The following is a 72,089-nucleotide window of genomic DNA, read 5'->3' as shown; positions in this document are numbered from 1 at the left end:
GCCACCGCTCTCTCCCCGCTCTGTGCCTCGCCACTGCTCTCTCCCCGCTCTTTTTTGCCTCGCCGCCGCCGCGCCACCATGCTGCCGCGTCGCCGGGAAACTTGGGGATACCGCGGCGTCCGCGCGCGCCCCTCCGGCGGCTTCTCCGCCGAGATCCGGTTCCGCGGGATGCGCCTCAGCCTCGGCAATTTCGACACCGCCAACGAGGCTACCCGCGCGTACGACGCGGTGGTGTGGCGCCTCCGGTGGCCTCATAGAACATTGAACTTCCCCAACGTGCCGACGTGGGAGCGGGCACAGGAGCTCGCGCCTCTGCTGCGGCTTAGCACCGACGAGGATCGTCGCGACAACCGGAGGCGGGAGCACCGTCTCGGCATCGCCGAGATGGACGAGGAAGCCATGGCGCTGTGGCGCCAACACTTCCCGCAGGAAATCATCAACGAGCGCGAGTTCTATGCGCAAAGGAGGGCGGAGAGGGATAAGAGGAGGGCGGAGCGAGCCACCTATCGTGAGGACAAGCGTAGGTGAAAAGCGGACGCTCAATTCAACATGAGGCTAGGAGCAGCGTCGCCCTGGGAATCGGACGACGATCGGTATCTTCACGCCTACAGTCAGACGTCGGAGGAGGACATCACCGAGGAGGAGTCGGACGACGAGGAGTAGTTGAATTATCTTTTTTTATCTATCTATGTTGAGAACTATCCTCTACTCTCTAGTATCTACTTCTCGATCTCAGCACTGTAAACGCTTTTTTAAAGCGCCGCGCGTTGCGATTCTGTTGGAGATGCTCTAACATGGCAGACGAGTGCTTTAATGTTGCCCACAAGATGTGCGAGTATTACTAGTAGTATATTTTTCTTGCCATGTTGAGATTTTAAAACCACGAGTGCGAACATGCAGAGGAGCAATGAAGACCAAATACGGGATATTCGGGACATCTTCAAGGAGTGTGGGAAGTTAAAGAGGAGCTGCACCGAACCTGTAAAACGAGCTTTGGTAAGTAACACCCTTTCAATTACTTTCGTGTAGCCTCGTGTTCTTCGATGTGTATATGTTGTAGTTTCTGTTTCTCTTAAGCGTGGTGTTCTTCGATGTGTAATAAGAAGAGTCTTAATCGTCCTAATGCTTTCGTTTTTAGCTTGATGTAGGAAGTGGGTGTTCTCATCTTGTAGTCTGTTTTTAATTTTTTTCCTTTTGAATTCACTTCTCCGAGTTCTATTTATCTAGCTTCTACTAAATGGATCTAGGTTGCTCTGAGTATTGATCTAAAAAAGAAGTAACTTCATGTCAGGATGCAGTTCCTGCGAGGAGGGAAGTATGGTCAACCTCGAGATCATGTTTCCAAAATGAGGCTGGATTACACACAAGGTGCCAGTTACCTAATGATGCTGGATTAGACACAAGGTGCAAATTTCCAGATGATGCTGGATTACACACAAGCCAGGTGGAGTCGTCAGCTGTTCGTGTCCTCGTGGCATTAGTAAAGGCTGAAAGAAAGCATGCAGCAGCCCTTGAGAATGTAGCTGAGTTCCTGAAGAAGCGAAAAGAGCAATCAGATGCTCTCTTCACCCAAGCCAAAGAAGAGATGGAAGAAGCCAGAAATAAGCTAGCAGAGGCAGAGCAGGCTAGGCGTCTCCTGCTATCTAAAACTGTTGTCAATACAAAATTTCCTTCATAATAGCTAGGTTCAAATGTTTATCCAGTCAGCATGCCTGTTGTGATGTCCGTGCATCTACTGATGTGGCACAAAATTTTTTTTTCGGGTCATGTAATAACAGCAATTACTTTCCAAACAATAACAGACGAAGTAATGGACATGGTATAGTTCACGCGCAAGCCCGACATTCCAAGTTCAACTTCCACATCAAACTCATGTTCACAGATATCTGCACATTCATACATAATGTCCACAACCATGATTCACTTCAAAGCCAAAAAAATGTGAGGAGAGTTATAAATAAAGAAAATCCTCTGCTAGTTCCTGCTACCAGTGCGAGCACAACAAGTCAAGACCATGCGTAAATTAATTATATTTTAGTCATTTTTTGTGTTCTAAAATGCCTGCCGGCTCGCGGAAGGACATGTTGCCGGCACACGCGCGGATTCAATGAAGGCAGGCGGGGCAGTCTTAAGCTGGTTGCACGCGGCGAGGAGGCGTGCTCAGCCGGGCCTGCAGCGAGTGCGGCCCTCTTGGCCGGCGGCGCCGGTTCAATGTCTGTGCTATGAGAGGTCGCGTCTGTGTCAGAGCAATCACTCCCTCCAGTCCTTTTTTGTTTGGGTATAACAAAATCTCATTTTCCATTCACATTTTACAAGTAAAATTCGTGGACAAACTTTGACCCAAAGTACGATGGGGACTAGTAAACCAGAATGGAGGTAGTAGTTTTTTTAATCAAAGAAGGGTTTCCCCTTCCGATTTTCATTACTGAAAACCAGCATCTAAATCTAAACCATAGTATTTGCCCTAGAACTACCAGGTTCAACATCTCACAACATAAACCCATACAACCTCCGTCGCAAAAAAAAACATACAACCATACGCCAAGGAGGTACATAGTACTATGAATTCCATTTTCGCTCCATACCAATCGTTCTAAAAACTACTCACTACTTATAACGCGCCATTGAAAATCGGAACTCTTAACCCCGCTAAAAAACAATATTTTAAACGTGGCTACTCGATTTGTGGCAACTGGCGAGCCACTGCGCTCCAAGTCGTTCACCTGTGGTCCCGACCATCAACTCCTATGGATCAAATTATCACGCGAGCTGACTATTCCTACAAAGGTGCTCCACCACGTACCCGGTACCCGCGAATGCAGCAATCGTGCACCTAAGGTTTTAGGGTTTATTTGTTAACGTCGCCTTTACATAATACTCATGTGTGCGAGACAGCGAGAGGCCGACTGCGTGCGTGCGCCTCTTCTCTTCGTATATGTACTCCACCGTTTGTCTGGTGTCCAAAAAATTATAATAACTACTAGCAATGTGCCAATGCGTTGCCACACGATCAAAGTAGATTAATACATATTCACCGATTTGATAGAAAAAAAGTCTAGTTTTGAAATACGTATATCACTAAAAATATATTATGTTTCACTCAAAATATATTCCTTTGGCGGTTTTGATGAGTTAAGGGAGGAATGTTGTTGGTTTCAAGATTCGAGAAGTGGTATATGTCTAATTTCTACTCTTACTAGCAAGATGCTCGTGCGTTGCACGGAACATCAAGATCTTGTGGGAGAAAAGGATGAATGAGGGAAGGCCTTATCTGCAAATGTGGTGAAGAGTGCGGGTAAATTGCCATATTTTCCTTCCTATCCGTCAGATATAAATCGGACGACCTACATTGCAGGATGGCAGGCCCACCATCATCACCAACTCTATTTTTTATCCCTACTCTTATAAAAAGCATTGTCTGTGATGATCGTGTGCCTGCCATCCTGCAATATAGGCCGTCCGATCTATATCTGACGGATAGGAAGGAAACTATGGCAATTTTGCAAAAAGATACCCACACCCCTCTCCACATTTGCAAATAAGGCCTTCCCTCGTTCATCCTTTTCCCCCACAAGATAAACTACTCATACAAATGCATCTTGATGTTCCGTGCAATGCATGGGCATCTTGCTAGTTGTTGCAAAAAGCCCATGTGTGTGTGAGAGAGAGGGAGAGTGGAGGAGGACGGAGTGCATGTGTGACAAAGACACAAGGAGTGTGTGTGCGATAGGTATCAGCTTAAAATGAGGCGATAGTGTGTGTGTGCACGATCGAGAGGGCGTGTCTCGAGAAGGGAAGAAAAATCTACATAGATACAAGGAGCGGGAGAGAGACATGTATGCGATGGTGGAAGCACGAGTGTGCGGGTGTATAAACCTATCTAGAGGCTAGCTAGTCGATAAATGTTTGTGAGAGAAATACGAGTCGGGGTGCGAAAGCGAGAGTTTTGTGTGTGAGAGAGAGAGACGGTAGTCGGGAAGGGGAGTGGAAGCAGGAGTTGTGTGTGTGTGTCTGTGAGAGAGAGAGGAGACGGTAGTCAGGGTTGTCTGATCGGTAAACAAATGAATAATGTCAGTCTGGGATGGAGACGAAAAGGAGACCGCAACAAATGTTGTGTCTACAGGAGAGAGGGAGAGAGAGAGAGAGTAATTTTAGTGGTATGAGTCATATGTAGAGACATATAGGGTGTGTGAGAGAATCCCATAGAGAGAAAGACAAAGTGAAAGACGAGTGGAGACTGTGTGTGTGGCGGTGAAAAAGAAAGCTTAGGTACCGAGTGATACCAGAGAACAGTAGAGACGTGAGAGATAATGAAAACCATGTAATGTATAATGATAGGGAGAGTGTGACACTTCTCAAGGGAGACGTCGAGAGACCATGTTTGCGAGGATAGGAGAAACATGAAGTGAGCGTGCGGGTAAGCTGGAGAAAAGAGAGTGATAGCTACCTGAAGGAGCATGCATGCGAGAGAGATGGGTGTGAAAGGAGTGAACAAAAAAGGGATTCAAATATTTGAATTCGAGATGATGATACATGTAATCCATACTCGAACCAAAATTGGTCTATCAAACATGCATACTCATATGAATTCACGCACATCTATGTTATTTAATATGTAGATATTACTGATCCATACATTTAGTAGAACATAATTTGGTTAAAAAAAATCGAATTCAACCTTAAGATTTCGAGATCGTTGTATTTGTAAATCATATTATACATATAAAGGAGCAGAATTCTCTGTTGTGCTTTTGAAAGTATATATAAAAAAATGATGTATATAGAATGTAATTCCAATTGAAAATCGATCCCGCCAAAAAAATAGAATACAAACGGGATTCAAATTGAGTTGGCACGGTAAACGTGCACTCTACAAAATTTGAACGAAGCGGGGAAAGTCGCAGTAACCGCCCGAAACCAAAATCTGCGAGATGGAAATCACTACTGCCTATCCCTGCCACGCAAAGCCTATCTGCTGGATTTCTATAGGTTTCGATAGGGGTAGGTTTGTAATTTCACCCAAACGTGACGTAACCGCCTCTCACCCGGATTCATACACGGTGGGCGCCAAAACACAGTGTGTCCTCGGCCGAAATCGACTCCCTCCCCGATTCATATTCATACACGGTGGGCGCCAAAAACAAACTCTCGTCGGCAAATATTCGGTGTATGCGAGATTACCGTCCTATCCCCAACCGACTAATGTTGCTGTGATGTAGTAGAAATTTGAAACGGGGGCTAAGTTTGTAAATTTCCTCGCATTTGAGACAAGTGCGCCCTGAATACATGGTTCCCCCCTTCCTCTCTACCTCCCTTTTCCCCATTCGTACTCCGTAGGCGCCAAAACACCCTCTCCACCCCACCCTCCTCCGTCCGCCGCCGTCCGCCACCCCATCCACCGCCGTCCTCCTCCACCACGCCGGAGCTGATACCCCGACGCCGCCGTCCATTACAAGAGATCGACCTCTCTCATCCACGACTTAGGACCGGGATCCTTGCATCCCGTCCTCTCGCTTCATCCCCGCCGTCGTCCACCTTGCCGGCGCCGCTCCTATGACCGTCTCGTCCACCGCGCCCCGCCGCCACCGTCTACCCTCCTAGATCTACTTCCACGCCGCCGACAGCCATCGCTACCGCAGCACCGTCAAATTCTCAGCAGATGTGTACATGGCGCCGCACCAGAGGCGGTACTCTTTCGTATCTGCTTAACTTATTTATCGCAGCAAGAAAATAGATCGCCACTGCTTTACTCTGATTTCTTGTCTTGGTTGTGAAGTTGCCTTTGTCCGGTTTGCACCTTCAGATCCGCCATGGCACGCTCAACACTATACTCCCAATGCTTATGGTTTTCCCCTTTTATATTCCACACTAGTTAAATCACAGTAGACTAAATTTCAAAATTGGGTCAGTCGATTTTTCAGAGCTCGCCGGAGTTCGCCGGTGCGATCGAAGGGGCTCGGGTGGTTGTGGGGCCTCGCCGAACAAAGAAAACTCGACGCGGGTGGGGGTTGGGGCGGGGTGGGGGTGGGAGTGGCGGAGGAACACAGGCGGTGGGGGCGGTGGTCCGGCCGGCGGCCCGTGCGGTGTTCTGTATGGGAAGAATGAGAGACAAGGAAGAAGAAGGGTTAGGAGACGTAGGATCTTCATCCAACCGCCTGAAATGGTCGAGAGACAGCTGGGAGTTTCATTCTTAATGCGCTCTGGTTCATCATGTGTGGGCACTGCGCAACCAACATTTTATTATCCAAAATCTGCTTGCTCTTCTTTACCATGTTCCTCTTCCGTTCTTCTTTAATATGTACTCTCTCTGTTCCTAAATACAAGTCTTTGTATAGATTCCACCATGGACTACATATGGAGAAAAATGAGTGAATCTACACTCTAAAATGTATCTGGATAGATCTGTATGTGATCCATAGTGGAAATCTCTACCAAGACTTATATTTTGGAACGGAGGGAGTATGATAGTAGTACATTATGTTCCTTGTACTGAAGATGAGCAGGGACATTTGCAGTGTAGAGGTCTATACGGTCGGTTGTGATGGACACTTTGAGCCTCTTTGATTCGTAGGATCTTGTAAACATAGGAATAGGATTTGTAGTGGCCTGCCCACTTGAATCCTATAAGAATAGCAAGGAAATGCGGGGAGCTGTGTCGCCTTTGAGAGTTACACTGATATTAACAGTACCGCACCTTCACTTGAAGAGAGCTGGTATCCGAAGCCTTTCTAGCCGTACCGGCAATACTAGCACATATATTCCAGCAAGTTCCACTTTGCTGATTTTACTATGATGCTTAAGGTTTTCCCGTTATATCTACACTATGATCTGTGTAGCTGCTTTGTGTTGCACTAGCAGCAGTCCACTCTTGAAGCTAAACACTGCAATGACTTACAAAATTGGCACCAAGGCATTGAGTGCCATTCTGGATGCAATGAAACTCATACGCTCCCCACCTGTTGATTCTTGTTCAGAATATGATCCTAATGACTATTCTAACCTCGAGGAGTCAAAGGCAGATGGCCTGTCCTGTTCACCCATCAAGGTGCCTGTTCTAATTTGGCAATGTTTTATTGATTGCGGGTATCTTTCATATGTTGTCTTGCATTTCTTCTACTTTGTTGCACCGCCATCTGCTTAGTTTACTCATCATATATGTCGAGATGCCATGCCCATCCATTATCAATACATATTCCATCTGTCATCATACCATGTTTTTCCACTCAAATGATGTTCTTGTGCATCAGACATCAAAAAGGAAGAGGGTGATTGCTGAACCTGAAGGAGCACCAGCAAAGTCCTTGAAAATGTGGTGGTGCTGGAGAAATCAGACAGCACCCCACTTATATTGGCTGTACAACCAGTGACACAAAGCGTAGGACCGACTCCAGCAGACTGTACCCATACTTCACTAGACACACCACTAGCCCCACCAAACAGGACCTGCACTCCAGCAAAAGGTATACCGATTTCATTTGCCATAGCACCAGCTGTACCACAGAAAAATCCCACTCCAGCAAAAAATACAGCAAGTCCACCGGCCGAAGACCTATCCCAACTGCAGAGATGGCCAATTCCTGCAGATTGGAACCCCATTCCATTTATTCCTAGTTTAAAAGACAATGCTTTCAATGTTGTAGGGACTACGTGCATATATTCCCATCATGGGAAGATTATTGTGAAGACAAACACCATTTTCACATCTTCCTGTCCAACTTACGTGTAAGTGCTATTATTCATGGTTATTATTTTCCTGTTTTCTGCTGATTGAACACATCAATGATTTACATTACATTGTTGTAACTAGGCGAGGGTCAATCTGGATAGTCATGACGAGCAAAGCTTGCTTGTGCTTTTCAAGGAAGCATTGCAGCAGTATCGGTGTTACCTGAGGAAATCACACTTTGATGGCAAGTCTATAAACGAATTTTCGGTGAAGTCTCATGTGCTAAATTTAGAAGACATTGAATGGAAAAACCTTGTTATGTACTGGTCTCGTTCCCAGGATGAGGTACTGTCTATGAAATCACATGATAATTTGAACTTCTACTTTTCCGCATGTGCCTTACGGATCTTTTTTGCAGGAAATTTGCTCGAAGAAGAATTCCGGTTTGACAAGAATGACAGGATATCGCAAATATGCTGCCCGCTGCTTTGCTCTTGTTAGTACCTGTTGTCCTGTATCACTGTACTTGCATACATACCTGGTTCATTATGTGACAGCAGTATGCATGATAGCTTTCTTATCAATTGTTCGCTCCAAATTATCTGATCTGTATGAATGGTTACATTAGTGTAGAATATATCCAATGCCAATGTTTTTTTAACTCTGCATTGTTCTTGTAAGTACATGTTGTCCTTTATCAGTGTACTTATAATGACAGGTAGTTGTTCATGTACCATCACTCTGCAGCTTATTTTCCTTTGCCCTCCATTTTCTACACATCAGATCTATATTTACTCTTACGATAAGGTTGGTACTGAAGAAGTTTAGCTGTGCATTGCTCTTGGCTGTACCTTTTGCCTGTATCGCTGCACTTACATTTATCGCTACTTGGTTATGTAGCATCACTCTTCATCTTATCTTAAATATTCTCCATTTTTTCGTATATTATCACATCTATATTTACTCTTAACAAAATGTAGAATAAAGGCAATGCTTTTGAAGAAGATTCGGTGGTAAACTTCTTGAATTGCCCCCCCCCCCCATCAGCATGGACAAGGCCTTTATAGAGCTTGTCTTCACCAATAATGTAAGTTTGTCTATCTCAAGCCTTCAAACTTTGTTGTATATATTTGGTTAGGCATGACTGCAACAGCTGTTTATTTTTGGTGTTTGCATCAAATTGCTTGTTTAAAGTTTATTATGTAGTTCATAAACAAAAGTTTGTCCTTTCTCAATTTAAGTTTTCAGTTGTACAACCAAGTTCCTTCTTCATACCATGTAAATTAAACTATACAGAGCAAGTGATCTTCTTTTGCACTGCATGTATGCTTCTGTTCTTCATCCGTAATCCAGTGGTGTGGTGAACCTACCCACTACAGCACAATGTCATATTCTGCAATGTCTTAACTATGAACAATGTCATATAATTCTACTATTATTTAAACTGTCTCTTTATTTGCCAATCTGAAATGGTATAAATTGACAGCACACTAACCATTGATACTTATGAGTTCTTGATCTGTAATCCAGTGGTGTCGTGAAGCTGCCAACTCCTTCACAATGTCATTTCCTGCCATGTCTTGACCTGAACAATACCATATTGTGTTAATGCAATTTTAAACTGTGTCACTTTATTCGTCAGTAAGAAATGTGATGAATTGTTAGCACTGATACTTTTATGTGCAAAACCTGTCATCTGTCTGCTTGTTTATCTTTCAGAGTGAGGAAGATATAAGTGTTGAACAAGCGCAGTCTCATCATCTTGCTCAGCTGCTTGCGCTGGAGCTCCCCAGCAGGGCTAACCTTTCTTGAACTCTATTGAAGTGCTGTCGGTTTTGTATATTATTTTGTCGGCGTGTTTATTTGCACTGGTGGCGATCTTTGATGCCTAGTGTATGTAATCTGCTGTCTGCTTGTGCTTTATTATCATAGTGGCGAACTTTGATGCCCAGTGGATGTAATATGCCATAAATTCTTTATTGTATAGTCTAGGTTTTTTCTTATTCACGATGCTGCAGTTATTTTACTGTATATATATCCTGTCTTCGCAGTAAACCGGCCAAACCGTAAAATTACGGTACATAATCGGGCCGTCATGCAATCACGATGTAGGTTGGGCCTGAAACGTGCCGAACAGCTCACGGCCGGCAGCAGCCCGAAATGAACCCCGGCCCATGATTGTGCGAATCAAATCACGGGCTTTTAACAGGCCAAAATTGTCTCGGTCCTTGTTTGGCCCAATCAGATATCGGCTGCGAGCAGGCCGGATGCAAACCGGGCCGTAGTTAGGCCCAGCTATATGACGGGCTTTTAACAGGCCGAAATTAATATAGGGCTGAAATGTTAAACGGGCCCTTAACAAGCCAAAACTAATATCAGGCTGAATTACTAAGTGGGCCTTTAGCAAGTGGGCCCAAAAGCATAGTGTCCAGTTGACGGGCCGAATCTGATATGGGCCATAATTGAGCCCAAAGCCTCTTAAAGGGCCGGACCTGATCTAGGCCGTAATTTGGCCTAGAACGTGGTAGGCTTTTAACGGGCCAGATCTCATATGGGCCACTATTAGGCCTGGAGCGTGGCAGGCCATTAATGGACCGGATCAAATATGGGCCGGCATTTGGCCCAAAACATGGCAGCCAGTTAATGGGCCGGCCTACTAGGGTCCTCAAAATCTTGTGGGCCTACAGCTGGGCCGGCCCATTAATGTCGGCGAATCTCGTGGGCCTTTAGCTGGGCCGGCCCATTATGATCCGCAAGAATCTTGTGGGCCTTTACCGGGGCCGGCCCATTATGGCACACAAAAATCTTGTGGGCCTTTACCTGGACCGGCCCATTATGGCCCGCAAAATCTTGTGGGCCTTTAGCTGGGCCAGCCCATTATGGTCCGCAAAATCTCATGGGCCTTTAGCTGGGCCGGCCCATTATGGTCCACAAAATCTTGTGGGCCTTTAGTTGGGCCAGCCCATTTAAACTTGATGGGCTGGTCCACGTGTCAACATATCATAGGCGTGTCTCACCCATTGGATGAGTGACACCTGTGCCAACGCGGACCTGACACGTGTCTCCTCCAGCCAATGATGATTTTACACGTGGAAAATCCCCATTGGTCGGGGCTGTTAACGGGTTATCGGATCCAAAACCCGACCCGATAGCTTAACGGCGTTCCGTTACGGTGGATGCCACGTGTCGGTCACCCTTGACGAAAGCACTTCTGTGATGCGCGATTTATCGTCATGGAAGTGGACACTTCCGTGATGATAATTTTGGTAATGTCATGGAACACTTCTATGACAGCACAGGTATGACTATCTTGATTCTGTCATAAAATCGTCATGGATGTACATGCATGAGAAAAAACGCGACCTACTGTGACAAACACATATCATCATGGAAGTGTATTTTTTTGTAGTGGAGGAGTCCCGAGGTATCAGGCAAAGGTTTCCATATCGGTGCAACGAGACCAGGACCAGCAGGACGGCAGGACGAAGGTCATTGTGGAGCCCAAGACGGCGTCACCACCAGAGCCTTTTGCAGGCGAAGACCACCTTTAGTCAGGATAGCTTGTACTAGTTGTCCCCCTTCAAATTGGCCGTTGTGGCATCCCTTCCTGCTCAATATTTGGGAAGAGGGCCAAGGCCTCTATAAATAGGACTAGCCACCACAGTAGGAGGCAACTGATTCAGATCATCCTCACCCACACAAGTTCATCGAGCACAGAACACCTCCCCTCAGGAGGTTGTTCTTCCCTTGTACTGTTCATGCTCAGCCCAAGAGGCAATCCACCACCACCACACTGGAGTAGGGTATTACACCACATCGGTGGCCCGAACCAGTATAAATCTCGTGTCTCTTGTGTTGCGAGTTCGTTGAGCTAGGCTTTGAGATCATGGTGAGGCAGAGGGCGTGATTAGGTAGGGAGAGATCTTCGTGTGCACCCCGGTGTTCGAACCTCAAGGGTTTTGCTGGAACCCGAAATTTGACAGATTGGCTGAGCGTCGCGAGATCTGCCTCGGCGTGCTCGTTTTCGTCACCGACAACTCCGCCTGGCTCCACGAGGGCCCCTCGTCGTCGAGACGCTCTCCGTCCACGGGGCAACACACTTTCACGCGTGCGTCCGCAGTGTTCTTCTGCGACAGCCGTCGACCCAGTATCGGTCGGCTCCCGTGGCATCTTCACTCCCCGCTGCTCGCCGCCGCAAGTGGTCCGGCAGATCGCGTCTCCAACGGTGGGTGAAGCATGCGGTGGCGCGTCAGTCGGCCACCCCTCAGGTCGCGATAATCGAGCCCAACGAATCTCTTTATGGGTTGCTCGACCTGTCGAATGGCTCCGTCGAGACCCTGTCTGAGTGTGACAGCAGTGATCCTGCGGCTGAAGTCTTGGTGGTCAACGCGCCACACAGCCCGCCTGGTTTCCGTCGCGGCGATGGCGGCGGTGATCCGTCGTGTGTTCATGAGGAATATCATCCTGAAGCCCTCACTTCGCAGCAGAGAGAGGAGTTGCATCATTGCAACATGGAGGCGCTCCACACTCCCATCGTCGGGGAGACCGCCGAGGCCCGGGCCTTGGAGGCTGCGCGCCTGGCCACTTTGGCTGAATGCATGCAGCTAGAGAACCTTCAACATTCACTCGACGAGCGCGCTCGGTAGCAGATTCCCGAATCCAGTCGACGGCGATAGTTGTTTCCGCCTGAACCTCAGGTATACCGCACTCCGATTCAGAATCTTACAGCTGCGGCCCGAATAGCGGAGTCGATCCAACCGTCTTAGTCAGAGGCTGGAAGAGGTCTGATGCAGATCAGGGCGCTGCTCCGAGCAGCGGGAGAGCAAAACACAGTTGTTTCTCAGTCTCGCAACAAGATCCACAGCAGATCTGTAGTGGCTGACACAGTTCAGTCGGCTCATAGCCCAAGATCGCCCTGCGGCGTGAGGGGCGTGGGCATCGCCATGAGCAGTATTTGGGTCGGAATATTGAGCAATATGATCACCGACTCAGCCGCGATGATTGCCATCGAGTGCCTATGCCTCCTCCGAGGAGCGGATCGTATGTGCCCCGGAAATATGATGACAGGCATCCACGCAGCGGAGAGCGGAGGGTCCCACTCGACCCAAGAGAGCCAGGATATGAGGCGACATCAATCCTCGTTCAAGGTCTGGTCAACAAGAACAGAGCTCACAGAGAAGGACTCGACAGAGATCGTCCGACTGGCAGTAGAGTTCATGTCTCCGGGCCAGAGTGTTTCAGCAGAGCCATCAGATCTGTTGAGATTCCCCCCAACTTCAGGTTGGCGACAGGAGTGAGCAAGTTTACTGGTGAATCGAAGCCTGACACTTGGCTGGAGGATTACCGAGTGGCTGTACAGATCGGTGGTGGTAATGATGAGGTGGCAATGAAGCATCTTCCTTTGATGTTGGAGGGTTCGACCAGAGCATGGCTGAATCAGTTGACTCCAGGCAGTATATTCAGTTGGGAAGAGTTGGCTCGAGTATTTGTTAGGACATTTGAGGGCACATGCAAACGACTTGCAGGGTTGGCAGAATTACAGCATTGTGTACAGAAACTGAATGAAACTTTGAGGGATTACATCCAGAGGTGGGCCACTTTGCATCACACAGTGGAGAATGTGTCTCAGCACCAAGCAGTTTGCGCCTTCAAGGAGGGCGTTCGGTACAGAGAGCTTAACCTGAAATTCGGTCGGACAAGAGACATGACCCTGACCCGAATGATGGAAATAGCCACTCAGTACGCTAAATGGCGAAGAAGAAGACTGGCTCCGCAGTGGCAAGAGCAAACCAGTCGGCTAGGACACCGGAGGAGGGAATTCCAATCGGAAGCAGAAGCGCAAGGCTGAACCCGCAGGACCTGGTGAGACTGCAGCCGTGGTCCAAGGAAAATTCAAGGGAAAACCTAAGGGGCCCTGGACCCCCAAGAAGGTAAAAGATCAAGCAGGAAATGATGTGCTAGATTTGCCTTGTCATATTCACACCAAGAAGGGTGAAGAAGGAAACCTGATTTACCCCAAGCATACCACTCGACAATGTCGACTCCTTATCCAGCAGTTCCGAGAAAAACAACCCAGTGAAAAAGAGAAGGAATCTGATAAGGATGAAGACAAGGAGGAGGATGATGGTTTCCCCAATGTCAATTCCACCCTAGTGATTTTTGCTAACATCGAGAGCAAAAGTCGACTGAAAGTCATAAACAGAGAAGTGAACATGGTTGCCCCGGCAACAACGACATATTTGAAGTGGTCACAAACTGCAATCACATTCGACTAGTCCAATCACCCAGCATGCGTTACCACTCCAGGGCGGCAAGCATTGGTAGTCGACCCAGTTGTTGGAGGCACTCGACTGACCAAAGTATTGATGGATGGTGGCAGTGGTCTGAATATTCTCTACGTTGAGACCCTGAGAGGGATGGGCATTCTGATGTCCAAGCTTAGTGAGAGCAACATGAGGTTCCACGGAGTCATCCCTGGAAAGAAAGCTGATTCACTCAGCCAGATCACTCTTGACGTGGTTTTCGGTGATTCAAAGAATTATCGTAAGGAAAAGTTGACATTTGAAGTTGTGGATTTTCAAAGTGCCTATCATGCTATTCTCGGCAGACCTGCATATGCTCGTTTCATGGCTCTACCGTGTTACGTGTACCTTAAGCTGAAGATGCGTGGGCCTAGAGGCGTGATCACAGTTACTGGTAATCAGCACAGAGCAGAAGAGTGCCTCCAGAAAGGCTCGAAAATTGCCGATGAACAAATGGCAGCAGTAGAAATGCAAGAATACTAGAAGAACGCAGATCCGAGTGATTTGTTACGTGCCAAGAAGCCTGCTTCAGATTCTGCATTTCAGTCGTCCGGTGAAATGAAGCCAGTTCACATTCACCCGACCGATCCCAATGCTGCTCTGACTCATATTTCAACAACACTCAACAGCAAATAGGAAGAAGCGCTCATCCAGTTCCTCCGTGAGAACTGGGACATCTTTGCATGGAAACCTTCTGACATGTCGGGTGTACACAAGGCACTGGCTGAGCACCGTTTGCGAGTCGATCCAAAAGCAAAACTCGTTAAAGAGCATCTCCGTCGGTCCGCCGTGGAGAAGAGAAAAGCAATTCGCGAGGAGGTAGCTCGGCTTCTGGCAGCTGAGTTCATCCGTGAAATTTACCACTCCGAGTGGCTTGCCAATGTTGTCATGGTCCCCGAGAAGGACGATTCACCTTGTATGTGCATTGATTTCAAGCATATCAATCGGGCCTGCCCGAAAGATCATTTCCCTCTCCCCCACATCGACCTGATTGTTGACTTAATTGTGGGGTGTGAGCGTTTGACTTTTCTGGATGCATATTCCGGGTATCATCAGATCCGACTGTATGGACCCGACAAAATAAAAATAGCTTTTATCACCCTATTCGGGTGCTTTTGCTATGTTACCATGCCATTCGGTCTCAAGAATGCTGGTGCCACATTTATGAGGATGATTCAGAAGTGCCTGCTCACTCAAATCAGTCAGAATGTGGAAGCATATATGGATGACATCGGGGTTAAGTCGCGTAAAGGTTCCGACCAGCTGACTGACCTCGCTGAAACTGTTGCCCATCTGAGGAGATATGATATCAAGCTTAATTCGTCGAAATGCACATTCGGAGTCCCAGGTGGAAAGTTACTCGGTTTCCTCGTTTCCGAACGAGGGATCGACGCAAACCCAGAGACAGTTGGTGCAATCCTCCGAATGAAGCGCCCTGTGTGTGTGCATGACTGCTACCTCTTGAGCTTGCGTTGGTTTTCCCCTTGAAGAGGAAAGGGTGATGCAGCAAAGTAGCGTAAGTATTTCCCTCAGTTTTTGAGAACCAAGGTATCAATCCAGTAGGAGACTACACGCAAGTCGCCTTGTACCAACACAAACAAATAAGAACCTTGCAACCAACACGATAAAGGGGTTGTCAATCCCTTCACGGCCACTTGCAAAAGTGAGATCTGATAGAGATAATAAGATAAATATTTTTGGTATTTTTTATGATAAATATTGAAAGTAAAGATTGTGAAGTAAAAATAGATTGGAAACTTATATGATGGAGAATAGACCCGGGGGCCATAGGTTTCACTAGTGGCTTCTCTCAAGATAGCACATGTATTACGGTGGGTGAACAAATTACTGTCGAGCAATTGATAGAAAAGTGCATAGTTATGAGAATATCTAGGCATGATCATGTATATAGGCATCACGTCCGCGACAAGTAGACCGAAACGATTCTGCATCTACTACTATTACTCCACACATCGACCGCTATCCAGCATGCATCTAGAGTATTAAGTTCATAAGAACAGAGTAACGCATTAGGCAAGATGACATGATGTAGAGGGATAAACTCAAGCAATATGATATAAATGAAGGAAATATGCCCTAGAGGCAATAATAAAGTTATTATTTATTTCCTTATTTCATGATAAATGTTTATTATTCATGCTAGAATTGTATTAACCGGAAACATGATACATGTGTGAATACATAGACAAACAGAGTGCCACTAGTATGCCTCTACTTGACTAGCTCGTTGATCAAAGATGGTTATGTTTCCTAGCCATAGACATGAGTTGTCATTTGATTAATGAGATCATATCATTAGCAGAATGATGTGATTGACTTGACCCATTCCGTTAGCTTAGCACACGATCGTTTAGTATTCTGCTATTGCTTTCTTCATGACTTATACATGTTCCTATGACTATGAGATTATGCAACTCCCATTTACCGGAGGAACACTTTGTGTGCTACCAAACGTCACAACGTAACTGGGTGATTATAAAGGTGCTCTACAGGTGTCTCCGAAGGTACTTGTTGGGTTGGCGTATTTCGAGATTAGGATTTGTCACTCCGATTGTCGGAGAGGTATCTCTGGGCCCACTCGGTAATGCACATCACTATAAGCCTTGCAAGCATTGCAACTAATGAGTTAGTTGCGGGATGATGTATTATAGAACGAGTAAAGAGACTTGCCGGTAACGAGATTGAACTAGGTATTGAGATACCGACGATCGAATCTCGGGCAAGTAACATACCGATGACAAAGGGAACAACGTATGTTGTTATGCGGTTTGACCGATAAAGATCTTCATAGAATATGTGGGAGCCAATATGAGCATCCAGGTTCCGCTATTGGTTATTGACCGAAGACGTGTCTCGGTCATGTCTACATTGTTCTCGAACCCGTAGGGTCCGCACGCTTAAAATTCGATGACGGTTATATTATGAGTTTATGTGTTTTGATGTACCAAAGGTAGTTCGGAGTCCCGTATGAGATCGGGGACATGACGAGGAGTCTCAAAATGGTCGAGACGTAAAGATCGATATATTGGACGACTATGTTCGGACATCGGAAAGGTTCCGAGTGGTTCGGGTATTTTTCGGAGTACCGGGGAGTTACGGGAATACGGGGGAAGAAGTATATGGGCCTTATTGGGCTTTAGGGGAGAGGGAGAGGCAGGCCGCCCCCCCCCATTGACTAGTCCGAATTGGACTAGGGGGAGGGGCGGGCCCCCCTCCTTCCTTCTCTTCCCTCTTCCCTTTCCTTGACTCCTACTCCTACTACTTGGAAGGGGGGAATCCTACTCCCGGTGGGAGTAGGACTCCTCCTAGGGCGTGCCATAGAGAGGGCCGGCCCTCCCCCTCCTCCACTCCTTTATATACGGGGAGGGGGGCACCCTTGGAGACACAACAATTGATCGCTTGATCTTTTAGCCGTGTGCGGTGCCCCCCTTCCACCATAGTCCACCTCGATAATACTGTAGCGGTGCTTAGGCGAAGCCCTGCATCGGTAGAACATCATCATCGTCACCACGCCGTCGTGCTGACGAAACTCTCCCTCAACACTCGGCTAGAACGGAGTTCGAGGGACGTCATCGGGCTGAACGTGTGTTGAACTCGGAGGTGCCGTGTGTTCGGTACTTGATCGGTCGGATCGTGAAGACGTACGACTACATCAACCGCGTTGTGCTAACGCTTCCGCTTCGGTCTACGAGGGTATGTGGACAACACTCTCCCCTCTCGTTGCTATGCATCACCATGATCTTGCGTGGGAGTAGGAATTTTTTTGAAATTACTACGTTCCCCAATAATAAACCCCATCTTTTTATCCTCGATGGCAACAATACAATACGTGTTGTTTCCCCTGCTGTCACTCGGATCGAGCAACGCAAGATTGAACCCAAAGCTAAGCACTTCTCCCATTGCAAGAAAGATCAATCTAGAGGCCAAACCAAACTGATAATTCGAAGAGACTTGCAAAGATAACAAATCATACATAAAAGAATTCAGAGGAGATTCAAATATTGTTCATAAATAATCTTGATCATAAACCCACAATTCATCGGATCTCGACAAACACACCGCAAAAAGAATTACATCGAATAGATCTCCAAGAAGATCGAGGAGAACTTTGTATTGAGATCCAAAGAGAGAGAAGAAGCCATCTAGCTAATAACTATGGACCCGAAGGTCTGTGGTAAACTACTCACACATCATCGGAGAGGCCATGGTGTTGATGTAGAAGCCCTCCGTGATCGATTCCCCCTCCGGCGGAGTGCCGAAAAAGGCCCCAAGATGGGATCTCACGAGTACAGAAGGTTGCGGTGGTGGAAATAGGGTTTTGTGGTGCTCCTGGATGTTTTAGGGGTATATGGGTATATATAGGAGGAAGAAGTAGGTCGGTGGAGCTGCGAGGGGCCCACGAGGGTGGGGGCGCGCCCAGGGGGGCAGGCGCACCTCCCTGCCTCGTGGCCTCCTCGCTTCTTTCTTGACGTCCACTCCAAGTCCTCTGGGTCATGTTTGTTTAAAAAATCACTCTCCCGAAGGTTTCATTCCGTTTGATATTCCTTTTCTGCGAAACAATGAAATAGGCAAAAAAAACAGCAATTTGCACTCGGCCTTCGGTTAATAGGTTAGTCCCAAAAATAATACAAAAGTGCATAATAAAGCCCATTAAACATCCAAAATAGATAATATAATAGCATGGAACAATCAAAAATTATAGATACGTTGGAGATGTATCAAGCATCCCCAAGCTTAATTCCTGCTCGTCCTCGAGTAGGTAAATGATAAAAACAGAATTTTTGATGTGGAATGCTTCCTAACATAATTTTTCAATGTAATTTACTTTATTGTGGCATGAATGTTCAGATCCGAAAGATTCAAGACAAAAGTTTAATATTGACATAAAAATAATAATACTTCAAGCATACTAACAAAGCAATCATGGCTTCTCAAAATAACATGGCCAAAGAAAGTTATCGCTACAAAATCATTTAGTCTGGCTATGCTCTATCTTCATCACACGAAGTGTTTAATCATGCACAACCCCGATGACAAGCCAAGCAATTGTTTCATACTTTTGATATTCTCAAACTTTTTCAATCTTCACGCAATATATGAGCGTGAGCCATGGACATAGCACTATATGTGGAATAGAATGGTGGTTGTGGAGAAGACAAAAAGGAGAAGATAGTCACACATCAACTAGGCGTATCAACGGGCTATGGAGATGCCCATCAATAGATATCAATGTGAGTAAGTAGGGATTGCCATGTAACGGATGCACTAGAGCTATAAGTGTATGAAAGCTCAACAAAAGAAACTAAGTGGGTGTGCATCCAACTCGCTTGCTCACGAAGACCTAGGGCATTTTGAGGAAGCCCATCATTGGAATATACAAGCCAAGTTCTATAACGTAAAATTCCCACTAGTATATGAAAGTGACAACATAGGAGACTCTCTATCATGAAGATCATAGTGCTACTTTGAAGCACAAGTGTGGTAAAAGGATAGTAACATTGTCCCTTCTCTCTTTTTCTCTCATTTTTTTATTATTTGGGCCCTTTTTTCCTTCCTTTTTTTATATGGCCTCTTTTTTTTCTTTTTTTCGTCCGGAGTCTCATCCCGACTTGTGGGGGAATCATAGTCTCCATCATCCTTTCCTCACTTGGGACAATGCTCTAATAATGATGATCATCACACTTTTATTTACTTACAACTCAATACTTGGAACAAAATATAACTCTATGTGAATGCCTCCGGTGGTGTACCGGGATATGCAATGAATCAAGAGTAACATGTATGAAAGAATTATAGAGGTGGCTTTGCCACAAATACGATGTCAACTACATGATCATGCAAAGCAATATGACAATGATGGAACGTGTCATAATAAACAGAACGGTGGTAAGTTGCATGGCAATATATCTCGGAATGGCTATGGAAATGCCATACTAGGTAGGTATGGTGGCTATTTTGAGGAAGGTATATGGTGGGTGTATGATACTGGTGAAAGGTGCGCGGTATTAGAGAGGCTAGCAATGGTGGAAGGGTGAGAGTGCGTATAATCCATGGACTCGACATTAGTCATAAAGAACTCACATACTTATTGCAAAAATTTATTAGTTATCGAAACGAAGTACTACGCGCATGCTCCTAGGGGGATAGATTGGTAGGAAAAGACCATCGCTCGTCCCCGACCGCCACTCATAAGGAAGACAATCAATAAATAAATCATGCTCCGACGTCATCACATAACGGTTCACCATACGTGCATGCTACCGGAATCACAAACTTTAGAACAAGTATTTCTCAAATCCACAACTACTCAACTAGCATGACTCTAATATCACCATCTTCATATCTCAAAACAATTATCAAGTATCAAACTTCTCATAGTATTCAATGCACTTTTTATGAAAGTTTTTATTATACCTATCTTGGATGCCTATCATATTAGGACTAATTTTATAGCCAAAGCAAACTACCATGTTGTTCTAAAAACTCTCAAAATAATATAAGTGAAGCATGAGAGATCAATAATTTCTATAAAATAAAACCACCACCGTGCTCTAAAAGATATAAGTGAAGCACTAGAGCAAAATTATCTAGCTCAAAAGATAAAAGTGAAGCACATAGAGTATTCTAATAAATTCCGATTCATGTGTGTCTCTCCCAAAAGATGTGTACAGCAAGGATGATTTTGGTAACTTAAAACAAAGACTGAATCATACAAGACGCTCCAAGCAAAACACATATCATGTGGTGAATAAAAATATAGCCTCAAGTAAAGTTACCGATAGACGAAGACGAAAGAGGGGATGCCTTCCGGGGCATCCCCAAGCTTAGGCTTTTGGTTGTCCTTGAATTTTACCTTCGGGCGCCTTGGGCATCCCCAAGCTTAGGCTCTTGCCACTCCTCATTCCATAATCCATTAAATCTTTACCCAAAACTTGAAAACTTCACAACACAAAACTCAACAGAAAATCTCATGAGCTCCGTTAGCGAAACAAAACAAACCACCACTTTAAGGTACTGCAATGAACTCATTCTTTATTTATATTGGCGTTAAACCTACTGTATTCCAACTTCTATATGGTTCATAACCTCCGATACTAGCCATAGATTCATCAAAATAAGCAAACAACACACGAAAAACAGAATCTGTCAAAAACAGAACAGTCTGTAGTAATCTGTATCAAACGCAAACTTTCTGTAACTGAAAAATTCTACCAAAATAGGACGACCTAGATATTTGTTTATTGATCTACTGCAATCGGAATCAGTATTTTATCACGTTCTGGTGATTTTTAATAGATGTTTTCGTGAGCAGAAAGTTTCTGATTTTTTTCAGCAAGATCAAATAACTATCATCCAAGAAGATCCTATAGGTTTTACTTGGCACAAACACTAATTAAAACATAAAACCATATCTAAAAAGAGGCTAGATCAAATATTTATTACTGAACAGAACCAAAAAGTAAGAAACAAAAATAAAATTGGGTTGCCTCCAACAAGCGCTATCGTTTAACGCCCCTAGCTAGGCATAAAGGCAAGAATAGATCTAGGTATTACCATCTTTGGTATGCAATCCATAAGTGGCTCTCATAATAGATTCATAAGGTAATTTTATTTTCTTTCTAGGAAAGTGTTCCATGCCTTTCCTTAACGGAAATTAGAATCTAATATTCTCTTCCTTCATATCAATAATTGCACCAATCGTTCTAAGGAAAGGTCTACCAAGAATAATAGGACATGTAGGATTGCAATCAATATCAAGAACAATGAAATCTACGGGCACATAATTCCTATTTGCAACAATAAGAGCATCATTAATTCTTCCCATATGTTTCTTAATGGTGGAATCCGCAAGGTGCAAGTTTAAAGAACAATCATCAAATTCACGGAAACCTAACACATCACACAAAGTTTTTGGAATTGTGGAAACACTAGCACCCAAATCACATAAAGCATAGCATTCATGATATTTAATTTTAATTTTGATAGTAGGTTCCCACTCATCATAAATTTTTCTAGGGATAGAAACTTCTAATTCAAGCATTTCTTCATAAGATCGCATTAAAGCATCAACGATATGTTTAGTAAAAGCTTTATTTTGACTATAAGCATGAGGAGAATTAAGCACAGATTGCAACAAGGAAATACAATCTATTAAAGAACAATTATCATAATTAAATTCCTTGAAATCCAAAATAGTGTGTTCATTGCTATGTAAAGTTTTGACCTCTTCAATCCCACTTTTATCAGTTTTTGCATCAAGATCTAAAAACTCTGAATCATTGGGATGCCTTTTAACTAAAGTTGACTCATCTCTAGTCCCATAATTATCAAGATTCATATTGCAAAACAAAGATTTAATAGGGGACACATCAATAACTTTTAGATCTTCATCCCTATTATCATGAAAACTAGAGGAACACGCTTTTACAAAGCAATCTTTCTTAGCACGCATCCTAGCGATTCTTTCTTTGCACTCATCAATGTAGATTCTCATAGCTCTGAGAGACTCATTGATATCATGCTTAGGAGGGAATAGATCTAAGTTTCAAAGAATCAACATCAAGGGAAATTCTATCCACGTTCCTAGCCAACTCATCAATCTTAGGCAATTTTTCTTCAAGCAAAGCATTGAAATTCTTTTGAGAAATCATAAATTCTTTAACACTAGTCTCAAATCAGAGAGCATCTTATTAAAATTTCCATAAGAGTTGTTGTAGGAATTACCATAATTATTAGAGGAATTACTAGGAAACGGCCTAGGATTAAAGTTTCCTCTATAAGCGTTGTTACCAAAATTATTCCTACCAACAAAATTCACATCCATAGATTCATTATTATTCTAAATCAAAGTAGACAAAGGCATATCATTAGGATCAGAAGAAATACTCTTATTAGCAAACAATTTCATAAGTTCATCCATCTTTCCACTCAAAACATTAATCTCTTCTATCGCATGAACCTTTTTACTAGTAGATCTTTTGGTGTGCCATTGAGAATAATTAACCATAATATTATCTAGGAGTTTAGTAGCTTCTCCTAAAGTGATTTCCATGAAAGTGCCTCCCGCGGCCGAATCTAAAATATTTCTAGAAGCAAAATTCAATCCAGCATAATTTTTTTGTATAATCATCCATAAATTCAATCCATGTGTAGGGCAATTACGTATCATTAATTTCATCCTCTCCCAAGCTTGTGCAACATGCTCATGATCAAGTTGCTTAAAATTCATAATATCGTTTCTAAGAGAGATGATCTTAGCGGGAGGAAAATATTTAGAGATAAAAGCATCTTTGCACTTATTCCATGAATCAATACTATTTTTGGGCAAAGACGAAAACCAACTTTTTGCACGATCTCTAAGCGAAAACGGAAATAGCTTCAATTTAACAATATCATTATCCACGTATTTTTTTTGCATATCACACAAATCAACAAAGTTGTTTAGATGGGTAGCGGCATCTTCGCTAGGAAGGCCAGCAAATTGATCTTTCATGACAAGATTCAACAAAGCAGTATTAATTTCACCAGATTCGGCATCGGCAATAGGAGCAATCGGAGTGCTAAGAAAATCATTGTTGTTGGTATTGGAAAAGGCACACAATTTAGTATTGTCTTGAGCCATCGTGAAAAACGAGCCAACACACAAGAAGCAAGCGAAAAGAGGCGACCGGAAAAAGAGGGCGAATAAAACGACAAGGGTGAAGTGGGGGAGAGGAAACGAGAGGCAAATGGCAAATAATGTAATGTGAGGGATAAGAGTTTGTGATGGCTACTTGGTATGTCTTGACTTGTGCGTAAATCTCCCCGTCAACGGCGCCAGAAATGGCTAGTTGCTGGGAGATCAAATCTTGACTTGACTTGGTGTAAGTCTCCCCGGCAACGGCACCAGAAATCCTTATTGCTACCTCTTGAGCTTGCGTTGGTTTTTCCCTTGAAGAGGAAAGGGTGATGTAGCAAAGTAGCGTAAGTATTTCCCTCAGTTTTTGAGAACCAAGGTATCAATCCAGTAGGAGACTACACGCAAGTCGCCTCGTACCTACACAAACAAATAAGAACCTTGCAACCAACGCGATAAAGGGGTTGTCAATCCCTTCACGGCCACTTGCAAAAGTGAGATCTGATAGAGATAATAAGATAAATATTTTTGGTATTTTTTATGATAAATATTGAAAGTAAAGATTGCGAAGTAAAAATAGATTGGAAACTTATATGATGGAGAATAGACCCGGGGGACCATAGGTTTCACTAGTGGCTTCTCTCAAGATAGCATAAGTATTACGGTGGGTGAACAAATTATTGTCGAGCAATTGATAGAAAAGTGCATAGTTGTGAGAATATCTAGGCATGATCATGCATATAGGCATCACGTCTGCGACAAGTAGACCGAAACGATTCTGCATCTACTACTATTACTCCACACATCGACCGCTATCCAGCATGCATCTAGAGTAGTAAGTTCATAAGAACAAAATAACGCATTAGGCAAGATGACATGATGTAGAGGGATAAACTCAAGCAATATGATATAAACCCCATCTTTTTATCCTCAATGGCAACAATACAATACATGTCGTTTCCCCTGCTATCACTGGGATCGAGCAATGCAAGATTGAACCCAAAGCTAAGCACTTCTCCCATTGCAAGAAAGATCAATCTAGTAGGCCAAACCAAACTGATAATTCGAAGAGACTTGCAAAGATAACAAATCATACATAAAAGAATTCAGAGGAGATTCAAATATTGTTCATAGATAATCTTGATCATAAACCCACAATTCATCGGATTTCGACAAACACACCGCAAAAAGAATTACATTGCATAGATCTCCAAGAAGATCGAGGAGAACTTTGTATTGAGATCCAAAGGGAGAGAAGAAGACATCTAGCTAATAACTATGGACCCGAAGGTCTATGGTAAACTACTCACATATCATCGAAGAAGCCATGGTGTTGATGTAGAAGCCCTCCGTGATCGATTCACCCTCCGGCGGAGTGCCGAAAAAGGCCCCAAGATGGGATCTCAAGGGTACAGAAGGTTGCAGCGGTGGAAATAGGGTTTCGTGGTGCTCCTAGATGTTTTCGGGGTATATGGGTATATATAGGAGGAAGAAGTAGGTCGATGGAGCTGCGAGGGGCCCCAGAGGGTGGGGGGCGCGCCTCCCTGCCTCATGGCCTCCTCGCTTCTTTCTTGACGTCCACTCCAAGTCCTCTGGATCACGTTTGTTCCAAAAATCACTCTCCCGAAGGTTTCATTCCATTTGGATTCCGTTTGATATTCCTTTTCTGCGAAACAATGAAATAGGCAAAAAAATAGCAATTTGCACTGGGCCTTCGGTTAATAGGTTAGTCCCAAAAATAATATAAAAGTTTATAATAAAGCCCATTAAACATCCAAAACAGATAATATAGTAGCATGGAACAATCAAAAATTATAGATACGTTGGAGACGTATCAATGACATTCAGAAGCTCACTGGTTGTTTGGCCGCTTTGAGTCGATTCATTTCTCGTCTCGGTGAAAAGGCATTGCCTCTTTACCGACTGATGAAGAAATCTGATAAGTTCGAGTGGACTCCTGAAGCTGACGCAGCGTTTGCAGAGCTCAAAGCCCTGCTTTCCACCCAGCCGGTGCTCGCTGCCCCAATCAGCAAAGAGCCTTTACTGCTTTATATTGTAGCCACTGGACAAGTTGTCAGTACAGTACTCACAGTCGAGCGGGAAGAAGAAGGTAAAGCTTACAAGGTTCAGTGCCCAGTGTACTATATTTCTGAAGTCTTGACTCCATCCAAGCAGAGATATCCGCATTATCAGAAGCTTGTTCATGGAATTTACTTGACCACGAAGAAGGTTGCACATTATTTCTCAGATCATTCGATTACAGTCGTCAGCGACGCTCCATTGTCAGAAATTCTGAACAACAGAGATGCAACTGGTCAAGTGGAAAAATGGGCGATTGAACTCCTTCCATTGGATATCAAATTTGAGGCAAAGAAAGCAATCAAGTCCCAAGCAATAGCAGATTTCCTCGTCGAGTGGGTTGAGCAGCAACAACCGACTCAGGTTCACTCGGAGCATTGGACTATGTTCTTTGACTGTTCCAAGATGCTGAATGGTTCTGGTGCTGGGGTAGTACTGGTATCCCCCCGAGGCGACAAGCTCAGTTACGTTCTCCAGATTCACTTTGATTCCTCCAACAATGAAGCTGAGTATGAGGCACTTCTGTATGGGTTACGTATGGCCATTTCACTTGGCGTCCGTCTCCTAATGGTCTACGATGACTCAGATTTGGTGGTCAATCAAGTGATGAAGGAGTGGGACATCAGGAGCCCAGCTATGACTGGCTATTTGCAGTGCAAAAGTTAGAAAAGAAGTTTGAAGGGCTAGAGCCCCACCACATTCCCCGACTGAAGAACCAAGCAGCTGATGACCTGGCAAAGATAGGTTCCAAGCGGGAGCCCATTCCCAGCAATGTGTTCTTGGAGCATCTTCACACACCATTAGTTCAAGAGGATCCTTTCACAGAAGATCCCCCGCAGCCTAAGAGTTCCACTGATCTGACGGAAGTTGAAATCCCAGCCGTGGTCGACTTAATCATGGAGGTTTTGGTCGTCATTCCTGATTGGACAGTACCGTATATTGCATATATTCTCAGGAAAGAGCTTCCAGAAGATGAAGATGAGGCACGTCAGATTGTCCGTCGATCCAAAGCCTTCACGGTGATAGGTGGACAGCTTTACAGAGAGAGCGTTACTGGAGTTGCTCAATGGTGCATCACGCCAGAACAAGGTCGAATGATTCTCAACGACATCCACTCGGGGACCTGTGGTCACCATGCGTCCTCTCGGACCATTGTGGCCAAAGCATACCGAGCGGGATTCTATTGGCCGCGAGCAAATGAAATGGCAAAAGACATAGTCGACAAGTGTGAAGGCTGTCAGTTCTACTCCAACATGTCTCACAAGCCTACATCAGCCTTGAAGACCATTCCACTCGTCTGGCCCTTTGCAGTTTGGGGATTGGATATGGTTGGACCTCTGAGGACTGGCAGGAGTGGCTTCACTCATCTGCTTGTTGCAGTCGACAAGTTCACTAAGTGGATTGAAGTCAAACCCATCAAAAACCTTGACTCAAGTACCGCCGTCAGCTTCATCAGAGAGTTAACATTCAGATATGGGGTCCCGCACAGCATCATCACAGACAACGGTTCAAACTTTGATTCAGATGAGTTCAGAGCTTTCTGTGCTTCCCAAGGCACTCGGATCGACTATGCTTCAGTCGCTCATCCGCAGTCGAATGGACAAGCAGAAAGGGCAAATGGTTTGATCCTCCAAGGTTTGAAGCCTAGGTTGATGCGAGACCTCACACACGCGGCAGGTGCCTGGGTGGACGAGTTACCATTAGTACTGTGGGGTCTAAGAACAATGCTGAATCAGTCGACTGGTCGGACTCCCTTCTTTATGGTCTATGGAGTTGAAGCTATGCTGCCGTCTGATTTACTCCACAATGCTCCGCGAGTAGAACTTTTCTCAGAAGCATAAGCAGAACTAGCCCGGCAAGATGCTGTTGATCTTCTGGAAGAGGAAAGAGAGATGGCCTTGATCAGGTCGACCATTTATCAGCAAGACCTCTGTCAATTCCATGCTAGAAATGTGAGAGGTCGAGCATTTTAGGAAGGAGATCTCGTGCTCCAAGTGGATCAGCAACAACCTCACGAGCTTGCTCCCGCTTGGGAAGGCCCCTTCATCATCACCAAGGTGCTCCAGAATGGAGCGTACCACCTATACGATGTGGAACCCAAGAAAGACGAGCCACGCGCTAGGAATGCGGAGTTGCTCCGCCACTTTTATACTTAAGCGTTCAGACTGTTGAGATGTAATAAGAAGTACCTTTCAGTTTGTTTATCAAAGACATGGTTTTACAGTCTCCTAAATGATTGTTTTACTTATACATGTGTTCAAAATCCCCCAGTGGGTGGCTTAGCTGGGAATCCGATTCGCCTAAGTTTCAAAAACAAACTCTGAGTGAAGAGCAAGCCTCTCACTCGGGGGGCTTAGCTGCAGTTCCGTACTTGCCTAAGTTTAAAAAATCCTACCGAGTGAAGAGCAACCCTCTCACTCGGAGGCTTAGCCGCGAACCCGATTCGCCTAAGTTGTAAAAATCCTACCGAGTGATGAGCAACCCTCTCACTCGGGGGCTTAGCTGCAGTTCCGTACTCGCCTAAGTTGTAAAACTCCTACCGAGTGATGAGCAACCCTCTCACTCGGGGGCTTAGCTGCAGTTTCGTACTCGCCTAAATTTTAAAAATCCTACCGAGTGGTGAGCAACCCTCTCACTCGGGGGCTTAGCTGCAGTTCCGTACTCGCCTAAGTTGTAAAAATCCTACCGAGTGATGAGCAACCCTCTTAGTCGGGGGCTTAGCTGCAGTTCCGTACTTGCCTAAGTTTTAAAAATCCTACTGAGTGGTGAGCAACCCTCTCACTCGGAGGCTTAGCTGCAGTCTCGTACTCGCCTAAGTTTTAAAAATCCTACCGAGTGATGTGCAACCCTCTCACTCGGGGGGCTTAGCTGCAGTCGTGTACTTGCCTAAGTTGTAAAAATCCTACCGAGTGGTGAGCAACCCTCTCACTCGGGGGCTTAGCTGCAGTTCCGTACTCGCCTAAGTTCTAAAAATCCTACCGAGTGGTGAGCAACCCTCTCACTCGGGGGCTTAGCTGTAGTTCCGTACTCGCCTAAGTTGTAAAAATCCTATCGAGTGATGAGCAACCCTCTCACTCGGGGGCTTAGCTGCAGTTCTGTACTCGCCTAAGTTTTAAAAATCCTACCGAGTGGTGAGCAACCCTCTCACTCGGAGGCTTAGCTGCAGTCTCGTACTCGCCTAAGTTTTAAAAATCCTACGGAGTGACGTGCAACCCTCTCACTCGGGGGGCTTAGCTGCAGTCTCGTACTCGCCTAAGTTGTAAAAATCCTACTGAGTGGTGAGCAACCCTCTCACTCGGGGGCTTAGCTGTAGTCTCGTACTCGCCTAAGTTTTAAAAATCCTACTGAGTGATGAGCAACCCTCTCACTCGGGGGCTTAGCTGCAGTCTCGTACTCGCCTAAGTTGTAAAAATCCTACCGAGTGATGAGCAACCCTCTCACTCGGGGGCTTAGCTGCAGTCTCGTACTCGCCTAAGTTGTAAAAATCCTACCGAGTGATGAGCAACCCTCTCACTCGGGGGCTTAACTGCAGTCTCATACTCGCCTAAGTTTTAAAAACACACTCCGAGTAAAGAGCAATCCTCTCCCTCGAAGACTTTGCCACACGCTCCGTCTTGATCCGCAAGGATGATGAGGTACAGGTCGTCCGCGACCTTCTCCTCAGAGTTGCACCATAAGTACAATGTACGCTCCATCTCGATCCGCAAGGATGATGAGGTGCATGTCGTCCGCTACCTTCTCCTCAGAGCTATGCTATAAGTACAATGTACGCTCCATCTCGATCCGCAAGGACAGAGAGGTGCAGGTCGTTTGCGACCTTCTCTTCAGAGCTGCATCACATGTACAAAAGACTGTTCCGAGTGAAGAAACAAGTTCCACTCGGAGACAAAGGCAAGCATATTCAAGGAAAATCCCAATTCAGATAAATCCCACGAGGTTCCGAACCGCAGATAAAAGTACAAGGGCATCAGGCCCGAAGGAGTTTAACGGTTACAAAATCACTCGGCATTCCGAGGCAAATTTAATCAGAGCATAAAGTTTGTTCACTCCGCTGGAGGAGGACTGGCAGGCTCGACGAACTCATCCAAGTCGATCCCGTCCGCAATACGGGTGGCTGCTTCGATGAAGGTCTCCATGAAGGACTGGAAGTCAAGCTTCTTGGTATTGGCTACCTTGAGCGCTGCTAGTTTATCTTCCTTGGCCTCCTTGCAGTGGACCCGAACCAGAGACAGCCATGTGAGCACCACACCGAGCGGATGACTTCTTCCATTCTTGCACTCGACCAGGGATCTCATTAAGTCGAGTCATCAGAGACTCGAGATCATTCTAAAATGTCACACCTTGGCCAGAGCGCCGTGTCAATCCGCGACACCGCCACCTTCAATCGCGCCAGGTAATCCATGGCGCTGGCAAGACGGGATTCCAGTCGGAGCACGTTCATGGCAGTTTCATCCTTAACAGGGGAGTTGATGGGGTTTAAGTCCGTCTCAATGCGCCCAGTCTCTTCCTCGAAGTTTTGACAGAATTCTGCACACACAGTGAAGTGGTGAGTCGACGGCTGTATCACGAGTCGACAAAATGCAAATCAGTCGGACGAGGAAGGGTACCTTCAAGCATAAGGAACAGTTTCTTGGCAAGCCATCCCAGATAAGAATCCAGCTTGTCCTTCTTCTTAGTGAGATCTCCAACTTTGTCAGTCAAAGTCACCTTGTCTTTCTTCAACTGCACGACTTCCTTGTTGGCCTCACCAACGACAGTCTTCAGTTTGGCGTTTTCTTCTTCTAACTTACCGACTGAAGCCAGCTTCTTGTCGGCAAGTTCGGTTTTTTCCCGCGCCATCTTCTGAGCTGTAGCAAGGTCAAGGTCCTTTTGCTCCAGTGCCTGCTTCATTTTCTCTAAAGAAATAACATTCTTCAGACGAGCTTGGAGTTGTCTGTTTTCACTACGCACATCTGCTCGAGTAGTGCCACTCGGTTCAATGAATGAAAAAGAAAGATGACAAAGCAAACAGTCGACAAGTCATTACCTCCCATGGCAGTTGCTTCATCATGTGCCTTCTTCAAATTATCCTTGGCTAGTGTCAAGTCGAGATTGAGTTGGATCTGTTTCTTCTGCAAATCAGCAAACTGACCCTCGAAGTCCCAAGATTTCTGCAGTCAATGAATAAGGCATGTCAACCGACTGAGACAAAGATCAATTGCTTCCGAGCGAAAAAGATACAAGTTCAAGTCATTACCGCAAAAAGACTTCTAAGACTACTGCTGAATCAAACATTCAACAGTAGTCTCGGGGACTACACCTAGTGGGTGCACTTGGCGTGCCCCCACTGGTTCTGCCTTCCACTCGACGTGGTTCAAAAAAAACAAAAAGAAGTGTGGCAATACTCGTTCTCAGACCACCGCCGACTGCCCACAGTCGACCGCGGTCTCGGGGACTACACCCAGTGGATGCACTTGGCGTGCCCCCACTGGTCCGGATCCTACTCGACACGACCTGTCTAAACCGAGTGGAAGAACTATAAAGAGATATTTTTGATAAAGACCTCCGCCGAATCAAACATTCGACGGCGGTCTCGGGGACTACACCCAGTGGGTGCACTCTGCGTGTCCCCACTGATTCAAAGATACTCTCGACACAACATGGTCGGCTCAAGTGGAAAAATTTCTCAGCAAAAGTTGAAAACACCCAGTGGGTGTACAGATGCAAGATGCAGACTCTTGATAGATGCACATTATGAATCCACAACACTCATCCATGGACATCTTACGGTTAATAAAGCAGCAGTTTTCAAGTAGCATATCCTAACAGAACAAGCGTCAAGCTAAAGATCAGTCGGAAGTCAACTAACCCGGACATTAGCCTGGAGAGCCGAGCTGGCGTCATAAGCAGCTTGGCAGGCATCACGCACCACCTTCATTTGCTCCATCATAAGGCTCGCCTTGTGTATTGCCTCCTTCGCGGCACTTACTGGGTCCTCTGGGACAGGATGGACAGCAAAGAGTGAAGCTGGTGGAATAGTCGAAGTTGTCACAGGATTTGAGGCATGAGGTTGTGGGGATGAAGCATGAACTTGGACAGTCGACGACGAAGGGCGTTCCATTGTCACGGGATCAGCAAAAGTAACAGAGGCTCGATTGAGGTCTCCGGACTGCTGGATCACTGGCTCTAGTACTGGCGTCATTTCGGGAGCCCTGTTGGCTGGCGCCCTCCTGCCTGAGGTCCTGCCCCTCCTTCCCGTGGGCTTCTGAGGCACATCGTCATCATTGTCTGGAAGTTCAATAACATTCTGCGAAGCTGCACTTCAAGAGTTCAGTCGACCATGTAAACTAATGGACAGACAAGATGTCAGGGGTCATACCTGCTTTAGAAGTGGCGGTGTCCTCCATCTCTTCATCATCGTCATCCTTGTAAACCGAAGTCCCAGAAGTCGCAACACTACAAGTTTCAGAGTTCACTCGGTCAAGATGAAGAATGAGTCGATTGAAATATGGAGGTTTCCAAACAAAGCAGAAGTAAAGAGGCAAAACGAAGTACTTACGCTGAAGCGACGGGAACATCCACCTTGATCCTAGGCAGGGCCTTCCGAGGCTTTGCAGGGGCAACTTTGGGCTGCTTTGGCACCTTTTCAGTCGGTTCGGGAGAAGACGTCCGGGTGCGTTTTGATGCTTGCTTGCTCGGAGCGACCACTTTGCCCCGCACGCTTGCCAGGTCGTGCTTCTCCTTAGAGCGTCTTTCAGAATGAGGTGGAGAGTCGACTTCTTCACCAGTGCTTGAGTCTTCACTCTCTTCCCCATCCTCGTCATCGGATTTCCAGCCGGCGCTGTCACCGCCGCTCGCTTCTCCTTCATGGTCTTGCTCCCCATTGGGCGTCGAGTACATCTCGGTATAGATTTGCGAAGCAAAGAATTGAACAAGTATCAGTCAGAATCAAAGACATTTGCAAATTAGAACAAAAGGCACTCGGATGTGAAGGTCAAGCCTTGTCTGGTGCGTTGGAGGAGTCGAGTGGTTGAATTCTCCTGGACCCCCTGGGGTTGTACTTGTTTCCAGTGATGCCTTGCAGCCACTGCCCCACCGTCTCCTCGGTGACTTCCTCCGGGTGAATCCGAGTGGTGTCCTCTATGCCCGAATACATCCACATAGGATGATCACGAGCCTGGAGTGGCTGGATGCGTCGACTGAGGAACACCTCTAGCAGATCCATGCCAGTCACGCCATCACGGACTAATTGGGCTATTCGTTCAACCAGCATGTTCACCTCTGCTTTCTCTGCTAAAGTCACTTTCAATGAGGAGGGCTGCTGGACCCGCTCCATGGAGAAGGGAGGAAGACCAGTCGACTGCCCGGGAGTCGGTTGATCCTTACAGTAAAACCAGGTCGATTGCCATCCTGTAACTGAGTCGGGAAGAGTCATAGCTGGAAAAGTACTCCTGCCTCTCATCTGAATCCCTAGACCTCCACACATCTGAATCACGTGCGTCCTCTCATCACTCGAATTAGCCTTTTTCACAGATTGGGATCAGCAAGTGAAGATGTGTTTGAAGAGACCCCGGTGCGGTCGACAACCCAGGAAATTCTCGCACATAGACACGAATGCAGCGAGGTATATGATGGTGTTGGGGGAAAAGTGATGAAGTTGAGCCCCGAAAAAATTCAAGAAACCCCGGAAAAACGGATGAGGGGGCAAAGAGAAACCGCGGTCAACATGGGTCACGAGGAGGACGCACTCACCCTCCTGCGGCTGCGGCTCGGTCTCGTTGCCCGGCAGCCTCCAAGATCCATGGGCAATTAAGCCCCCTTCAGCCAGATCCTCCAGATCGTCCTTCGAGATTGTGGACCGGATCTAGTCGCCTTGGATCCAGCCGGGCGGAAGGCCGGCCCTCGACGACGACCCCCCCCCGACTCGTCTTCTTGCCCTTCGCCGCCGCCGTCACCTTCTTCGCACGCTCTAGGGCCGTCGTCTTGTCCTTCCCCATTGCAGCGAGCTACGAACGGACGGGGCGGCGACACCGAAAGTGGAGGCGAATGTGGTGAAGAAGCAGAGGAGGAAGAAGGGGAATAGTGAGCACTGTGCAGAATACATCGGCCGCAACGCCTTATATAGGCCCGTTTCCGAGTGGCTGACTCGTGGGCCCAAGTGATCCTGTCAAATCCCGTAACAGTCGCGCGCTGGGCACGTGGAGAAAAAGGCGGTGCCCTCCGTCCCGCGCGCTTATCCAAATCCGTCCCTTTTACTGCGGTGCTCTCCGCCCCGCGCGCTTCTCCAAATTTTGAATCCCGTGAGATCCGGAGACGGCGGTACAACCAATCGTGCCAAAGATTTCTTACCGCTCCAACACTTGAAGAATATCAGCATGATTTCATTCGACCAAATCTGAATGGATCAAGGCGATTGCAAATGAAGTTGAAATTTCAGTGTAATTCATCAACCTGGGTAAAATGCCTCTGAAGCACAAAAATCGTGTCGGAATCATCTTCAACCTCTTCCCCACTCGGACCCTAATCCATTCGGGGGCTAATGATGATGACATGTACCTAGGGTAGGGTAATAGGCCTGACCTAGACACCCTTCCCAAGGACACTGTCCTACGGTCAAAGGCATTCAAAGCACAACAGCACCTACCGACTGAAGTCACCTCAGAGTGCAACCCAATCGACCAACAGTTCCACTCGGATAACCCAATTCCATTCGACCAGAGTATACTCAGTCGACCACATCAGAAAACACAAGGTCACTCAGGATGGCAACGGTCAGGCGTTCACTCCGTAGTCTTAAAAGTCATTAATAGTCATTTATAGCAGGCGTTACCAGTAACGTCTCTGTCTTAACTTACATTGAACCATGTGTAACCGGGGCTGGAGGGGCCTGGCGCACTCTATATAAGCCACCCCCCTCCACTGGCACAAGGGTTCGCACCCCCTGTAACTTCATGCATAATCCAATCGACCAAGCCTCCGGGCACCTAGACGTAGGGTTGTTTCTTCCTCTGCGAAGGGCCTGAACTCGTAAACCTTGCGTGCACAACCTCATCGTAGCTAGGATCTTGCCTCTCCATTCATACCCCCTATTCTATTGTCAGACTTACTCCCACGACAACTACCATCATCTTTCAACTTAGCTTTTTCTAGGAACACATTAAAATTCAACGGAACAACAACACGGGCCATTTATCTACAACAACATAGACATGCAAAATACTATCAGGTACTAAGTTCATGATAAATTAAAGTTCAGTTAATCATATTACTTAAGAACTCCCACTTAGATAGACATCCCTCTAATCATCTAAGTGATCACGTGATCCAAATCAACTAAACCATCTCCGATCATCACTTGAGATGGAGTAGTTTTCAATGGTGAACATCACTATGTTGATCATATCTACTATATGATTCACGCTCGACCTTTCGGTCCCAATGTTCCGAGGCCATATCTGCATATGCTAGGCTCGTCAAGTTTAATCCGAGTATTCTGCGTGTGCAAAACTGGCTTGCACCCGTTGTATGTGAACGTAGAGCTTATCACACCCGATCATCACGTGGTGTCTCGGCACGACGAACTTTCCCAACGGTGCATACTCAGGGAGAACACTTGTACCTTGAAATTTAGTGAGAGATCATCTTATAATGCTACTGCCGAACTAAGCAAAATAAGATGCATAAAGGATAAACATCACATGCAATCAATATAAGTGATATGATATGGCCATCATCATCTTGTGCCTTTGATCTCCATCTCCAAAGCACCGTCATGATCACCATCGTCACCGGTGCGACACCTTGATCTCCATCGTAGCATCGTTGTCATCTCGCCAACTATTGCTTCTACGACTATCGCTACCGCTTAGTGATAAAGTAAAGCAATTACATGGCGATTGCATTTCATACAATAAAGCGACAACCATATGGCTCCGGCCAGTTGCCGATAACTGTGTTACAAAACATGATCATCTCATACAATAAAATATAGCATCATGTCTTGACCATATCACATCACAACATGCCCTACAAAAACAAGTTAGACGTCCTCTACTTTGTTGTTGCAAGTTTTACGTGGCTGCTATGGGCTTAGCAAGAACCGTTCTTACCTACGCATCAAAAACCACAACGATTTTTCGTCAAGTGTGATGTTTTAACCTTCAACAAGGACCGGGCGTAGCCACACTCGATTCAACTAACGTTGGAGAAACTGACACCCGCCAGCCACCTGTGTGCGAAGCATGTCGGTAGAACCAGTCTCGCGTAAGCGTACGCGTAATGTCGGTCCGGGCCGCTTCATCCAACAATACCGCCGAATCAATGTATGACATGCTGGTAAGCAGCATGACTATTATCGCCCACAACTCATTTGTGTTCTACTCGTGCATATAACATCTACGCATAGACCTGGCTCGGATGCCACTGTCAGGAACACAGTAATTTCAAAAAAAAAATCCTACGCACACGCAAGATCTATCATGGTGATGCATAGCAATGAGAGGGGAGAGTGTAGTCCACGTACCCTCGTAGACCGTAAGCGGAAGCGTTATGACAACGCGGTTGATGTAGTCGTACGTCTTCATGATCCGACCGATCTTAGCACCGAAAGTACGGCACCTCCGCGATCTGCACACGTTTGGCTCGGTGACGTCCCACGAACTCTCGATCCAGCTAAGTGTTGAGGGAGAGCTTCGTCAGCACGACGGCGTGATGACGGTGATGATGAAGCTACCGGCGCAGGGCTTCGCCTAAGCACTACGACGATATGACCGAGGTGGATTATGGTGGAGGGGGGCACCGCACACGGCTAAGACAATGATCAACTTGTGTGTCTATGGGGTGCCCCCCTCCCCCGTATATAAAGGAGTGGAGGAGGGGGAGGGCCGGCCCTCTCTATGGCGCGCCCTAGGGGAGTCCTACTCCCACTGGGAGTAGGATTCCCCCCTTCCAAGTAGGAGTAGGAGAGGAAGGAAGGAGGAGAGAGGGAGGAAGGAAAGGGGGGCCGGCCCCCCCTCCCAATTTGGATTGGGCTTGGGGGGGGCTCCCCCTCCTAGGCCGCCTCCTCCTCTCTCCCACTAAGGCCCAATAAGGTCCATACACTCCCCGGGGGGTTCCGGTAACCTCCTGGTACTCCGGTAAATGCCCGAACTCACCCGGAACCATTCCGATGTCCAAACATAGTCATCCAATATATTAATCTTTATGTCTCGACCATTTCGAGACTCCTCGTCATGTCCGTGACCATATCCGGGACTCCGAACTACCTTCGGTACATCCAAACACATAAACTCATAATACCGATCATCACCGAACGTTAAGCGTGAGGACCCTACGGGTTCGAGAACTATGTAGACATGACTGAGACACGTTTCCGGTCAATAACCAATAGCGGAACCTGGATGTTCATATTGGCTCCCACATATTCTACGAAGATCTTTATCGGTCAAACCGCATAACAACATACGTTGTTCCCTTTATCATCGGTATGTTACTTGACCGAGATTCGATCGTCGGTATCTCAATACCTAGTTCAATCTCGTTACCAGCAAGTCTCTTTACTCGTTCCGTAATGCATCATCCCGCAACTAACTCATTAGTCACATTGCTTGCAAGGCTTATAGTGATGTGCATTACCGAGAGGGCCCAGAGATACCTCTCCGACAATCGGAGTGACAAATCCTAATCTCGATCTATGCCAACTCAACAAACACCATCGGAGACACCTGTAGAGCACCTTTATAATCACCCAGTTATGTTGTGACGTTTGGTAGCATACAAAGTGTTCCTACGGTATTCGGGAGTTGCATAATCTCATAGTCATAGGAATATGTATAAGTCATGAAGAAAGCAATAGCAACATACTAAACGATCAAGTTCTAAGCTAACGGAATGGGTCAAGTCAATCACATCATTCTCTAATGATGTGATCCCGTTAATCAAATGACAACTCATGTCTATGGCTAGGAAACTTAACCATCTTTGATTCAATGAACTAGTCAAGTAGAGGCATACTAGTGACACTCTGTTTGTCTATGTATTCACACATGTACTAAGTTTCCGGTTAATACAATTCTAGCATGAATAATAAACATTTATCATGATATAAGGAAATATAAATAACAACTTTATTATTGCCTCTAGGGCATATTTCCTTCAGGGAGTTGATACATCTTCATCGTATCTACTTTTCCTAACGCTTTTGCTCTTGTTTTGGACTCTAATTTGCATGATTTGAATGAAACTAACCCGGGCTGGCGCTGTTTTTAGCAGAACTACCATGGTGTTGTTTTTGTGCAAAAATAAAAGTTCTCAGATTGGAACGAAACTTTTTGGAGATTTATTTTAGAATAAATAAAAAATATTGGGACCAAGAACCACCGGAGGGGGTGCCCTGGGTGAGCACGATACACCAGGGCACACCACCCCCTCCAAGTGCGCCCTGGTGGGTTGTGCCCACCTCCTGGCCCCGCAGACCCTAATTCCAACTTCATAAATACCTATTTTCGGAGAAAAAATAGGGAGGAAGTTTCATCGTGTTTCACGATACGGAGCCGCCGCCACCTCTTGTTCTTCATCGGGAGGCCAGATATGCAGCCCGTTTGGGGCTCCGGAGAGGGGAATATTTGGTCTTTGTCATCACCAACCCTCCTTCATTACCAATTCCATGATGCTCCCCACCAGGTCTGAGTAATTCCTTCGTAGGCTCGCTGGTCGATGAGGAGTTGGATGAGATTCATCATGTAATCGAGTTAGTTTTGTTAGGGCTTGAACCCTAGTATCCACTATGTTATGAGATTGATGTTCTTATGACTTTGTTATGCTTAATGCTTGTCACTAGGGCCCGAGTGCCATGATTTCAAATCTGAACCGTTTATGTTTTCACCATTATATCTATGTTCTAGATCCAATCTTGCAAGTCATATTCACCTATTATGTGTTATGATTCGTAAACCCCAATGTAACGGTAATTGGGATACTTTCCGGTGATGACCGTAGTTTGAGGAGTTCATGTATTCACCATGTGTTAATGCTTTGTTCCGGTTCTCTATTAAAAGGAGGCCTTGATATCCCTTAGTTTCCTTATGGACCCCGCTGCCATGGGAGGGTAGGACCAAAGATGTCATACAAGTTCTTTCCATAAACATGTATGACTATTTACGAAAAACATGCCTACATTATATTTATGAACTGGACCTAGTTTTGTATCGCCCTAGGTTATGACTGTTATATGATGAATATCATCCAATGAATCCACCGATCCAATGCCTATGAGTTTTCCACATAGTGTTCTTACTAAGTTACTATTGCTATTGCTACTATTAAAACTGCTACAAAACTGTTATTGCAGCTACCGTTACTACTGCTATTGTCACCATTGCCATCAAAACTATCATATTACTGTGCTACTAGTCATTTTGCTACAGATATTTAATCTCCAGGTGTGGTTGAATTGACAACTCAACTGCTAATACTTGCAAATATTCTTTGGCTTCCCTTGTGTCAAATTTATAAATTTGGGTTGAATACTCTACCCTCGAAAAATGTTGCGATCCCCTATACTTGTGGGTTATCAATACACCTCGGCGATCCTCGAGATCAGAGATGAGAATATTTGTTGAACCAGTTTTCAAGACCAACGACCAAAGACGAAGAACAGTTCGAAAGAATTGAGGAGCATCCCCAACTTGAAGACCGGTTCAGGGGGCTACTGACGTTGTCCTAGACTAGGGGGTACTCACCGACCAGGTGGGTTGAGCTGAGGACCCCCATGGCGGTACACTCATGGGCCAAGTTCGGGCAGCCCATGACGCATACAAGGAAAACTACCGAAGACTTGGTGGACAGGACGAGGACTCTTCTAAACCCTAGGCCTCTGGTATGTTATATAAGCCGAGGCCAGGCTAGTCAATAGACGATCTGGTATTCATTTGAACAATCTTGTGGTAGATACATGTACTCTGTACTACACCCCATATGAATACAATGAAAAGCATGACGTAGGGTATTATCTCTTCGAGAGAGCCCGAACCTGGGTAAAATTTTGTGTCCATGTTACCATCACTCCAAGACGTCTAGCTTAGGACCCCTACTATGAGATATGTCGGGTTTAGAACCGACACCCGATGCCTATATAAGCCGAGGGGTTTAGTCCGTAGAGGCAAGGTTTTTAGAGGTTAGAGCTCACACATACGATCTCGAGGTAGACCATCATGTACTATGTACCCCATCCATAATTAATATAACAAGAGCCGGACGTAGGGTTTTACCTCTTCGAGAGGGCCCGAACCTAGGTAAATACCGTGCCTCCTTACTTCATGTTATTATCGTGCCAAAATCACTAGCTCGGGACCCCCAACCCGAGATCCGTCAGTTTTAGCACCGACGCAGGGAGCTCGTCGAGAGATGCCTTCTTTTTTCCTATTTTCAGAGAGAGAGAGAGAGGAATTTGGGGAGAGAGAGAGGGAGAGTTTGGGGGCTATGGTTAGAGTACCAAGCAAAATATGGGTCCCTCAAATTAGGAAGGTTCCCAAAAAGGAGTTTGCGGGGTGGAAGAATCTGGGACTATGGTTGGACTTGCTTTAAGAGTCTAGGATTTTGTGGGAAGGAAAAGGGCATGTGGAGGAGATGGTTGATAATAGTGAGAGGGACGACGATAGTGCATATGGTAGATATGTAGGCGATCGCCACTGGACTATTCTTGTTGTAATTTGTCGATAATAACACTATAGTGATTAAGGAACAAACGAAAACACATTTCATGTTTCTTGGAATCATATAGTAAATTAATAAATTTAGGCGAACGGAAATTTAGGAAACAAGTTTTTTGCCAGGTTGTTAATGAAATCTTTTGACAAGACACTCCATATGGAGATATGGGCAAAATTCATAAGTGAGATGGGGTTGCTAAGGCATTTTTGATAATTAAATTGTATTGTTGCATCTTTATACAATCTCGCATTATGAAAGTAACTTATTTTAACAATTCAAGTGTCCAATCTAAAGAAATAGTTTTGAAAGTCTGAATTTTCCAATGTTGAGAAAATTCCAATTTTACATAGCCGCGAGCCCCGAGAGAGTATAATGGTAAAAATAATAATGCAGATATGTGATTAAACTACTCAGTTGAAGGTGATGGGTACATGATTTTTTAATGTTTCATTCTTTTGGCCGTTAAAGATGATAATTTCTAGTTCTTGATTTTTTCTAGGGGAACCTTATTCTTGGAATCGAAAGTTAAATTCTTAAGGGTATTGGACAAATTTATTTTTTAGCACAAGGCTTATAAATTCTCAAATAGGACTCTACATGTAACACTCATTTCTACATTTAGGCCTTCCACTATGTATTCGGTGTCATATTACTGAAAAGCATGCCACCTATGCGTCGATGCCAGACGAAAAACTTTTGGCACCGCTATGCACACATGCCCACGTGCATAAACAAACCAATGCTATGCACACATGCCCACGTGCATAAACAAACCAATCAACCCAACTACCAGAGTCTTCCTCTCCCTCATTAAAAAAGCCCTACCAGCGTCTCCTTCAGATGGCCTTTTCCCCGCTTCCTCCGCATCCTTTGTAGACCGCAGGGCAAAAAATCCCAATCCGGTTCAAGATGGAGGTTCTGCGGCGGAGGAATTAGGCGGGTCATCACCGGACGGAGGTTGAGCGGGGCGACCTCGCAATGGAGGTTGCTGGTGTCGAGGCCCCCCCTGAGGCGCGGTCGCAGGCGAGTCTAGCTCACATCGGGGGACGGAGGTCGCAGCCAGAGGGTGGTGGTCGTGCGTGGCCTGATCTCGCGACCGAAGGCAGGGCCATGCGAAGCGGGAGGCGGTAGAGCCAAGACCGGCGGCCTGCACATAGGGATGTAAATGGTACGGATAATTTCCGTTCCAAATCCGGATCCGCATCCGTTTTTAAGGATATGGTATGAACTTTCACAAATCCGACGGATACGGATGCGGATACAGATATTGGTTAACCGGATATCCGAAGAATATGGTAGCGGATATGGTATCAATAATATCCGACAGATGTGGATTATCCGCTATTTTTTGCGAATTATCCGGTGTTATTAAATAGGATTATCCGATAAATTTGGTCCAATTGACATGCCCAAACACCCGATTAGACCACTGATTAGAATCACCACATATAAATATCATATAACCCTAAACCTAATAACAGTGTCGTATGACTGTACACATAACATGTACGTACAAGCATAGCCAATAGACTTGAGAACACGTAATGTACAAGCTCACTTACCTAATAGTATATAACATATTTTGTTATGAACCAGAGAACACTATGAACCTATGATGGCTAATGTCTTGCTTGGTGCAACGTGTAAGTTATTAATTTCATTGATCAATAAAATGGATTGGTTACTTATATATTGCTCTTCTTTGCATAGATCGTGATAGATAGTATGGAAAAGATGTACATAGATTTTTTTATCCGTTTTCGGTCCGAATCTGCCCCGCTTCTCTCCGAATCCGTAGTCCAATATAATCCGTATTTGAATCCGCATCCGGTCATTATCTAATCCGATCCGAATCCGACAAAAAAATGTGGTAAAGGATATGGTAAAGGCATTATCCGATCCGATCCGATCCGTTTACACCCCTAGCTGCACACCGTTGTCGTGCAAAGTCCAACGGCGGCGACAGGCGGCAAAGAGCTCACCAGAGACGATGGACTGAAGTGAAGGTACAATTCATGCTATTGCTTCACGTGTGAAATTGAGATAGCTAGTCTGTGAAATGGATTTTTTTTCGCTAGTCTGTGAAATGGATTTTTTTATTACTTGAGTGAATTTAGCATCGGAGCAAGTAGATGTTTCGGTGGCCTGAAATTTTCACGTGCCCGGGGCGTCTGTGTCAAAAGTGGATTTGGCACCGATTTTGGCCCAGGGCCTTAATAGTAGTATACGATAGAGACTGGCACATGGGTTATGAGAAGGGACCCAGTGACCAGAGACCGTACAAAATCCAAAATCCAGCGAACTACCGGCCCCATCAGTAGGCTTCCATACCGGTAGACCACCAGCGAGAGTAGAGAGACGCATAGGTATGGCCCGCCTGCAGTGTTCCTATGGTATCTTTAGACGAGTCGTCCCTCTCCGAACAGCCGAGCAGAGCCAGTACCAAGAAAAAGTAACTCAAACCAAACCCACCAGAGTCACTGACAGAAGGGCTCAGTTCACGCGTCCCACGATTGGGCCCAGCTGCGGTGGCACAAGCTCACAGAGTCCCGGCGACGCGCAGCCGATAACATAACAACCGGAGACTAGAGGCAGATATATATATAACGAACAGCAGGCGCAGTGAAATTGGAAGAGGAAAGCGAATTCCCCCAGAAAATAAAAAAAATCCGCGGATATGCCGAAGACCTCCTCGTCGCCTTCCCCCACCGTCGCCCCCATGAATCCCCTCCCCTCCTCCTCCTCCTACCTCAAATCCCACCACCCGCCGGACCCGGACCCCGGCTCCCCGAACCCCAGCCCCTGCAGCTACCTCCTCCACGTCGACGCCGACGACGAGGCGCTGATCCAAATCCCCGGCGGCCCGAACCCTAGCCCGGGGGGGCCCGTCGCCTCCTCGCTCGCGCTGCCGCCCGTCGACCCGACGCCGCACATCTCCTCGCAGTTCTACACCTTCACCGCCGCCTCGCACGCGCTCATGCTGCGCTGCATCCTCGCCGGCCGCCCCGCCGTCGCCGAGGAGGTCCGCGCCGCCACCTCCCCCTCCGTGCTCGCCTCGTGGCGGGCGGTCTGGAAGGACCGGAACGAGGACACCGCCTACCTCACCGCGTGGAAGCGCATCCAGGACAAGCTCGCCGCCTCGGCCGACGGCCACCACCTCCACTTCAAGTCCAACCCCGCGCAGCGCGTCTCCCATGTCGGCCAGTGGCTGGACATAGTCTCGGAGGCGCACGCGGACCCGGACCTGCTCCGCCACCTCGGCCTCAAGGACACCGTCGAGCGTATCAGGCAGGCCTGGACTGTAGGAGCCAAATTCTATGGTATTCCCGAATCATTTGTCAGGGTATGTGTTGCTGCCTGCCCTGTTTGTAAGGCTGCACCTGCTGGACAGCCCGATTCTGCTATCTCGTCGCCAGGACGAGGTAAGCGGCGCCGCAGGTTTGAATATACAGAGACGCTGGATGTGCCTGCACGAGACGTGCCACGCCGGCTACAGCAGTTGGCTGCCAAGCACAAGGTGGTCCTCTGTATTAGGCAGAAGTATATAAGGTATAAGCCATTCATGGCCGAGGTGAAGGATTATGCATGCCATCGTGCTGGAGTGCCAACTTCAAGTAGTGGAAATACTGTGTCCTCTTCAGCCAGCGCCTCTGAGGCGAAGAAGCCACGGGGGCTGAAGCGGGAGCCATACCAATCCAAGAGGTGTGGCTGTGGGTTCCGTATCAGGGCTATTGTGCCCATAGCCAATTATAATGAGAAAGACAAGAGTTTTGTATATCAAGAAGAGGGCACTGCAGTGTTCAAGCTTTACGCCGTGCACTCTGGTCATGAGCCCGGGCCACTTGATGGCAGTGCTCGGATTGTTCACAGGTTAGTTGGGCATCAGGGAACATTTGAGTTCGATCCAGATATTTATGATGTCAACGAGGAAGGTGAGCCTAGCTTTACGATTAAGGGGGATGTAGATGTTGACATTGATGACTCGCATCAGGCAGTCTTGCAGCAAGTCCGGGATCTCAGAGCAGAGGTGGTCTCCCTAGAAGGGAAGGTGGCTAAGATGCACCCAGAGCTATTGGGTTCTCTTTCCAATGAGCTATCTGAGGTGTTGCACAGGATTAGGAAGTTTAATTTGGATGGCAACACTTACCAGCCAGAGGAGACATTGATGATGGGCAATGATGTCGGGGGATGGGCGACTGGTGATGTGTCGCACCACTTAGATCATCACGATGGTGCATTCTGCAAGGAGGATGACATGCTTGATGATGATGATACTGATTTTGGTTCAAGCCTTGGGCCCATCGTCTCATGGGATAGAATGGCAGCAGAGTGTGAGGACAGGAAGATGCTAATGGGTGATAGCCCAAAGTGTGATAAGTGGATGCTGAAGGAGAATGTTGGTGACTTTGATGAAAAGAGTATTCTTAACTGTGGGGATGAAGATGGTGGCGAGGATTCCAAGATTATTAAGCCATTGATGCATGATGACACTATGGTAACTGATTCAAGTTTGTTAGGCATACAAATAGACGGATTCTACTCTGGGCCCAAGTGGTATGATTCACCTGTAGGTTTAGATTCCAGTGGCGATGCAGGAGATGTCAGTTTTAGACATGGACTTGTGTGAGATTTGTGATTCACCCCTGATTCCAGGAACGTCTTGTAAATTCTGTATGCTAGAATGTCATAAGCTTGCACCAATTTAATGTAGTGTCTGTAGGTGGAGCTTCAAAGTAACCTATCTTCCCTGATATATACAGGCTGATTAATTCAACCTTCTTAACTTGTCTATAGTGCCGCTGTTGATTACTGTCTTCTTTCTAGACAGTTGAACATTGGTTCTGTTCTTAAAGTTTTTAATCATAGTATTTTACTATCTTATTATTGTACTTTCGAGCATTAACTTAATCTATGTTCTTGTGCGTGCACATGTGTGGAATTTGGCGCGCTACATCAGTAGCAGGACAATCTGTGTTATTACTACGCAAGTTGCATCATTCTCATCGTTGCTTCTTAGTTGCATCCAGTGTATTAATATTTAATTGATAACTTTAACTAAAGTGATCCTACCACTTAGTCGTTCATTTTTGCTTTGTTTGCAATGTTGCCTATTGTTAATGCAACAGCTAAAGAAACTGAACCTGATATGATATGCTGTTGCTTATGCATTATGTAAGATACGCATACTGAAAATTCCAGAGTTCTTGTTTGGTTTAATTTATTGTAACCTCAGCCTTTCTGTGTGAGGTGGATGTTGCTTCCCTATGCATTGATTTATGGCTGACTGGTTGGTGTTTACTGTGAGAATGGATATTCCTCATCTTATGGTCACATAAGCATCATTACTTGCATAAACAAAATTGGTATCTTATTCAAACATTGTAAAGACAGGAAGGGTTTTAATGCCTGTCTGGCAACCAGTATATTTTCATGTATTCACATAATTCTTGGAACATTATGGGCAGCTAAAATCATTGATCATGCTCAGGAAAATGATTATTAGTGCTAGATGTCATAATTCTGGGCAGCTAAAATCATTGATCATGCTCAGGAAAATGATTATTAGTGCTAGATGTCATAATTCTGGGCAGCTAAAATCGTTCATGCTCAGTGATTAACAGTGCTAAAAATTCTAGGGAAATTTTTGATATACATTCAGTATGTTGCTTTACAATAAAATGTTTCAGGGGAGGTTTTCTGCATACATTTACTCTTTTGAATGTGAAACCATGGTACATATGCAAATGGTGTGCCCGAGTATAACTACTGCATATCATCCAAATCCTGTGTCATTCAACACCATCGGACACAACAAATTATGAAGAGAATGTTGTTACTTTGCTGGATTGTATTTTGGGATCAGTTGAACACCATCATTTTCTTGGCTACACATGTGTGATTTTGCTGGTGATTTACCAGTGGCATTTTTGAACTGACCATTTATTCATAAGCATACATACAGGTCTGTCATCAATTTTTTAGATGTGCCTGTCTCTTTTCTGCTTATCTACGCTTATTGGCATCAGATGGCACACCGTCAGCTTGAGGTTAGAAGAACTCATATTAGTCTGTGTCCTCCATTTTGTGGCACTCTATATATACGAAAATATGTGCAGGTCAGCAAGTCATCACTGTTCACAATTTGGATGAAATGAATATCAGAAACAGGTCACATTTGAAGTTTCCTTGGACTCTTTAGTACAAGCGACCTAGCCATATCCAATGGGATAGCGGGAATTACTCTGACATATAGAATAGAAAGAATATTGACCTGGAATTACTCTCTTTTGTAGAACTGCAAGGCATTTTGTTCCCAGGTAACTGATGCTGAACGAACATCTGGAGATTGTTTCAAAGTGATATGTTCTATGCTAGAAATCGAGCAACTTTCCTACATCTTGGATTCATGCAGTGCTGAAATTTATTCCAGGTAATAAGCAGTGGCAATATCTGAAACATGGCTTCTAGAGATATTATTTCTGTAGTAATGTGAAGTCATCCTACCTGAAATTTGGCAATTCTTATTTACTCGTTACCACTTAAGGAATCATTGTTTACAGCCTGACCAACAAAATTAAGTGGAGGTTACTGAATGAGTTAATATTTGCATACCTATTTAACTAAATAGGTTATCCTTTTGTTTTTCTCCGTTATCGATAATATTCAAGTTTGTTGCGGACCTATCAAAGTTATGTTTTTTGAATACCCATGTTGTGTTTGTTGTAGGGAGGTTAGTTTATGCCATTTTGTGTTCATGAGATTGCTGACATGCATTGTTAGCCTGATTTGATCCATTTGGTCGCTTTGTGGAATGGGCTGCTTATAGGATCAACTAGTTCCTCATTTTCTTGTTAAGCTTGAGGGATGAAACGTCTAGTCTGTTATTATGCTACTGATTAGGTAACAGTACTCGTTAGGTAATTATGCTACTGATTGAGATATGCCTTATCTGTAACGTGGGATCGGGAACATCTAGTCTTTGCACCTCGCTTGTTTGTTCTGCTTGTGAGCAGCGTCTGCCCTTCCTGGAAGGGCCTACGAAAAAGTTGGAAGTGATGCCGGTAACCTGACAGCCTGCTGTTCCTTTTGCCTCTCAAGTTCATCATTGATTGGCGGAGGACGACGTTAGATCACCGCAATGCACTGGCCACTGATTTGAGTGCTTCGATGCCTGTCCATCGGGTAAAAAGTCACATTTGGTTCAGGATTTGACATACCATTTGTTCGCACTAGGCACTTGGCACTTGGCAGCCCTATCTGATGGTGTAGCTCATTTAGCTGGGACCAATTGTGTCCCATTCATCCAGCAATCTGTAGCTCTCAGAGCCGCTGATTGGGGTGTGTACTCAGTAATCACATGGTGATCTGCATACCAGTGGACGCCGACTCCACGAGGTTGTGCCGCCGGCCCCTGATGAACCCTTCCTTCTCCGTTGTCAGTGTGCATAGTCGCCACCCACCCTGGGCGAGTTGTAACCACCCACCACTCAACAGTTTTTAGCCTTCAGAATAGAACGATGGTTGGTGCATGCACATGTACTCCTGGGGCAGTCCCATGTTAACAGTTGACGCCGAGCAGTCCAATCAGCGCCTTGATCCATCCCAGGGCAACAACTGTGCACTAGGATATTTCCGACGATCGGATCTTCACAGGGAAATTGAACCCCAGTTTATCTGTATATATCGCTCTCAAGCCAACCTGGACAGTTGTAGCTCTGCAGTGAGAGTCGGTTGAGGTGAAACCGAGAGCCAGAGCTTTCTCAGGAGGTGTACGATAAGTGACTACCATGGTGTATGGCCACCTGCACATCCGCATCAAGGGTCATCGCCGTCGCGTTCCTGGCCATGTGCATTGCCTCTGCGGGCTGCGGCCGCCGCCGGTGACAAGGACGACCTGACGGCATCGTCTTAAGTCCTGCAGCGGCCCTATCTAGAACGCCGGGACCGCCGGCTTCGATTCCTTCACCCGGTGCTCCAGTGGCTGCTTTTCGTAGCCGGGTTCACCGGACCAGCGCGAGGCGGCTTGCGAGCACGAATGCGCCGACGATACCCGGATGTACCCACGGCGGTTCTTGCAGTGAGCCTCGGACGAGTTCGGTTCATCGTGTTCGCTTGGCGTTGAGATCTCAAGCACTGTTGTGTCTGCCTAGCTTTGTGTGATTGTGTCCCTCCCTCTGCGCTGTCGTTGTGTTTTGGTCTTTGGTGCTACCATGCTTGTGCACTGTTCCAGGTGTTGAAGGTAGCCCTGTCTTTGCGCGTAGTCATCGTTCCTTTTTGCGTCACATTGCCTATGTACTGTTCAATTTGTGACTTGAATCTAGCATTAGCGAATAAAACTTCAGAGATCAACCCACAAGACGTCTTAATTCGTGTACTAGTAGCAGTATTCTATACTAGGTTGCTGATGAACTTAGAAAGTCTAAACTTGTACAAATGATCCAAGGCACAGGCCAAGTTTTTGTTTCGTTTTCTGACAGTAGGCCAAGTTTCTTCAGAGGGCTTCTTTTTTCTTTTCTTCAGAGGGCTTCTTTATATGGAAAGAAAGCTGGAAACGTCCCTTAAAATTCAGTGGGCACTGACTGTACTCTCACAAGACCAATTTTTTTTCCAAAAGACAGCACAGGCGCGCACACCTCGAGTATCAGTTGACTCCAACTCCATCCATGCAAGCGGCGTCTCCATTCCAACCTCTAGATCAAGAATTGACGGTTGAATGTAACGATCCGTAGCCTCATATGCATCGCCATGTCATGAATCGCATCATCCCATGGTGCCTCCATCTACTGCTCAGGTCCATCGTCTACCTACGGCTGCCATGACAAGTTGACAACCACTGACTGCGGTGGTGGTCCTGTCGATACTTCTCTTTGCGGTTGCAGTTGCAGCGGCCGGTGGCGGTGGCGCCGATTGAGCCGCCGCCGACGGCGATTGGTTCATCTCTCCTAGACCACCACTAGTACTCTACAAGTATTCAGACGAGGCCGTGGTCCCTCCTAGCTAGTTGATGTTGATTCAGGTAATGTAGTATCTTTGCACCTGCCTGCTTTATGTTTAGGGTCCTCCGTCAGTTCCATGTGTTCAGATTGTGCACTCCGCAACTTGCTTTGAAGGACCAGCGTGATGCAACAGGCTAAGGATGTGGGCTTCGTCCACCGATTACATGTCCTATACGGTGTGCTTTTTGCATGCCGCGCCATTTCATCGTGCCGTGAAATGACCGCTTGATTTAGTCTCCCTGAAATCTAATCAAGTCGATATCTAAGGGTTTGTATGCTTCCTTCTCTTTTTCCTGATTACCTGAGTTGCGTCTGCCTCTTGTGAAATGGCGCACTTCCTACGCTCTCTGTTCAAACGATGCGCAATTTGGCATCCGGCGAGTGGAGTATCAACCGCAAAGTAACAGCGGGCCCGGAGTGCGGAACTAATCGGCAGGCATCAAAACGTAAATGATGCAAGTTTGCAAGAAAAGGTACTACACGTTTCCCATGATCTTGGGGATCCATCCGACCCGATCTCACTTAGTACACCTAGATTCATTCCCATCGCATTCACTTTGCTAAAACAGTTTACAAAGTTGACCTCATGCCAGCATCATTAGCTTAGTTGCTGGCCGAATGATGAATAAAGGGCGCAACGCTAATGCTAATGCTCCCAGGCCAGATAGAAGAAATTCTGCAGACTTTTGCGGCTAGTTGGTTCAGAGAATGAATGAAGGAATGAAAGGATGAATCCGTCGTGAGCTGGAGCAGACATATTCCCAAGCGCATTGGCCCAGCTATCCCAGTCTTTTTTTTTTTGAGGGATAGCTATCCCAGTCGAATCGGCGTGAATCGCGTTGGCCCAACTAACCCGATGGAATCAACGTGAATCGAGTTGGCCTGCCAGCCCGCGCGTGTCTTTCACTTCACTACTCCTCGGCTCCCGCGCTTTTCTGCCTGGATTCGATGCGAATCCATCCATCCAGCGGCATCAGAATCGGTTCGAGAAAATGTTCTCTCTCGCCTGGATGCGCCACGTGCCATGCGATCCATGCCTAACTTGCATAACGATCTTAACAAGCTTTTAACCACTGCCGCTCGTCATCAACCAGTCAAGCAGATACGTGCATTGCGCATCTGTACAACGAGTCGATCACAAAATTAGGCCAGTTTGGTGAGCAAACAATTTACCAACTCCGTGCGCGTGCGGTAACTCTGACGCACCACTCCACCTGGTTCTCCATCACCGAGGAGCGGCCGTCCTTTTTACCTTTGGGTAAAACCCAAGTCTGCGAAAGCGGGTCAAGCAGCACCGTTGGCCCAGCTGGCCGACCGTTACCGCCTAACCGAAAGCGAGCACGAATCGTATCTCGTGCTAAACACTGCAAGCCTGCAACTAATCTTTCTCTAATCAGAGCATCGATCCGCGGAATGTGCCACTTTCACTCGGCTCGCCAATCTTAATAATAAGCTACTCCCTCCGTTCTAAAATAAATAACTCAACTTTGTAATAACTTTAATTCAAAATAGATGACTCAACTTCATACTAACTTTAGTCATCTAGATGTGCCCTAGTTATTGCACATCTAAATGAGTGAATCAAGCATAAAGAGAAAAAGAAAAAAAAGAAAAAGAGAATATCCACACGAATCTCAACGTAAGATCAATAATATAGAATTTAGATGTGCAATATTTATGGCACATCTAGATATGCTTTAACAAAACTGATAATCTAATTGTATTTGGCAGCTGAGGCCCGTGACTTGCAGAGCAGAGCTGGACCCAAGTCGGCTTTACGTCGCCATCCTCCTAGATCGCGGAGGATCCCCGCGCCGCGCATGCTTATCCCAGAATAATTAGCCATCAGGCACGTATCCCATTCCTTAATCACATACTACTAACCATGGTGTTTTGCTCAGTAAACTAATCCGAAGGACGAATTTTGTGTGATCGTGACGTGCTTACGTTCTCCGACAATCAGCGTACGCGATCCACTATCTAAAACGCCCCTCACATGCGCGGCCTCCCGACCGGAGACGCCGAGCCGGAAGTGCCGGAGATGCACGACGGCCGCCTACCTGCCGTCCAGTCCAGCAGTCGCTGTTGGTTTCCTCCGCCGCCCACCACCCTCGTTTTTACCGCCTCCGCCGCCGCACGCGGCCTCTTCCCCGACGAAACCGCCCGCCATTCCGGCCGTTGTTTCCTGCGCCGCTCTGCTCCGATCGTGCGCGCACCTCGGTTTTGCGCCGCCCGTCCCAAACTCCCAGCCGGAGCCGGTGGCGTCACATGCCGCGCGGCGCGCACGCACATGCCGCGCCTCCTCTGGTGCCGGCTCACGTGACCGCTTTGGCGGGTCGACACGCGCCTGCCCTCGTCCCCAGAGCGCGGCACATGCAGGGGGCGAGCTGCCCCATGTGTCCGTACGGGAGCCCCGAGGCTGGCCAATCCGCCAGCGGCGCAGCGTGCGCGCACTGCGCTGCACGTCGCTGTACGTACGCACACCTCCACACTGCTCGATCCAGTAGCGTAGTAGCGGTGGCACCGTGTGGTGTGGGACGGGAGCTGTTGGAACGAAAAGTCGTTGCCCGCGCCAGCCAGTGGCCGAGCGCGATCTGTTTGTTCCAGCGTATGTAGGGTACGTACTCCTACGTGGGTGAGAGCGATTGGTTTGCTCGCTAAATTATCGACCTGTGCTGAAAATGGAGAGGACGAGGTGGTCGGCGATCGGGCCCGGAGTAGCATAATGGCGTAGGACGGTGATTCATTTGGTCGCCCGTCCGTCCGCCGCGAGTTTATCAGGCAGACAGACGGCACAAGTAGGTCATTGCAGCCAAGTTGGCTCACGATGGGCCAGTAGAATTTCGGTGTGGGGCTCACGCGCGCTATACTTGCATCTAGAAGTAGTAGTAGGTTGTCCAGCGGGCACACTATCATTTCTTATCCACGGCATTGGTCCAATAAATAACGCTGGGTACTCCAGATGACGAACACTTTCCGTTCCGCTCTCGGCGATCTCGTCTTATCATCATCAACTAGTGCTGCTGCCTCCACTTTGGGCAATTAACCTGCCAAGGGGGGTACGTGCACGCGCAAGAGCTTATCTTGGCAACTTCTCACGCCAGCAACCAAAGCCTGGAGCCAGCATGCGTGTTCACATGACCACACCACACACCTGTTTACGTCGCTAGAAAGGAAGCGCATTCCAGATCTATTATGGCATTACCAAACAACAATGGAAAATGAGCCTTCAAAAGTAAAATAAAATAACACCGCACGAACAGGCCACATGTTATGTTTTTAGGTTTTCGCACCTACTCTACTTGGTTGAGAGATTCATAACCTTGTACTAGCACTGCTGCCAACGACTGTCTTGAAAAGGAGCTGCGCAGGGCCAGCGAAAGCTTTGCAGGAAATTAGCATGTGTGGAAAGGACGATGCATAATTTCTAGAGAAAAAGTCTACCAGATCTCCCCTAACCACTCTGCAATAAATGTGGCAACGCCCGTCACAGCTAAGAAACCGCGATCAAGGTAGTAAAAAGTCACTCAATTAATCAACCTGGCATTCTGGCCTGGATGTTCTGTTTCTGTTCTTTGAACTGCGAGTGGCATAGCCCACGTTATTAAATTACAAATGCATCGGGATAATAATTTCTTAAAACTCTGACGGTGGCCGAAAAACAAGCAGATTTTTCTACTGATCGGGTGAACCTTCCTGGGCGCGACGGCTTATAGAGAAGGGGAAAAAAGGGTCGAGCAGGTTCCAGGAGATGGTTAGCTTGGATGACAAGCAAGAAGATGGAGGCGGTGGCACGGACCCGTCGGCGACACGTCTGAACAGATGGGCGCGTGACGGGGCCACGGTTCGGTGGAGGTGGACCAGCCGCGGCACGTATGGGCGCGAGCCGTGGCAAGGGATTGGTGTGAATGAGCTCCTCGCGTGGGTCGTCCTTTCTGGACGCGGTTGTTGACCCGGGTCGGTGCCGGTGCCGCTGCGTGCGAAGGCCGCGGCTTTCCTTTTCCCTCCCGTAGAGAGCAACGCCGATGAAAGCTGCCTTTTGCCCTGCGTGCGTTGCGTTGCGTTGATGCTTGTAGCCCCCCCCAAAAAAAAGGATCTGAAAGAAATGTAAAGACGAAGATAAGGTGGATGTGTGTGTAGCTTGCCATGCTTGTGAAGCTACTCTACATAGCGGATGGAATGGAATGGGGACGGGTCAGCATTTCGGCGAAGGTTCAGTCAGGCGTTCAATGTTTTCGGTCTATTCTTCGATGACGATGTCTCGGGAAAAAGCAGTCAAGCACGTAAGAGTAACTCATAATCCTCTGTCACGATTAGACTAATACTACTACCGGAGGCGAGCAGAGTAGAGTAGTCTGGAGCAGCAAAGCAAAGTTGCACCCAGACGCAAGAAAGAATCTGAAAAGGTGCGCGCGCGCGTACGTGGTGACTGGTGGCAGCCACGCACGGGCCACTCGCCCGTGCCTGCCTCTTCCCACGCCCTTGTCAGTCACTCGGTCGGTCGGTCGGGATTTCCTACAAAAGCTCCCCACACGCCGCACCCTCCCTCCTCTGTTTTTCATCCGCAGTCGCTAGTCCAAGTCCAACCCCGAGTGCCCGCGAATTCCATTCCATTTGCCCGGTCCGTCCGTCCTCGGCAGCGACCGCGGTTTGACTCCGGGAACCAAAACCAAAATCCACGCCTGGAATCGCGAGGATTTGGTTTGGTTTGGTTTGGTTTGGGGGGCTCGATTTTCTCCGCCCGTTTTAGCCGACGCTGACCGAGACAACACCGGCCCTCCCCACACAAAACCGACTGCCCGCGCCGCGATCGGCACACCGGCGCCCAAAACCCACCGTCTCCGTCCCCGCACCCGATTTTGAACCGCCCACCCAACCCAAACCTTCCTCCTCCCCTTTGGAAGGGTGGGGGAAAAGAAAGCAAGGAAGGAAACGGAAGCGGCGAGCGCGGCGATCCATCGGGCTCCGGCCATGGAGCGGTGCCATCCCTCCGAGGTGTACGAGCTCTTCGTCCGGCACATGAACACCCCGAGGTAAGGACGCGGTTCTTGATTCTTGCGCTCGTTCCCCGGTCGATTTCGAGCGGTTTGTTGAGCGTTTGTGCGGGGTGCAGGGTGGTGGTGGACAACGGGGTGTGCGACACGGCGACGCTGGTGCAGGTGCACAGCGCGCGGAAGCACGGCGTGCTGCTGGAGGCCGTGGCCGCGCTGTCGGACCACGGCGTCTGCGTCCGGAAGGGGTACATCTCCTCCGACGACGGCCGGTGGTTCATGGACGTCTTCCACGTCACCGACGCCGCGGGCTGCAAGGTCGCCGACGCCGACAAGCTGCTCGTCCGGCTCGAGTCCTCGCTCGCCGCCGCAGCGGCCGCGGCCGACGCATTGCCGCGCCCGGCGGGGTGCGACTCGCCCGCCAAGGAGGCGCTCTGCCTGCTCGAGCTCATCGGCGTCGACCGCCCGGGTCTCCTCTCGGAGGTGTTCGCCGTGCTGCACGACCTGCGCTGCAGCACCGTGGACGCCAAGGCGTGGACGCACGGCGGCCGCGTCGCCGCCCTGGTGTTCGTCCGCGACGAGGACACCGGCGCGCCCATCCACGACGCGGCCCGGATCAGGCGCATCGAATCCCGGCTCAGGCACGTCCTCCGCGGCGGCGCGCGCGGCGCGAGGACGGTCCTGCTCGACGCGGCGGCGGTGGGCAACCTGGACCGGAGGCTCCACCAGCTGCTGAGCGAGGACAGGGAGGCCGACCGCCGCGCCCCCGCGGAGGGGCCGACGGCGACGGCGGTGGCGGTGCAGGAGTGGGGGGAAAGGGGGTACTCGGTGGTGACCGTGAGCTGCCGCGACCGGCCGAAGCTGCTGTTCGACGTCGTCTGCACCTTGACGGACCTGGACTACGTGGTGTACCACGGCACCTTCGACACCGACGGCGATCACGCGCAGCAGGTGAGGCTTCTCGCAGTTTCTTGTTCAATCGATCCACAGGATTTTTCCTTCTAGAACAGCTTGTGTGCCCTGTATTTCCGGGAGCTTTAAATTCCCCTCTTGATAGTTCTTGGCTCGGGCTTCCTAGACGTTTCTTTGCCCTTCCATCGATCTGTCCCCATTGATTACCTGCTTAATTCAATTTTACTACAGTTCTTATGGTTGGCTCCAAACTAGTCTGAGCGGGCAAAAAGTTCAAATGGGATCAGCTTTTCCCTGTCGTGAAATGGGATTAAGTTTCACCTCAATCACATCACCCTAGTAGGAATATCTCGTAAAATTGCGATTATTATCATATGATTAACTTAAGACCCTGTCGAAATGATCATCTCCTGCAAGAAAGAATTCAGATTACTACATGTAGTAATTGCTATGATCTGATTTCCGTTTGCTTTGGCTTGGGCGCAGGAGTTCTACATCCGGCGGCTGGACGGGCGGGCGATCAGCTCGGAGGGCGAGAGGCAGCGGGTGATCCAACGCCTGCAAGCGGCGATCGAGAGGCGCGCGTCCGAGGTACGTCCTAATTGAATATCTCCTTTCCTTGCCCTCCATGCCACGCCACCCTGGACAAAAAAGCACCCGATCCCCCACCAAGGAGTCCCTTTCCGCCCAACTTTCCACTTGAGCGCCATGTGTTCGGCCGAATACCTCGCCGACTAACCCGATCCTCTTCACAGGGCGTGAGGCTGGAGCTGCGCATCTCCGACCGGCGCGGGCTGCTGGCCTACGTGACGCGCGTGTTCCGGGAGAACAGCCTCTCGGTCACGCACGCCGAGATCACCACCCGGGGCGACATGGCGGTGAACGTCTTCCACGTCACCGACGTGGCCGGCCGCCCCGCCGACCCCAAGACCATCGACGAGGTCATCCACGGGGTCGGCACCGAGAGCCTCCGGGTGGACGAGGAGCGGTGGCCCCGCCTGTGCTCGACGGAGGGGGACGCCGGCGGCGGCGGCGGCGCAGGCGCCGGCCTGTTCTCGCTCGGCAGCCTGGTGAAGAAGAATCTCTACAACCTTGGGCTGATCAGATCCTGCTCCTGAAGGACCGGAGGAGGAGGACGCGTGTCGGACGGAATGCTTGTGTGAATACGGGACGGTACAGGGGCTAGTTTGTAAATTAAGTAGGTCTTCTTTTCTTTTCTAGGTCTAGCGGTTACGTGTACATAGCAGACACGAGGAAGTTGCTGGTGGGTCATGTATGTACGTATGTTCCGCTTACGTGCAAGTAGACAAATAGACCGATGTAAATAGGGTTGTACATACTACTAGTATGATGATATACTAGTGCTTTAGTTCCTTGTACCGGCTGTTTTAGACGTGCACAAATCAAGTAAATTAAGCTGCCGGTATCGTAAAAAAAGACATCTAGATTAAATACCTGAAAAATCATACTTTGTCCCAGAGAGGTACCCGCGCATATAAACTTTGTCGAGTTGTATAATGATTAAAGTTGTGTGTTGGACACTACTTCAAAGCATATGTTTTTCTTTTGGGAAAATTCAAAATAAACGTTTAGGCCTCTTTGATTCACATCATTCTAAAAAGTACAGTATTAGATAAAAATGTAGTAATTGTGTATAAAAACAAAGGATTGGAGGATATAAATAAATTGCAAGCTTGGGTGTTTCGTTCACAGGAATAGAAAAACAAAAAGGTCATAATAAATAGGGTCAAATCAAAATTAAACAACACGAGAAGGTGCAAACAGAGTCGAATCAGAATCGAACCACATGAAAATACATAATTAGCATGTTATCATGGCACTAAGATCTCAGTCTCGTTATTCATCGTATGGATTTAAAAAGAGGTCTAAGTTTTCTCTCTGAAACTTAGACCAAAGGAAAATTTCCTTTGCTACATCCTTTTAAGGCCTTAAAGGTGATGGAGATTTCATTTTTCATACTGTGCCAGGGAGCTGCTATGTTTGCAGGTGCTTATTAGCCTAGAACAGAGTTTTTTTTTTTTTGAATTGAGGGGCATGCCCCCGATTTCATTTCATTGCATGAAAGGAAACCAATAAAACAGATCAAGTATTCTTCAGATCTCATCCAGCCCCCAGATGTCCTACCATGACATCCAAGCATCAGCAACTAGACAACCAAGAGAATAAAGCTTGCAACTAAAAAAACTCCACACTTATAAAAAATGCACACCCAGGTGAGAGGTAACCACACATGGCTCCTCTTCCCCACCCATCGCCACATACTCTTCAGGGAGGACAGAAGTTCAGCTAACAGTACAGACATAATTACTTTCCGATATCAAGACGTTTCACCTCCCATGGGCGCCCATCCTCTGCTCTTGTTGAAGAAACCGTTCGCAACATCAACCAGCAGTGCTGCGACGGCCCGCAACATCTGTTGCCCTTCTTTTCTCTGTAGACCAGTCCAGTAAGACATCCAACAAGATATTTGAAAGAACAACACACTAGGGTCATGAGGATAAACATGATGAAATATAGCAGCATTTCTAGCTTTCCACAAAGTCCAAAACACCGCAGAAACACCCACTGCTATTGTTTGCCTACTATTCTTAGGAGCCTAGAACAGAGCTAGCCATGCATAAGCAAACAACTCGTGCCGTACCCTGAATCTGAAAAGCATCCCAGTGGAATCGCGTATATATATGCTACCCCTCATATGATACGTAACCGGACATTTCAAACTGCATTGACGACGCAACATTTCCATGGTGCTGCCATGTGTCAAAACAAGAAAACCTATAAAAACCCAAACGTCACAAACCGGCATTATGAAAGTCCAAATGTAGGCCAAAAGGAAGATTAATCAACGCAGTATGACGATCGATTCGACACGATTTTGTTTTGTTTGAACTTTGCAGCCACCGATCATCCACCGTGACAAGAAACCCTGCAGAAAAGTTCATTTCTCTACCCAGCAGCGATTCATTCGTTGAGTTTTAGTATCAACCCATAGAATAGAAAAGCACTTGACTTGGCCACAGGCGCGCTACAAAATCGACTTGCGGCAGGCCAGTGATCCACGAGGCGTCCATGCGTGACATCTGAGATCAGGCTCACGACCCTGTCTGTCCCCGGAAAAAGAAACATACCAGCCAGCCGACCACGTATGCAACCGTTTCGTGTCTCGCTTTCACGAGAATTTTCGCCATTCGCATCGGTCTCAAAGCAAGGCACCAACAATTACTTGTATAACCAACACACACAAAGGCCGTGGAATTCTTTGTGGCGAGCGAGGACGCCGACGCTCGCCCGAAACCAGCCAAGCCAGATGATGCAGAAGAAGCAGAGGGATCTGATGGAGAGTGGATGCCAAAGGGCCCAACCACCACCGACCTACCGCCCCAACCGCCGTTGATCGAACCAGAAGCACGCTTGGCACAGTAGTAGTACCGACGAGACGATACGCCCGCGATTGCTTTCGGGGCAGCTGCGAACTGGGCGACGAAAAGGACCGGTTAACAGAGAAGTTTATTTCGCCGCTCGAGATCTGAGATGGCGTTGGTTTTGGTTTGGTTGGTTTGGTGGGGGCGAGCCGTTGGTTTCCTCGTCACCCGATCGGATCCGGGCGAGGACGACCGGTGGTTGCGGCGTCCGTCGGTCCACGCGGAGCAAAACGTGCGGGAAATTACAGCCACCTTGTGTGTGGTAGCATGAGCGAGGAAATGGGTTTGGCACGTCGGCAGCCATCGTTACCGTTTAATTAATCAATCAACCACAAGTTGACAACTGGGTGAAAGGCCTCTCTGCAAATTGCGATGGATCGTACCACTGTCATGGTTGGTTACCAACTCAAAAAATGTAAAATCGTGGTTGGTTACCATCAGCGGATTGCATTGGTAGAATTGAGTGAATAGGCCTGCTCATTACACACTGGATTAAAAAAAAGGATATGTAAATCCGGATCGTGTGTTAGGGGAAACCGTTCGTACTAGGAACGGGTGGCATTGAGTGGCAGTGTCGAGGGGCTCCTGGCGTCGTGTCGGCCCAGATCTGAAGCGGCCCGGCATGTCTATCAGCTTGTCCAGCTGCAGGGGTTTTGGTCTCGACCGGATACTTGGTGCACATGTTGCGTATGCAACCTGCTTTCGCCTACCTACTATCTAGGCGGCGAGGACGACGCCATTGCTGGCTTCGATTTCGACAAGGATGCTGAGGCCGCTCGCTTCTCGTCTGGCCCTCAAGAAGAGTGTACTCCAGAACCTACTACCAATTAATTCCCGGAGGCCTTCAAAATGACAGCTCCACAACTCATGTGCCTTGCCAGGACGGGATCATGGCAGCATGAGCAACATTTATACTGATTATGTGGTAGCTAATGATAAACCGTCTCGGGAAAGTATGTTGGGTAGCGGATTGATTTGGCCTAGCACAGCCAACTTGTGAGGAAGTATCATACCAGACAGATGCACTGCGTGCTATGAAAGAATGGTTCTTCCCCAACCCACTAAAGCGGGGCTGGACAAGGGCATTATATATACAGGGCCGTAACCGATCTGTAGTAGGTATGTACAAAAGAATTTGTGGCCATTTGCCAGCTTATCATGAAGTGATGAAGGCGTGGTTCACACAACCAGTTACGACAGCGCACGAGCAAAGCATCAACTATTTTTGTCAGTTTTTTTTTCTCCTTTTTCGAGCCTACACTGGGTCACTGCTTCGAGGTATTATCCTTACGGGAAGGCCAGCTGGCATGCTGTCGTACGCATCAGCTGCTGCGCCGGGTCGTTCATCGGTGAAATGAAGACCCAGCCCATCCTCGATGTAGGAGTCGTCCATATACCTCGTCTTGGACAAGGCTTGGGGATTTCTCCAGCTCCTGGTGCTGCTGCTTCTGTTGTCGCCCTGCTCCAGATCACCCTCGCTTCCCTCTGATATATCGTCACTGTGATGGCTGGAATGACAGTCATTGCCTGCCATATTATGATATCCAAATGCTGGAGGCTCGAGAAAACTGCCTTGCGGATCATGGGAAGATGCAGGGGCCTGGTTCCACCAGTTGTTGACTGTGGAACTGTCTTCGTTACCGTTCTGCTTTGTAGGAGCATGCCGGAACAAAGTGCTTGATGTAGATGCTCCCATATGACTCTGAACCCTTCCGTACAGATCAGAGTAATAATCCTCATCTTCTTCAATTTCAGATGTTTCCCTTGCTAGTTGACTAGTGTTCTGACCAGCCTCGAGGGATGCTTCGTCAAAATGGGGAGCTTCAGTTCTATCCACGCGTGGTGAATGCCGCATGTAATACCAATCCAGAATATATGGGTGAATTCTTTGATCTGTGTCCAGCAATCCTAAGGGATCCAAATTATAACCAGCAGGTGGGAAGGCCTCTGCATGGTTACGGATAATACTTGGGAGCAGTTGATGGAAGATATCATCCCTTTGACCTGTACTATCCACAAAGCCTGATGCTTCCATTGCCTGATACTGCGCAACAGCTTGTTGACGTATTTGTCTTTCCTTGAACTTCTGTAGGTTATGTAAGAACTGTTTGCCGTCTGCACTTGATGCCAATGATGGATAAACATTCTGGAAACTGCAAGCAATTATGTAATACTGTTAGACTTCAATCTTGTTGTTTCTGTTGGTGTTAATGTGTGTCAGTGTGAATGGATGTCTAGTAGTTAGGAAAAAGTGAATGGTAGCTTCGAAAATCACAGGATCAGTGCTATCTATACCTCTGCATTGTCCCACTACAACCATAAGGTAACACCAACAAAATAACAGCGTTTTTTTTGGGGTAATACTAACAGAATGATAACATGGTTGCAAGATATACAAGATTAAAAATTACTTCCTCCGTCCCATAATATAGGACGTTTTTGCAGTTTAAATTGAACTGCAAAAACGTCTTACATTATGGGACAGAGTAGTAGTATATCATGTCTTAGGAGAAAAGCGCACTCTGCTATATTGAATTGCCTCAAATTTAACTAAGTGTTGAAAACACACACTGTTTTAACAAGTTAGCTAACATTTTCCATATTTTGCACAAGTTAGACAGATTGTTATTTTTTAAAGGATCATCATCTTCTGAGAATGGGACAGCAGAGGAAATACATACTTCCAAGAAAATAACTCCTTAAATACACCATTTTTTGGCGGGAAACTACTTAAGTACACCAAGCTAGTAAGAAGCATGTGAAGTACTTGAAAGATAATTTACCTTAAGAATGATTTCTCCATTTTCCCTTGGGAGCTCCTCAGGTTTTTAGGTGCATCAAATGGAGAACCATAGTTCCTATTGCCATGTCTTCTGAAGTCGAACAAGCTTAAACTATTGAAACACAGCAAAGCAATGATGTTAAGTGTTGCACTGCCTCAACAAAGATAGATGGTCGGAACATAAATTACGAAGAGACTTCAGCAACTGACCTGCATACATCTCCCACTCCATCTACATAAATTGTGAAGTCCGATATGAAGTGCAGAATGTCATCAACACGCTGTAAATTTATAAGAACTCACAGCTGTTACAAAACTGTAGAGAAACACATTCATCGAGCTAGTTCAGACCATTACCTTTGGTACCTCAAAAATGAGCAAGTAAGGAGTGATGAAAATGGACGCCATCTCTTCTAATAGCATTACTATGGTATACTGCATTCACAATATAACAAGACACTTCTCAGAGCTTATAATAGAAAAGACAAAACACATAGCCAATACAGACATATCCTGGACCTCAACCACTGACGAAAATCTAATGCAAATGGCAGATGATATCTAGGAAGCAAACCACTTCGCTGAGTCCTGTTAATCTGAACACCAAAACTAACCTTTTTTATGCATCAATCTTTAACTGAAAGAGATGTATAAAAACTTGAAAGTTCAACATTGTCATATCTCTATCGGGAAAAAATGCCATTTATATATTCACCTATTAATCAATTTAACTGTCCCATGCTAGAAAAAAAACTTTTAACTATTTTTATTATCAAAAGCCAGATGCCACATGAGTATTATCTGAATCAAAACAGCACTATAGCTGAATTCAGGTACCTGAAATAGTGTTTCAAATTCTTTCCGAACCAGTTCATTGCTCTCTTTACCACGCCACCGCTTCGGCATGTAATGGGTTTGCTGGACAACGAGGCACATAGCACCTTCTGGGTCAATTACTTGAAGCTCATCAGCCACTACTTTTCGACTTATAGCTGCTATTGTTCCAAAAACAATAGTATACCAGAATAGATTCCTTCCGAAAATCTTCAAAAGTTATGGATGTGAAATTTTAGAAGGTGCATAAAATGCATGTAAGAGAAAGACAGAAGGTGCTGACAAAGAACTTACATGACCCTCAAGGATGGATTCGCCCAGAAATCCCATAATTATAAGAGCACCAGCCAAACCACCAGAAACAAAAGATACAAATTTTGCTATGATAGAAATTAGTGGCGTAGGAAATTGCTTCAAGTAATTCAACGAATGCACAGCACTGTTGTTCATCCTATGTCTGAAGAAATGGTCTACCTGAAATTATTGTAAGCAGTTGAGTTTTAGAGACAACGAAGGTAAAAAGAATAGTATATATAGCCCTCAACAGACAAGTTGCTTGCAGCTAATATGAGGCTTGTTAGCCACATAAATCATGAAAATAAGAGGCAAATGATGTCAAACATTCAATTAAATCAGTCAATAGTAGTAGTGGTGACTAGAATTAATGAGTTATGCATGAGAAGCTACCTCATTATACTCCCTGAAAATCCACCTTGATAAATTTGACCATCTTCTGGATGATGCTGTACTGGGATGATTATAAATTTCTTCAGCATGCCTCAGAATGAGGTACACCAATGGGAAAATTACAAGGCAGGGCGACAGGATCAACATTGCAATGCCAACAAATACAAGTCGTTTTTTCAATGCAGCTGGGCTTGCTAGAAAATCTTTTCGAACGCAGAATTTACTGCAAAGCAAAGGATACAGGTACTCAGTGCAAGTAACTAAAGTTCGCCAATAGAGAAAACTCCGTTAACCAAACAAAATCTATGGAGCCGTCCAAAAGCAATGTGTGGGTTCTTGCTAAGCTTCACAGTGGATGACATGCACACTGGAAGCTGCGGAAATATCATGAGTACATATGCATCTGTAGCCTGTAGGTGCTAACATCTAAGGCAATGTATCCTATGCATCGTGACCACTTGCTGCATCCTTGTATCCCCTCAATCCAAGCCTTATCCTTGCACAAGGGGACGGATAAATACACAACAGGAATATGATGCATAGGATGCTGTCACACGAGCTGCTGGGTGAGATCTGAACCAGTGAATAGAAGTTGGATTCATCATAATTACTACATGATTGACAAATAATTGACCTAAATAAATAAGGTATTGTGTAACTGGTTATCTAGAAAATTATCTGTAAAGCAATAAAGCTTGGACTATATGCTGCATCAGCAACTACATATTTGGTAGCCGGTAACCAATTATCGTACTATTTGCAGTGAATGGCAAATATCAAGGTTTAGACAGTATATATGGCTTAGTTGAGCAGGCAGTGGCTTAACAGCTTACATGGACTGATGAAGGGTGTTTCTTGCCTGAGCTTATATAAAAAGCAGGAGCACAGTGTAGAAAAGCAAATACAAGCATGATCAACCAGATAGTGAAAATAATTTTAGCCGAACAGATAGTATTGTGATAGTTATTACTCGTTCAAATAAACACATAAAGAGTAATCAATGCTTAAAAATACTGAAGTACCAAGTTTACCTGTCAAACATACTCTGGAAGATGCACCAATTTAAGGTCCATTCTAGGGCTTTTGGAAGTATCACATGATTTCTCCTGTCATGTACATGAGATTTGACAGTTGGACCAGCACCAGGAAGCCAAGGACGAATTGGAAATGAGATAATGCCTTTATTCACCATCCCTATCAAGTAATTTTCTTTCCTCATTATTCTCATGATAATATCATGCTCCGAGAGATCCCTAACAACACAGAGTTTTTTAGACTTTTGTAGCAGGACAACCTTCTCGATTATTCTGGGCCATGATATCGTCTGGATCTCAAGATCTGTAATCTTAAGGCTACGAAAGAAAAACAAGGGTTAAGTTATAAATTGTTGTGGGCTATAACACACACACACACACACACACACACATGCATGTGCGGCAAGCTGAATATTACCTATTATAGTAGAAGTCACGTGCATTCAGTGTACTTTTCAGTTGTACAAAGAACTTGAGGAAGTTGATAAGTCCATATGTTACCAATATAATCATTGATCCAACAGTGACCATTTTAGGAAATGTAAAGGGTACTAATGGATTATGCTTGATGGCTGCCATCAGATCACATGGTTTTTCTCCAGACTCAAGTGCCTCCACACCACATTTCAAGTGGCCGATGGCATTCCAATCAACATATAAAAAGAAGAACCCAATACAGCACACCGTGAACAGTACATTAAGGATCTCTATTATCCATTTGGTAATGATACACCTTAGTCCCTTTGTGCAGAAATATTCATAAAGCCTTTCGAAGAAAATATCCAGGTCAGGGATCGGTTCTTCCTTGACGCCTTCACCATCGAGAAGCCTAGATGGGCTCTCACTTCCAGAACTTGGCAATCTTCGGTAGTCCGACAACTCAATTTCAGGTGGAATGTCAATGAGCAGTTGTGCTGATAATGGTGATTCTCTTCTCCAAGGCCACTTAAATAACGTTTGTGAATTTGTGTCCTTCGAAGGGAAGGACATCATTCATGAAAAGGAAAGCCAATGCCAATTGGAATCCTTGCCATGCCACAGGAAATGACCTAGAAAGAGAGCGAAGAGGATGTTAATGACTCACATTTTGAGTAACACCAGTCTCCTGAAGATCTACAGGCTACGGGTATGGTAAATCGAAGAAACTGAAGTAATGTCATACGCAGGCAATATTTTCCCCACCTGGACAAACCCAAGGGCAAGCTCTGAAGAAGCTTAATAAGGCAAGTATATTGGAAAAACATTCCAACACAGTGAACATATAAGCATCAAACAGTTTGGCGCAAATCAAATTAACCAACGTTAAGCTTACAAACACCGATCAGCAACCATATGCTGCCAAACTAAGGAATCAACCGCCGCCAAGAGGCCCAGCGTAATTGCACCATCTCCTCCCACGTATTCTTTGTTATCATCAGCGGAGCAATCCGGTTCCCCGCACCTCAAGGTCGGCAGCTAAACAACACGTTTGAGCTAACTTGTAGCAAAATCCCTACAGCACAGCGCCCGAACCACCATATAAAGCATGATCATCACAACCACTAAAGCTTTCCCCCGGCCAACAGCAAACACCCAAACCTAGATCAACTGGCTTGCCAGAGCTCGGTTTAATCTCATAATAAATCGTAATAAAATAAAATAAATAAATAGAAAAAGAGTCGTGAGCGGATAAGAGAGAGGGAGGGGCGGAGTCCAGCACCGACCTGATGGGCACCGGCGGGCGCCGGCGCGCCGGCGCGACGAAGGGCGGGTTGCGTGAGGAGGCGGCGGCGGCGGGGGGGCGAGGGTTTCGCGGGAGGAGGAGGTGACTTGCGGTGGACTGCGGCTCGTCTGGTTGGGAAGGGGAATCGGACGCACGGGGGGAAGACGATGAGAGGGGGAAGACGGAGGCGGTGCGTTTCGGGAGAAGAGACGTGACGGGATCGGGGGATGGAAGGAATCGTACGGGAAGGGGATAATAATTTGTTCGTTTCCTTTATCCGGGGTTTTCCCTTTGCTCTGCGTCGCGCTGGTCGCCGAGTTGATTGGGAATCGTAATGTCTTGCGTACAGAGAATTGACGGTCTGGTTAAACTATCGGCACACGCGCAAAGCACGTTTCAGGTTCCAGCTAGGGGGCCGACCCTGATCGAGGGTGACCCTACCATTCATCAACCGACAGCGACCCTTCATGAGCGGTCGGTGCTCGTCTTCTGCTTGAACTCTGCCGGCACGGTCGATAAGTGTTGGGTGAAGTCCAAGGGCATTGGGATGCACTCAAGCTTCGGGGCCCTGCAGAAGTGAGTTGGACCATTGACGGTGCCTTGGACTCGGGGGTACTAACTTAGTCGGCTCGTAGTCCTCGGGCTGGGCTAGTGGGCCCTCATTCCCACTAAGGAGGACTTCGGAAGCTACACGCCTGGACGCGATCAAGACTGTATCTGCCGAAGACTTGATGTATACTCGAAGACATCTTCTACCGCCTCCATGCGATCCCCTTGGATACCGACCAAGTAACTCTAGATACCCTAACTAGTGTGTATATAAGCCAAGGGGTTTAGCCCGTAGAGGGGACCGAATCACGACTACATTCACCTGGCCCTAGAGTTAGAACACAACTTACGATCTCGATGTAGATCAAGCTTTACTTGATACATCTCCATCAATATAAACAAGAGCATGATGTAGGATTTTACCTCCATCAAGAGGGCCCGAACCTGGGTAGACATCGTCTCCTTTGTTCCTGTTACCACCGATCCGAGATCCACAGCTCAGGACCCCCTACCCTGAGGTCTCCCGGATTTCACACCGACACTGGTGCTTTCATTGGGAGTTCCGCTGTGTGATCAACAGAGGGATCGATGGCTCATTTGCAGATCAATTGCGACACCGGCTACGGGAACGTATACGTCTTCGGCCAGCTTTTCGTGTTCAGTAGCATGATCTTTTGCGCTGACTCGGCGGGCCATCAGGCCTCCGTCGAGAACTATGCCTCAGATCAGATCATGACTTTCGGAGGCTTAGAGTACACCGCGGATTCCTGTGGCGAGCTCGTTCTGTCAGGCTAGACTCTCGGCTGGATTGAAGGTCTATCAAACACCGGAGGCTCGACTCCGGAACCGATCTGCTTCGAGGATGTCGAACCAGGCTCCCCGATACCGCCGGAGGGACCAAACATGTCAACCCCGGGCGATCTCATCTCGGCATCAAGCGGTGACGCTGGTCCGGCCCCATCTTGGAAACTACGTCGGATTTAGAACCGACCCTTGTGCCGGATCTGGAGCTGACTTCGGATCCTCACCACGCTGAAGACATGTCGGGCTATATGTCGGTCGTACTTCGAGTTAGCCCCACCTACAACCAGGCCATGAACACCGAGGAATTATCTCAGCTACACGAAATGCTCGACCGCATCCAGAGCTTATCGATCTCAGACGACAAGACCTCGGTTTATGACATGATTGGACTTAAAGCCGATGATTGAGAAATTTACGTCCCACCCACAACCCACTTAGTCGCCACGGTCGATGATTTAACGGACGTGTTAGACTATGGTGAGGCCACTAACATGGATGAAGATGTCGACGGCCCTACAAAAAACACTTCACCGTTGATAAACACTGGCAAGTGGACCGCAACATCTACTTACGATGTATATATGGCCGACACTCCTAGAAACCTGTCCAGACATCGGCGCAGATGCGGATGGGGCACCAACAGAACGGGGACCCCGGCGGGAACAACGCCACCGCCAATAATGGCGGCGCGGCAGCCGACGAGGCTGACGATCCAGGGGAGGATCTTCATGTTGGGGAACGTAGTGTTGGGGAATGTAGTAATTTCAAAAAAATTCCTACGCACACGCAAGATCATGGTGATGCATAGCAACGAGAGGGGAGAGTGTTGTCTACGTACCCTCGTAGACCGTAAGCGGAAGCGTTATGACAACGCGGTTGATGTAGTCGTACGTCTTCACGATCGACCGATCCTCGGTACCGAATGTACGGCACCTCCGCGTTCAGCACACGTTCAGCTCGGTGACGTCCCGCGAACTCACAATCCAGTAGAGCTTTGGGGAAGAGCTTCGTCAGCACGACGGCGTGGTGACGGTGTTGATGAAGCTACCGACGCAGGGCTTCGCCTAAGCACCGCTACGATATGACCGAGGTGGATTATGGTGGAGGGGGGCACCGCACACGGCTAAGAGATCAATGATCAATTGTTGTCTTGGGGTGCCCCTGCCCCCGTATATAAAGGAGCAATGGGGGAGGCCGGCCGGCCCTAGGAGGGCGCGCCAAGAGGAGGAGTCCTCCTCCTAGTGGGAGTAGGACTCCCCTTTCCTAGTCCCACTAGGAGGGGGAAGGAAGGAGTGGGATAGGGGAAATGCAAGGGGGGGCGCCCCCCTTCCTTGTCCTATTCGGACTCAAGGGGAGGGGGCACGCGGCCTGCCTTGGCCGGCCCCTCTCTCTCTCCACTAGGGCCCAACAAGGCCCATTAGCCCCCGGGGGGTTCCGGTAACCCCCCCCGGCACTCCGGTAAAATCCCGATTTCACCCGGAACTATTCCGATGTCCAAATATAGGCTTCCAATATATCGATCTTTACGTCTCGACCATTTTGAGACTCCTCATCATGTCCGTGATCATATCCGAGACTCCGAACTACCTTCGGTACATCAAAACAAAAAAACTCATATTACCGATCGTCACCGAACGTTAGGCGTGCGGACCCTACGGGTTCGAGAACTATATAGACATGACCGAGACTCGTCTCCGGTCAATAACCAATAGCGGAACCTGGATGCTCATATTGGCTCCTACATATTCTATGAAGATCTTTATCGGTCAAACCACATAACAACATATGTTGTTCCCTTTGTCATCGGTATGTTACTTGCCCGAGATTCGATCGTCGGTATCTCAATACCTAGTTCAATCTCGTTACCGGCAAGTCTCTTTACTCGTTCCGTAATGCATCATACCGCAACTAACTTATTAGTTGCACTGCTTGCAAGGCTTATAGTGATGTGTATTACCGAGAGGGCCCAGAGATACCTCTCCGACAATCGGAGTGACAAATCCTAATCTCGATCTATGCCAACTCAACAGGTACCATCGGAGACACATGTAGAGCACCTTTATAATCACCCAGTTACGTTGTGACGTTTGGTAGCACACAAAGTGTTCCTCCGGTATTCGGGAGTTGCATAATCTCATAGTCATAGGAACATGTATAAGTCATGAAGAAAGCAATAGCAATATACTAAACGATCGAATGATAAGCTAACGGAATGGGTCAAGTCAATCACATCATTCTCTAATGATGTGATCCCGTTAATCAAATGACAACTCATGTCTATGGCGAGTAAACTTAACCATCTTTGATTCAACGAGCTAGTCAAGTAGAGGCATACTAGTGACACTTTGTTTGTCTATGTATTCACACATGTACTAAGTTTCCGGTTAATCCAATTCTAGCATGAATAATAAACATTTATCATGATATAAGGAAATATAAATAACAACTTTATTATTGCCTCTAGGGCATATTTCCTTCAGTCTCCCACTTGCACTAGAGTCAATAATCTAGATTACACAGTAATGATTCTAACACCCATGGAGTCTTGGTGCTGATCATGTTTTGCTCGTGAGAGAGGCTTAGTCAACGAGTCTGCAATATTCAGATCCGTATGTACCTTGCAAATATCTATGTCTCCCTCCTTGACTTGGTCGCGGATGGAATTGAAGCGTCTCTTGATGTGCTTGGTTCTCTTGTGAAATCTGGATTCCTTTGCCAAGGCAATTGCACCAGTATTGTCAGAAAAGATTTTCATTGGACCGATGCACTAGGTATGACACCTAGATCGGATATGAACTCCTTCATCTAGACTCCTTCATTTGCTGCTTCCGAAGCAGCTATGTACTCCACTTCACACGTAGATCCCGCCACGACGCTTTGCTTAGAACTGCACCAACTAATAGCTCCACCGTTCAATATAAATACGTATCCGGTTTGTGACTTAGAGTCATCCAGATCAGTGTCAAAACTTGCATCGACGTAACCATTTACGACGAGTTCTTTGTCACCTCCATAAATGAGAAACACATCCTTAGTCCTTTTCAGGTATTTCAGGATGTTCTTGACCGCTGTCCAGTGATCCACTCCTAGATTACTTTGGTACCTCCCTGCTAAACTAATAGCAAGGCACACATCAGGTCTGGTACACAGCATTGCATACATGATAGAGCCTATGGCTGAAGCATAGGGAACATCTTTCATTTTCTCTCTATCTTCTGCAGTGGTCGGGCATTGAGTCTGACTCAACTTCACACCTTGTAACACAGGCAAGAACCCTTTCTTTGCTTGATCCATTTTTAACTTCTTCAAAAATTTATCAAGGTATGTGCTTTGTGAAAGTCCAATTAAGCGTCTTGATCTATCTCTATAGATCTTGATGCCCAATATATAAGCAGCTTCACTGAGGTCTTTCATTGAAAAACTCTTATTCAAGTATCCCTTTATGCTATCCAGAAATTCTATGTCATTTCCAATCAACAATATGTCATCCACATATAATATTAGAAATGCTACAGAGCTTCCACTCACTTTCTTGTAAATACATGCTTCTCCAAATGTCTGTATAAAACCATATGCTTTGATCACACTATCAAAACGTTTATTCCAACTCCGAGATGCTTGCACCAGTCCATAGATGGATCGCTGGAGCTTGCTCACTTTGTTAGCACCCTTTGGATCGATAAAACCTCCAGGTTGCATCATATACAACTCTTCTTCCAGAAATCCATTCAGGAATGCAGTCTTTACATCCATTTGCCAAATTTCATAATCATAAAATGCGGCAATTGCTAACATGATTCGGACGGACTTAAGCATCGCTACGGGTGAGAAGGTCTCATCGTAGTCAACTCCTTAAACTTGTCGAAAACCTTTCGCAACAAGTCGAGCTTTGTAAACAGTAACATTACCGTCAGCGTCAGTCTTCTTCTGGAAGACCCATTTATTCTCGATGGCTTGCCGATCATCGGGCAAGTCAACCAAAGTCTACACTTTGTTCTCATACATGGATCCCATCTCAGATTTCATGGCCTCAAGCCATTTTGTGGAATCTGGGCTCATCATCGCTTCCTCATAGTTCGTAGGTTCGTCATGGTCAAGTAACATGACCTCCAGAACAGGATTACCGTACCACTCTGGTGCGGATCTTACTCTGGTTGACCTACGAGGTTCGGTAGTAGCTTGATCTAAAGTTACATGATCATCATCATTAGTTTCCTCACTAATTGGTGTAGGATTCACAGGAACAGATTTCTGTGATGAACTACTTTCCAATAAGGGAGCAGGTACAGTTACCTCATCAAGTTCTACTTTCCTCCCACTCACTTCTTTCGAGAGAAACTCCTTCTCTAGAAAGGATCCATTCTTAGCAACGAATGTCTTGCCTTTGGGTATCCTATGAAGACACATTTCTCCGATTTGGGTTCGAGCTTATCAGGTTGAAGATTTTTCACATAAGCATCGCAGCCCCAAACTTTAAGAAACAACAACTTTGGTTTCTTGCCAAGCCACAGTTCATAAGGCGTCATCTCAACGGATTTAAATGGTGCCATATTTAACGTGAATGCAGCCGTCTCTAAAGCATAACCCCAAAACGATAGCGGTAAATCAGTAAGAGACATCATAGATCGCATCATATCTAGTAAAGTACGATTACGACGTTCGGACACACCATTACGCTGTGGTGTTACGAGTGGCGTGAGTTGCGAAACTATTCCGCATTGTTTCAAATGAAGACCAAACTTGTAACTCAAATATTCTCCTCCACGATCAGATCATAGAAACTTTATTTTCTTGTTACGATGATTTTCCACTTCACTCTAAAATTCTTTGAACTTTTCAAATGTTTCAGACTTATGTTTCATCAAGTAGATATACCCATATCTGCTCAAATCATCTGTGAAGGTGAGAAAATAACGATACCCGCCGCGAGCCTCAACATTCATCGGACCACATACATCAGTATGTATGATTTCCAACAAATCT

General features: G+C 46.6%; 3 protein-coding genes across 3 annotated transcripts; 2 read left to right on the top strand and 1 right to left on the bottom strand.

The window, feature by feature from the left end:
- The first annotated feature begins 43,004 nt into the window (after window positions 1–43,004).
- On the top strand, window positions 43,005–45,253 carry LOC109785374 (uncharacterized). Its single transcript, XM_020343972.4, has one exon. The coding sequence runs from the start codon at window positions 43,050–43,052 to the stop codon at window positions 44,997–44,999; it is 1,950 nt and encodes a 649-aa protein (XP_020199561.1). The 5' UTR covers window positions 43,005–43,049; the 3' UTR covers window positions 45,000–45,253.
- Window positions 45,254–53,867: 8,614 nt separating this feature from the next.
- LOC109785375 (ACT domain-containing protein ACR8) lies at window positions 53,868–56,650 on the top strand. The gene is made up of 4 exons (XM_020343974.4): window positions 53,868–54,401; window positions 54,482–55,310; window positions 55,758–55,862; window positions 56,027–56,650. The coding sequence occupies exons 1-4, from the start codon at window positions 54,340–54,342 to the stop codon at window positions 56,387–56,389; spliced, it is 1,359 nt and encodes a 452-aa protein (XP_020199563.1). The 5' UTR covers window positions 53,868–54,339; the 3' UTR covers window positions 56,390–56,650.
- A 3,099-nt stretch (window positions 56,651–59,749) lies between these two features.
- On the bottom strand, window positions 59,750–66,094 carry LOC109785376 (autophagy-related protein 9). The gene is made up of 10 exons (XM_020343975.4): window positions 65,755–66,094; window positions 64,470–65,100; window positions 64,049–64,369; window positions 63,018–63,240; window positions 62,625–62,804; window positions 62,334–62,540; window positions 61,854–61,931; window positions 61,707–61,777; window positions 61,498–61,608; window positions 59,750–60,867 (listed from the first exon to the last, which is right to left on the bottom strand). Exons 2-10 carry the CDS (start codon window positions 65,042–65,044, stop codon window positions 59,970–59,972), a joined length of 2,664 nt encoding a protein of 887 aa, XP_020199564.1. The 5' UTR covers window positions 65,045–65,100; window positions 65,755–66,094; the 3' UTR covers window positions 59,750–59,969.
- Window positions 66,095–72,089: the final 5,995 nt, after the last annotated feature.

Source organism: Aegilops tauschii, chromosome 4 (assembly GCF_002575655.3).
Source record: "Aegilops tauschii subsp. strangulata cultivar AL8/78 chromosome 4, Aet v6.0, whole genome shotgun sequence".
Lineage (NCBI taxonomy): Eukaryota > Viridiplantae > Streptophyta > Magnoliopsida > Poales > Poaceae > Aegilops > Aegilops tauschii.
Note: the sequence above shows the minus strand (reverse complement) of the source record. Positions and strands in the feature narration are given on the sequence as shown.

Bases quoted from the DNA above. Each gene is read 5' to 3' on its own strand.
- LOC109785374 (XM_020343972.4), top strand. From the start codon at position 43,050: ATGCCGAAGACCTCCTCGTCGCCTTCCCCCACCGTCGCCCCCATGAAT.
- LOC109785375 (XM_020343974.4), top strand. From the start codon at position 54,340: ATGGAGCGGTGCCATCCCTCCGAGGTGTACGAGCTCTTCGTCCGGCAC. The intron at 55,311-55,757 runs GTGAGGCTTCTC...GCTTGGGCGCAG, and splicing joins ACGGCGATCACGCGCAGCAG to GAGTTCTACATCCGGCGGCT. The intron at 55,863-56,026 runs GTACGTCCTAAT...TCCTCTTCACAG, and splicing joins TCGAGAGGCGCGCGTCCGAG to GGCGTGAGGCTGGAGCTGCG.
- LOC109785376 (XM_020343975.4), bottom strand. From the start codon at position 65,044: ATGATGTCCTTCCCTTCGAAGGACACAAATTCACAAACGTTATTTAAG. The intron at 62,541-62,624 runs GTAAGTTCTTTG...TAACTTTTGAAG, and splicing joins AATCCATCCTTGAGGGTCAT to ATTTTCGGAAGGAATCTATT. The intron at 61,778-61,853 runs GTAATGGTCTGA...ATAAATTTACAG, and splicing joins TCATTTTTGAGGTACCAAAG to CGTGTTGATGACATTCTGCA.